The following is a 72,089-nucleotide window of genomic DNA, read 5'->3' as shown; positions in this document are numbered from 1 at the left end:
ATTGAAGTCCCTCCCCTCCCCAGATCCCGCCCTCCTCAGGCTCTGCCGTGGCTCAGTGGTAAGGCATCTGCTTGGCATGCAGACGGTCCCAGGTTCAATACCCGGCATCTCCAGTTAAAGGGATTAGGCTAGTAGGTGATGTAAGACCTCTAGCTGAGACCCCGGAGAACCGCTGCCGGTCTGAGTAGACAATACTGACTTTGATGGACCGAGGGTCTGATTCAGTTTAAGGCAGCTTCATGTGTTCATGTACTCAAAACCTCCCACCAGTGGTGAAGAGGGACCTGGTAACCCTAGTTAGTGAACCTAGCAACAAGGTTGCCAACCTCCAAGTACTAGCTGGAGATCTCCCGCTATTATAACTGATCTCCAGCTGACAGAGTTCAGCTCCCCTAGAGAAAATGGCCGCTTTGGCAATTGGACTCTATGGCATTGAAGTCCCTCCCCTCCCCAAACCCCGCCCTCCTCAGGCTCCGCCCCGAAAACCTCCCGCCAATGGCAAAGGGATGACCTGGCAACCCTACCTAACAAGTATCTAAGAACAGCACAAACCTACAGCAAAAGAGGGAATGTGACTTAAGTAGGGTTGCCTGCTGGAACAGGTAGATATGGGGGGGGGAATGGGAGCATTTGGGGGCAGAGAGTGTAGCAAACAGTGCTGTTCTCTCTTTTTGCTCTCATTGCCCCACTGACTGAGGGCAGGGGCTGAGGCAGTGAGAGCAGGAGATTGCCTGCCACGGTGAGTGAGCTGGTAAGACTAAACTTAAGAGGTATGTTTTGAGTGCTCCTGGCAAACAGAAACTACCTCTTTATGGCATGTTTGGATGTCTGTAGCCAAACATGCTTTAGTCAGCTGACTTCTGCATTATGATGGACTCCCTGAGCTGCTAATAGAGTTGCCAGGTCCCCCCTGGCCACAGGTGGGAGGTGGGGGTAGAGTTGCCAGATCCAGGTTGGGAAACTCCTGAAGATTTGGGGATGGAGCCTAGGGAGTTCAGAGACCACCGTGGGGTACAGTGCCATAGAGTCCAGCCTCCAAAGCATCCATTTTCTCCAGGAGACCTGGAGATGAGCTGTAATGCCAGGGGATCCCCAGGTTCCACCTGGAGGCTGGCAACCTCAGCTGCTAGTGTTGATCAAATAAAGAAATATCACATTGGGCATTGCCATCATACGGATTAAACTGTAACATGATTCCCGAGAAGGTATTCTGTATGGCTTGAGCAGGGACTGTGAAGGAAATCTAGAGGGAGGGTAGACTTCCTAGGGTTCTGTCATTAATATGATGTCAGATATGGAAAACACAAAATTAGGCAGTTCGGCCAATGAAAGGGAAAATGACATTTAAGATGGATGTGTCATCTACTAAATTACTTGATACTTGGTGATTTTTGACAAGCGTAGTGACATAGCAGTCAGGCCGCACCTTCCCCGAGGCTGCTAAGGCTCTTGCCTTGTCTTGCTCTTCGGCTGATGACCTAGTTCCAGCAGACAGCCTTGGCACCAATCCAGTTGCCTTTAAAGCAGCATAAGTTCGCTTTCAAATTGGTTCTGTGCGTTACACTTGCAGTACTTTCTTTTATTCATATATAACAATTCTTACAGCACCGTTCCTGAGCTTTTCGGCGGTCGGGGACGCATAGCCAAGGTGCCTCCAAAGCCGTTCCTCGGCTGCTTAAAGGCTTTAAAAAAACCTTTTACATTTTTACTCTCGGAAAACGGGGAATTTGGCCCCACTGAAAACAGTGAGGCTGTGCCAGCAAAAAGCTGGTGCAGCAATGATATTTCGGAGGGGGGGGGGCGTTCCCGGCCAAGAAGCTGCCTACTGGCAGCTCCACCCCTGGAATACCCCAGGAACGCCCCCTGGGACGACAGTGCAGGGCTCTGCACCATTGGGACGCTGTCAGGAGGCTGAGCTGGTGTCCCAAGGCCGGCGTGAGCAGCCTTACGCCAGTGTCTGCTCCTCTTGGCGGTGTAAGTGGCCTGGGCGCCAGCGCAAGCAGCCCGGATGCTGGCACAGCTGTTTGTGCACCTCCTGAGCTCTTTCAGCCCTACAGCTCAGGAACGGGCTGTATGCTTGCTGTTGGGGATGAAACAGGTCCACGATGTCTATCAATCAACACAATTCTTTCCTCACATTGAGAAGAAACATTTCTTGGTAGCTGTGTCTCTTCATTAAAACTCAAGAATACAAATTCCCTGAACTTCTTATGTAGTTAAGAAAGTTACTTTGCATTTGGAGGTGTGGGAGATTATCCTTAAGACCTGCTCTTGAGGTAGTTTAAAATGTTAATGATGCAGGTATATACTTATGAACATGTTAGAGACAGATGTTCTGCCTTTATTTTTTTTGCTGTCAAGTTACTGCTGACTTATGGCGACCCCTGGTGAGGTTTTTAAGGCAAAAGTCGTTCGAAGGTGGTTTGCCATTGCCTACCTCCGCATCATTACCCTCGTAGTCCTTGGAGGTCTCCCATCCAAATACTTGCCAAGGTTGACCCAGCTTAGCTTCTGAGATGTGATGAGATCAGGCTAGCCTGGGGCTTTTTTTTTTTTTTTTTTGGCCATCAAGTCACATCTGACGTATGGCGATCCCTAGTGGGGTGTTCAAGGCAAGAGATGTTCAGAGGTGGTTTTCCATTGCCTGCCTCCATGTCATGACCCCAGTATTCCTTGGAGGTCTCCCATCCAATTACTAGCTGGGGTCAGAGCTGAGAGTGTGTGACTTGCCTATGGTCCATGGCACAAGTGGGGAATCGGACCTGGGTTTCCCAGATCGTAGTCCGACACTTGAACCACTAAGCCACACTGGCTCTCTTCTGCTTACTTAGTCAAATCATATTGTTCATTTCCAGAATGAACTAGTCCCAGATGGATTCCACAAGCTCCCGGAAGGATGGAAGCAAGTCATATTAGGGCGTCACTCGCTACTGAAATAACATGGACTTTCATACTATAATAGTTTTCTAAATGTCGTGGATGCATTGCCACCCATGTGTGGCTGTGGCATTCTGTGGCACTTTAAATACCCCCCCCACCAAATGTCTACATTTTAGGGTTTACCTGACCTCATTGCCTGTATCCACCTGCAATGAGCATGTTTTCTGAAAAGGAAAAATTAAAAACCTGTTACAGCTCCCTTGGGACTGAGTCATTTCTTTACAGCTAGGTGTGGTTTTGGATGGTTTCCATTTTCATTGTCAGACTTGATATTTTTAATGGAAGACAGTGCGAGCTCCTCTGTCTTTTAAGGTCTTTCCCCTTCAAATGATACTATTAAAGGTGGTCCTCCTAATGCTCTCTCATGGAAAGTTGCACACGTGTTTCCTTGGAGAAGAAAGAAGAAGAGTTGGTTTTTATACGCTGACTTTCTCTATCTTTTAAGGAGAATCGTACTGGCTTACAATCGCCTTCCCTTCCTCTCCCCACAACGGACACCTCGTGAGGTAGTTGAGGCTGAGAGAGCTTGAAGAGAACTGTGACCAGCCCAAGGTCACCCAACTGACTTCATGTGGAGGAGTGGGGAAACCAACCCGGTTCACCAGATTAGAGTCAGCCGCTCTTGTGGAGGAGCTGGGAATCAAACCCGGTTCTCCAGATTAGAGTCTACCTCTCGTAACCACTACACAGTAGTGTCTCCCGGAAGAATCACAGTGCAATGCTAAGGAGAGGTGCCCCCTTCCAAGCTGATTGACTTCAGTGGATTTAGAAAGGTGTAACTCTGTTTAGGATTGTACTGCTCATAAACTGGGAGGCTATGGCTTCGAAAATGCTTGCACTTGAACACGAAGCGTGCTTGTTTCCTTAAAACGTGTCATAGAATTCTGTTCTAAACATAGTACACATTCTTGTGACTTTCCTCCTGAAGGCAGTTATAAATAAACAGGTGGAAAAACCAGCAGAAGGCCTTTTGAGGGGTTGACACAACAGAATGTAAACAAGTTGGAAGCAGACACCTAACCATTCCTCTTATTCACTGGATGGCGTCTATTTTGGTTGCAGTTAATAAGAGCTTGTAATTTCTCCTTTGCCGTTTATCGAAGCAGATATTTTCTCCATTCCTGGTGGGGAAGAAAAACAACAACGCAGTTTTGGAACACTTTCTAAAACAATCATGAAATAAAGTCAGCAGTCTTTGTTAATGCCTGGATTGTATTTCAGTGTTCCATCCCTTCACACACAGTGTGTGTACTTTCTTATGCATGTCAGACCAAATGACACTTCTCTTGATCAATCCCAGGAATTTCCCAAAGTGGGCTAAATAACTTGCATGATCTTGAACAGTAGTTGAAAGTACTTCTTTTCACCTGCTGTTTCTCAGTTGTTGTTAGGGTTGCCAACTGCCAGGCACTAGCTGGAGATCTCCTGCTATTACAACTGATCTCCTGCCGATAGAGATCCATTCATCTGGAGAAAATGGCCACTTTGGCAATTAGACTCTATGGCATTGAAGCCCCTCCCCTCCCCAAACCCTGCCCTCTTGAGGCTCCGCCCCAAAAGCCTCCCGCCGGTGGCAAAGAGGGCCCCTAGTTGTTGTTCTGATTAGGTGTAAGGATCTCGATACTCTTTGTGGCTCATGCAAAATAATGACATGCAGAGCTACTCCCCCCATACAATTCCAGTTTCAGCACCCCCGTTATTTTAAATGTAGAGGATGGGATCATTTTAGAAAGTCCTGCCTCAGCAGCAGCTCCCTTTCTTCAACAGAGAGACCACTTAAGAAGGAAAGTCACAAGAATGTGTTGTGATTTTGAAGAATGGGAATTGCCACTGAAGTGGGACTTTAAAGAAGCAAGAGGAAGCTGCCAGAATGGACTGTCACTAGGGTTGCCAAATCTGGGGTGGGAAATACCTGGAGATTTTGGGAGTGGAGCCTGAGGAAGGTGGGATTTGGAGAGGGGAGGGACTTCAATGCCATAGAATCCAATTGCCAAGGTGGCTATTTTCTCCAGGGGAACCGATCTCTGTTGCCTGGGGATCAGTAGTAATAGTGGGAGATCGCCAGCCACCACCTAGAGGTTGGCAACCCTATGTCACAGCCACAGTGGAAGAGCACATTCAGAAAGATAGCCTATCGTGAAAGTTCAGCAGTAGAGATGGGAAATAGAAAGCTTGGCTGCTCACTTGATTTAGAAGCAGAGAAATGGAGAGAAAATGTATTTAAGATGATACATATGTGGCATCTATTCCCAAGCAGAGTTCAAAAAATGTGTAACTTGGACAAAAATTCTAGTAAATGTTGGTATTGTGATTCAGCTGGCACAGATTTTCTACACATGTGGTGGAGCTGCAGTAGAACCCAAACATACTGGATAAAAGTAATTGAAATCATATCCAGCGGCCTGGAAATGTTTATTCCAGTAAGACTGGAAACAATTTTATTAAATTATTTTCCAGATAAACCAAAGGATATTCGAGTTATGTTTTTCCATATACTAACAGTTGTGCAGAGTGGTAAGCTGCAATAGTGCAGTCAAAGCTCTGCTCACGACCTGAATTCGATCCCAAGTGAAGTTGGTTTCAGGTAGCTGGCTCAAGGTAGACTCAGCCTTCCATCCTTCCAAGGTCGGTAAAATGAGTACCCAGCTTGCCTGGGGGTAAAGGGAAGATGACTGGGGAAGGCACTGGCAAACCACCCCGTAAACAAAAGTCTGCCTAGTAAACGTCGGGATGTGACATCACCCCATGGGTCAAGAACGACCCAGTGCTTGCACAGCGGACCTTTACCTTTAACAGTTGCTAGAACAAATCTGGCGAGATAGTGGAAAAGCAAGAAATTCCCTGATTTAAATAATTGGCTTGATAAGGTTAAAGAAACCTATGCTTTAATTAAGTTGACGTATCATAATAATGACAAAAATATGGAAGAACTGGACGCTCACTGGAATGTAACAATCTCAAGGATGGAAAAAACACTCCAATGTGTAAATCGCAGAGAGGGAGTGATGCAATAACCATCGGATTTTAGATAAATGGATAGCGTATTGCTTGGTTCACTGGTATGGATATTTAGTTATATTAGCAGCACGGTTTTAGTTTATTTTCAAGAATTTGTAGTATGTGTATTTTAGTAATGTTATATTTCCGTTTTCTTTTATTGTTATATTCTCATTTTCTTTTAATAAATATTAAAAAGAAAAAGGAAAAAAAAGAAAGGAAGCTGACGGAGCAGAGTGGAATTAAAGCAAAACTCTTTAAAAGGTGAGAACAGTCCAACATTTTACCGTGTCGCTGGGTAGAAACTGTGGGCATGGTGCGGGGTATAGTGAGCCCCTGCTTCTGAGGAAACGTCCATTCCTGCAAGGCCATGACGGCTGGTTAGGAGAAGCTCAGGGAATATAATAGAAAACTATTATAGTATGAAGATCTCCGTTAAGACTTGGGAGAACTGACAGGAAATGAAATTTCTGTTATGAGTATTCTGAGTTTGACAGATTCGGCAATTGGGACCATTTCCAGAATTTCCAGAATTCTTTTGTGTCTTCTAATATGTACTCATAGAATTTTAACATGGCTGTGTTTCAATAATGAAATTCAAGTTGTGCTGTGTTGTGTAGTGCTGTGTATGTTATTGTGTTATGTATTGTATGTTTGTTTGTATTTTATAGACTTGAAATGACATTTTGATTCAAGAATAAATAAATAATGAAGCTCAAGTTTTAAACAATGTGCCATGTGGCCCAAGTTAAAGACATTGGGCTAGCAGGTTTACATTGTGAGAGCTAAATTTAATATTTAATTTAAGTTAAAGACATTGGGCTAGCAGGTTTACATTGTGAGAGCTAAATTTAATATGATATTATATATAAACGTAGCATAACTGCATTCAATTATTTGTCTCTGTTCCTTTGCAAGTACGATTTTATTTTATATTGGGATTTTTATGCATCCAAGCCTTCTTAAGCCACAGTGAATTCTTAAAGCTTATTTTCATTCATTCTCTTTTCAGAATTTGGGGAAGCAAGTCCACAAATGTTGAAATCATAATACATTGAGGGAGTTAATTTAGGTATTTGAAGGGTACAATGGAGCCACCTGCTGGCTGGCACATGCAAGAATTCTTAAATGTATCACAAATATCCTAAATCTAATGGGTTTCGAACTTTTTTGAAGAGGGAACCACTTCTAGTTGAAGGCAGAGATCCTGGGCAAATCTACTCAGAAATAAATTCCATGTTATTCAATGGGCTTTACACCCAGATATTATTATTATATATAATATCTAATATAATATATATATATATAATATCTCTCTCCCCTGTATTCCCTCAAGTCAAATTAAAGATGTGAGCCTGCAGTTGGAAGTTTATGGACAGACTGAGAATGTGGTTGCCAACAGGCCTGGGGAATTAACTCACCATTAGTTATTAGCCTACAACAGCGTCTCCAGTTTCATCCAGGGATAAAGAGAGAGAGACCCAATTGTCTTCCAAGTAATAAAAGCTTCCTTGTATGTTCACCTGGAGGAGATTTGTATTGACACAGGTGACCAGCTGAGTAGCTGTTCACATATTTGGATTACAATAAATGTTTAAACAATATTCAGCAAACTATGATGATTGTATAAAGATGTTGTTGTACCAGTTGGGAATAGTGGTCACAATGCTATTAGGTTTAACATTCATGCCAATGGAATGTTTTCATCCATGGAATGTTTTCATCCAAAGTTCGAAACAGTTGCACTTGATTTCAAAAGAGGGGTCTTTATAAGAAGGATGGTACTAGTTAGAAAGAAGTTGAAATGGAAACTCAAGAGAGTCAAATCCCTAGAGGATGCTTGGAAGCTACTGAAAACCAAACTAATTGAATCCCTGATAGAATACATTCCCCATGTTAGGAAAAGTACCATCAAGTCTGAAAGGATGCTTTGATCCAACTCAAGGAAGCTATAAAAGGTATAAAGGCTTCTTCTTAAAAATGGAAGGTTGACCCCTATGAGATGGACAGAAGGGTCTGGCAAAAGAAATGTATGTTAACCATTGGTGACCAGAACAAAATTTAACAAGCAGATTGCTAAGAACATCAAGACAAACAGTAAGCATTTATTTAAACAGCAGCAGGAAATTGGCCAGGGAGGGAGTTGCACTTCTAAAAGACAAAGGAATACAAAGATTGGTAAAGGGAGGTGGGGAGATGGCAAAGCAGCTAAATGAATTCTTGGCATCTGTGTTCACTGTGGAAAGTGTGGGGCAGGTTCCCAGGCCAGAGCCAGTGTTTTCAGGAACAGACTCTGAAGAACTGAGTCAAATTGCGGTGATGAAAGATGAACTTCTAGGACTCTTGGGCAATTTATTTATTTATTTGATATTTATACCCCATTTTTCTCCCCAATACAGACCCAAAGCAGCTGACATAACCATTCTCCCATCTTCCACTTTATCCTTGCAACAATCCTGTGAGGTGGGTTAGGTTGAAAGAGAGTAACAGGCCCAAAGTCATCCTGCAAGATTCCATGGAAAAGCAAGGATTTGAACCTGGGCCTCTGACATTCCAACCACTATACTGTGCTGAATGCAAAAATACAATATCACCTATAAACTGTTTAAATTAAAAACCCATAAGCCTCCAGGTTCAGAAGGCATACCCCCAAGAGTTCTTAAGGAAATCAAATGTGAAAATGTATGTATTATAACCAATATATGCAACTTGTTGCTAAAATCAGCCTCTGTACCAGAAGATGGGAGGAACATAGCAAATGTCACAATGATTTTTTAAAAAAGTGGTCCAGAGAGCCCCATGGCTCAGAGTGGTAGTACTGCAGTACTGCAGTCAAAAGCTCTGCTCACAACTTGAGTTCTATCCCGACGGAAGTCAGTTTCAGGTAGCCGGCTCAAGGAAGACTCAGCCTTCCATCCTTCTGAAGTTGGAAAAATGAGTACCCAGCTTGCTGGGGGTAAAGTGTAGATGACTGGGGAAGGCACTTGCAAACCACCCCATCAACATAGTCTGCCTAGTAAATGTCAGGATGTGACGTCACCCTATGGGTCAGTAAAGACCTGGTGCTTGCACAGGGGACTACCTTTACCTTTTGCCACAGAGAAACCAGGACATTACAAGGCATTTAGCCTACTGTCTGTCCCAGCCAAATTACTAGAAACCATAAACAAAGATAAAATTGTTAATCACACAGAAGAACAAAAGCCTGCTGAGGAAAAAGCAGCATCTTCTGCAAAGGGACGTTCTTTGAGAAAGCGAACAAGCACATGGTGATCCAGTGCACATTATATACTTGGACTTTCAAAAGACTTTTGACAAGGAGCATCACCAAAGACTCCGGAGAAAGCTTAGGGGATAAAAGGTTGGGTCCTCTTAAGGATTAAAAATTGGTTAAATGCAGGATTGCCAGGTTTCTCACCACTACCGGCGGGAGGATTTTGGGACGGAGCCTGAGGAGGGAGGGGTTTGGGGAGGGAGGGGACTTAAATGCCATAGAGTCCAACTGCCAAAGCTGCCATTTTCTCCAGGTGAACTGATCTCGATTGGCTGGAGATCAGTTGTAATAGCAGGAGATCTCCAGCTAGTACCTGGAGGCTGGCAACCCTAGTTAAATGACAAGAAGCAGAGTGCAGGAATAAACGGACGATTCTCTGAATGGAGGGAAGCGAGCAATGAGGTCTCACAGAGATCGGTCTTGGAGCCCTCTTGTTTATTAAATACAGTCATTGACAAGCATAACAATAAAAAAGAAACAATCACAATACTACACAATAAGTGGGCTGTTTCATAAGACTTCAGCGATCTCCATATTCTGATAGCAATATAACAGAACTTCACCACTGTGTGTGAGATGGTGGTATTTTTATCTTAGGATTGCCAGCTCTGGGTTGGATAATACCTGGAGATTTTGGGGGCAGAGCTTGAGGAGGGTGGGGTTTGGAGAGGGGAGGGGTTTCAATGCCATAGAGTGCAATTGCCCAAGCGGCCATTTTCTCCAGGTGAACTGATCTCTATCTGCTGGAGATCAATTGTGACAGCAGGAGATTTCCAGTTAGTACCTGAGGTTGGCAACTCTGTCTTATCTTCCAGTAAAAAGTTTACCATTAAGCCACTAGCATAAATAGACTGGCTAGTATATCCAGGGAACCTGGACAACAGGCAAAATTAGACAAATTTCTGACATCCCTATAGAATTCACAGTTGGATAAAATGTGAGCAATTGACTCAGTTGCATTGGCACTGCAAGGGCATAACCATGCCTCCATGGGCCAGTGTTGGAATCTTCCACTAAGCAGGGCCAATGGAAAAGCATTAAACCGAGCTCTAGAAAAAGCCCACTGGCATTTAGAGAAAGCGATAGCTGTTAAATATGGTGGGATTGGAGCCAGTGTTGTTTAATTTATTCATAAATGAGCTGGAACTGGGGTGGGGTGGGGGGTGAGCACTGTAGCGGCTAAGACTGCTGATGGCACAAATTATTCAGGATGGTGAAAACGAAGGCCAACCGTTTTCTCTCTAAATGTGGCAGATGAAGTTCAATATAAGTAAGTGTAAAGTGATGCACATGGGAACAAAAAAATCCCCCACCTTTAAGTATATGCTAACAGGGCCTGCAATTGCTGAAACTGAGAGGGAAAGGGACCTTGGGGTCATGGTGGTCATCGTGCAGCAATGGTGAAAAAGGCAAACTCCATGCTGGGCATTATTAGGAAAGGGATCGAGAACAAAAATGCCAATATTATAATGCCCCTCTATACATCTATGGTGCAGCCTCATTAGGAACACTGTGTGCAGTTTGGGTCACCTTATTGCAACAAGAACATGGCAGAGCTGGAAAACTGAGGACAACCAAGATGATTAAGGAGTTGGAGCACTTTTCCTATAAGGAAAGGCTAAAGAGACTGAGATTTTTTTTAGTTCGCAAAAAAAAAAAAGTGGCTGAGGGGAGACATCATAAAGGTTTATAAATTTATGTGTGGGGCCGAGAGAATGGCTAGACAACATAACTATTTCACCCTTTCCCAAAATATCAGCCAATCACGAGCAGCCAATTTAGCTGATGGGCAACAGATTCAGCATGCATAAAAGGAAGTACTTCTTTACTCAATGGGCGCTTTCACACATGCCGAATAATGCACTTTCAATCCACTTTCAATGCAGATCGTTTGCAAGTGGATTTTGCTAATTCACACAGTAAAATCTATCTGTAAAGTGCATCGGAAGTGGATTGAAAGTGCATTATTTGGCATGTGGGAAAGCCCCCAATGAGTGATTAAAATGTGGAATTCCAGAGGATGTAGTGATGATGACCACAGGAGCAGCCTGTTCCTGCGGGGGGCAGGCGGGTGTGTGTGAATACTCCTAGGAGGCTTCCTGGCTGCCACAGAGAATAAAAAAGCCTTTTTTAAAATAAAAAAGGTGAAAATGGGGGAAACGCCCCCATTGAAGACAACGGGGCTGCGGCACCAAAAAAGTTGCCGTAGCCCCACTGCAGCAGCAAAGGGTGTTCCTGGGCTGGAAGGGGTTAGGAAGCGGACTAATGTCAGCTCCACTCCTGGGAATGCCCTGGGACCACCACCCCCACACTTGTCCTGCCGTTCTCTTCTGGAGTTTAGTTCCCAGAGAGGCGGCGCTGGTGGGGCCACACAGCTCCGCAGTGCCCAGGCGCCGACGGGAATACTGTCCGTGCAAGTGTAAGGGCCCCTTATACCATGATAAGTGGGCATTTACGCTGGCGTGGGGTCACGCCGCCTCCAACGACTTTCACCCCCCCCAGGAGTGTGCTTTTAGATTGCTTTAAAAGAGGGCTAGACATATTTGTGAAGGACAGGTCTCTCAGCCACTACTAGCCATGGTGACTGAAAGGAACCTCCGCAATCAGAGATGATAAACCTCTGAACACCAGGAGAAGGTCTTGGCCTCTATGCCTTGTTGTTGGCCCTCCAGAATAATCAGTTGGCCACTGTGGAAGACCAGGATGATGAGCTAGATGGATCACTGGTACTTACTACACAGGATTTTCACTAGTTGCTACATATTTCTAAATAGCCACTGGGTGGTACTATTGTTCCTTATTCATGAACGTTACTATAGTGAAGCCTTATTTGACATAAGGGATACCTAGATAAGAACTATGTGAACTTTGAGGGCCTTTTAGAAACAGACCTTACACATGCATCAAAACAGACACACGGAATAACTTACAATATTGGGGGAGTTTTATCATGCTGTTCAAGATTCCCTTGCTTGGAATTTTTTTCCTGCTTTCTTTTATGTGAGGGAAAAAGTGTAAAACAGAAGAAAATGTCCCCACATACATTTTCTGCTATTCTCATGCTCTAGCCAATGAGCAGAATACTAATACTGCAAACCTGTGCTTCGAATGGAAAGATTCCACTTATGTGTTAAAGGTTAAGGATTCATTTTTACACTCCACGAGAAAGCATGGATAATTGCTGCTTGCTAATTCAGAAAAAAACAACAACTCAATAACGGATTAGTAACTACGAGCCCAAGAGGCCTAGGGGGGGGGGGGTAAAGAAAAGAGATAGGGTTCTTGGCAAAATATTGTTTTGAAGAAGGGCTTTCCATTAGTATTCCTTTGCCACCTGGCTTTATTTCATTTTGTTCAGGGCAGCTCAGGTTACCAGGAGCACTCACCCTTGGATCTGCTGTCAGTTCTCAGGTCTGATGCATGGATAGGGTTGCCAACCTCCAGGTGGGGGCTGGAGACCTCCCGCTGTTACAACTGATCTCTAGGTGACAGAGATCAGTTCCCCTGGAGAAAACGGCCGTTTTGGCAATTGGACTCTATGGTATTGAAGTCCCTCCCCTCTCCAAACCCTGCCCTCCTCAGGCTCCACCCCCCAAAAATCTCCAGGTATTATCCAACCTGGAGCTGGCAACCCTATGCATGGAATGCAGTCCCATACCACTTGTACCTTACGAAACCAAAGGCAGCCCACCAACCAGGTAGGGGTGGTCCACCAGGGTGCTTGACCAGCTCCTGTGTCCATTGTCCTTCTGCCTTGGATTTCACAAATGGGAGAGACAACAAGCATCTGTCAGATCACAATATGTTATCAGGTGGTCTACATTCAGCTTGGCGGATTGCAAACTGTGCACCAGTCCAGATACAATGAAGAAGAAGACTTGTTTTTTATATGCCGACTTTCTCTACAACTTAAGGGAGAATCAAACTGACTTACAATCACCTTCCCTTCCCCTCCCCACAACAGACACCTGTGAGGTAGGTGGGCTGAGAGAGTGTGACTAGCCCAAGGTCACCCCAGCTGGCTTCATGAGTAGCAGTGGGGAAACAAAACTAGTTCACCAGATTCGTTTCCACCGCTCATGTGGAGAAGTGGGGAAACAAACCCGGTTCTCCAGATCAGAGTCCGCCACTCCAAACCATCAGTCTTAACCACTACACCACACTGGCTCTCATGTAATTCTAGAAAGGAAAAAAAATGTAATTCTAGAAAGGAAAATTCTAGAAAGGAAAAAATGGGAGACCAAACCACCATAACTGGGGGGGGGGGGAGGAGTACAAAAGTACTAGAGGATTCTGGAGAAAAATGTCCGGTTCCATTAATAGAGGTTTACTGTATGGAAGTGGTCAGTTGAAGCTTTTCATGGAACAGAGGTTCCGCAAAGCCTGTAAAACAGAATTATTCCGCCAGGCCTATATCTGAGGACAGCCGCGAGTGGATCCATCATTACTGGTCTCCCCATCCCTGTCACACGGGGGCACCTGCATATGATTGTATTATGATCTTTTATTGATGTTGCTGATGTTCTATTGCTGTTTAATGGTTTTATATAAAAGGGTATTCGGCTTTATTTCCAAGTTTACCGAAAAAAATGGGCCCATTTTAGTCTATGGGGATTTTTTTCGAAGCTCCTGTGAAGGCGTTTTTTGAGATAGAGTCCCCAAATATTCAGGGTCGCTGCAGGGGACTCTCTTTGCATGAACTCTAAAATTTGGTGAAGATTGGGTCAGGGGGTCCAATTTTATGGGGTCCCAAAGGGGTCGCCCCTCCTCCATAGAAAAGCATGTTAAAGTTTACAATGCTTTTCTATGGAGGAGAGGGTTGACCCCTTTGGGACCCCTTAAAATTGGACCCCCTGTTCCAAACTTTACCAAACTTTGGAACAGTTTGGTAAAGGAGAGTTGCTTGCAGCTATGCTGCGAATTTGGTGACTCTACCTCAAAAAATGCCTCCCCCAGAGCTCATTAAAAAAAATTCCCATAGGGAGAAGCCTGGGGATAGCTGAATCCGAAAAAAAGCCATATACCTATTCGGCTGATTTGGCGATCAGCTATCCGGCTTAGGCTTGATTCCCAGTTTTAATATTCGGGTTAAATTAAACCAGAAAGAAGCTGAAAAGGCCTTTTTCAGGTTTATTTTTGGTTCGTGTTTATCAATATGCACAGCCCTAGTCCTGAGTCTTTGTCTAATTTATATTTCAGGTGGCTGTGTAGCTCATGAAGAGAACTCGTGTCTGTTGCAAGTTCAGACAGCTGTATTAACAGGTCAGACATGAAATGTACTTGATGAAGAACAACGGAGGGATTTCTCTTCTGGGACATGAGAGTTCCTGGTAGCTCTCATGACTAGGACTAATATTTTCTCACAATTTCACACCACAGTATTTAGCAATCTCTTTTCAGGGCACATTGTCGGCGAAGTATGTGCAGAGAATTAAACGCAGGCTGTTTGCGGAGCAAGATTCCCTCTGCATTCTAACAGTTGTGCCCCCCCTTCTGACACTGAATAAAATCGACTTGCTTCCAGCTGCCTGTGCAGCGCTGGGTGATTCTCTATTCTGTGCCTACGAGTAAAGAGCTTTGTAGCGCTCAGCCCTCAGCGTTGTCTTGTGCAGCTTCTCAGTGTGAGAATGCGCAACAAAGGAAACTGGCTCTAAACAATTACAAACAGTGGTTTTATTAAAATTATTATTATGAAATGCCGGTGCCCCATGTTACTAAGCTACAAGGGATCAAATTCTCACCATAACAATGCCTTTGCTGTGTTGAGCTGAGTTTAAATCCAATTACAGCAAGAGACACTGTGCAAATAATAATCATAGCAGGCCTGGGTAAGAGCCTTTCAACATGATCAGTTTTGGCATAAACTGTTTCTAATTGTGTCAGTGCTTGTTTCTCATTTAGGCTGCATTTTGTACCATGGTGCTTCTTTTTGTCTAGAGCTGTTAAGCCCCCTGCTCCTGTTGCCCATTGCCTCGCTGAGCAGTGGCGGGAGAAAAATTACATCAGCTGCAGTGTCCCAGCTGCGCTGTCCTGTCACTTCAGGTAAAAAAACAACCTGTAAGTGACATAGGATAGCTCTAGGAATCACTGGAAAAAATTCGCTGGTTTTCCCATAGTTTCCTGTGATTCCTAGAGCTACCCTATGTCACTTTCCCTTTTTTAACCAGAAAGTGATGGGATGCCGCAGCCAGCATCATGCCCCTCATATCCCCATGCACAGGAACTGATCTCTTTAGTCTGAAGCTCAGTTATAATTCTGGGAGAACCTAAGGCCCCATCTGGAGGTTGAAAGCCTATATCCAATACAGCAGCACCTACTACATAATAAGACAGGCTATAGCCCTTTATGGAAGATGGGGAGGTGAAAACAGTCCTGGAGCAAGCCAAGCCGAGTGGCCTCTTAGATGCTACAAGCCTGCATTCGTCTCCCATCTTTGGGAGGTCTTATGATTCCTTTGTGGTACTAAATAATTTGGAGACATCTAAACCATGTAAAGTACATAAGAGTAAGCAATTCCTTCTCACTCAGGAAAGAGCATCATAAATGCACCAGCTTAAACTAGCTACCTGCAGACCTGGATACACAAAGAGAATGGAGCGCTGGCTACTTGCTAACTTAAACCTTGGGACCGTGTCAAATTTGCCTATGCATTAGTGTCCATGCAATAGTAGTTGGAATAATAACATTATGACAACCTTGCTATGACATTGATATTATGACTATATATTTCTGAAACCATGTTCTTTCCTTTGCTACATTTTGGTCAGACTGTGAATATATATGTGTTTTCTTCTGCGTGGTTTAGTTTGTTTTTCTCGCATTTCTGTTCTGCTTTCTCAAAAAAATTATAGTAGAGAATGACTCTCTTCAGCACATTCTGGAACATGTTTTAGAAATCTATGGAAGAAGAGTTTTCAAAGTCAAGCTGTCATAATATTACCATACAGTCAAAAGAATGTCTGAATACTACTACAATTAAACACCATTGAGTAACTCACTCTACTAACCTGATGTATTTATGTATACACTGGTGAAAATTGCCATCAAGTCACAGCCAACATATGGCAACCCCATAGGATTTTCAAGGCAAGAGACGAACAGAGGTGGCTTGCCATTTCACGCCTCTGTGGAGCAGCCCTGGATTTCCTAGGCGGTCCTTGGCGGTCTCCCATCCAAGTACTAACCAGGGCTAACCCTGCTTAGCTTTCAAGATCTGACAAAATTGGACTAGTCTCGGCCGTCCAGGTCAGGGATGTATACAGTAAAAGTGCAGAAATGCTACATCTCCTTTCTCATCCTGTCTGAGAGTCTCATCACAATTAACAGGTATTAAGTTATTTATTAGACCCAAGAAGAGATGGATTGACTCAATAAAGGAAGCCACAGCCCTCAATTTGCAAGACCTGAGCAAGGCTGTCAAAGATAGGACATTTTGGAGCACATTGATTCATAGGGTCGCCATGAGTCAGAAGCGACTTGACGGCACTTAACACACACACACACACACACACACAAACTATTTATTTATTTAAACTTCTATCCCGCCCTCAATCCCTGACCAAGGCTGGGCTCAGTGTGGCTAACACGAAATATAAAGTACAATAAAATATCATCAGTACAATAAAATAGTACTACAGAAATAAAAGCAATTAAGCATCTCCATAAAACATCAATTTTGAATAATCGACCAACAACAAATAGATGGTGCTCCTTGTTAAGTATAGACACCATCACAGGGACCCCACCTATTTAGCTGGTAAGAATATACAAAGGGGGGGGGGATAGGGAGGTCAGCACTGATGGATAACCATAGCTGCCCTCAACTATAGGTCTGGCGGAATAACTCCATTTTACAGGCCCTGCAGAACTCCTTAAGGTCCCGCAGGGCCCTGATCTTATTAGGAAGGGAGTTTCACAAGGCTTGGTCCAGGGCCAAAAAGGTCCTGGCCCTAGTGGAGGACAGCCAGACACTCTTTGGACCGGGGACCACCAGGAGATTTTTACTAGCAGAATAGAATGCTTTCTGGGGGATATACCAGGAGAGGCGGTTGCGCAGATACCAAGGTCCCAGACCATGTAAGGCTTTAAAGGTTAAAACCAGTATGTTAATTGAGCTTGAGTATCCAATGTAACTTGTTAATGACCACTAACAGTCCATTCCTAAGTTAAGTTACAACTTTACGTAGAAGGATTTGACTCAGTTGCAAGTATGTTTCTCTGAATTTCCTGTGGCCAAATCAAACATTGCATTTAGTGTACTGATGGCATTTTTATTCTGAGAGGCCTCCAGGTACTAGCTGGAGACCTCCCGCTATTACAATTGATCTCCAGCTGTTAGAGATCAGTTCCTCTGGAGAAAATGGCCGCTTTGGCAATTGGACTCTATGGCATTGAAGTCCCTCCCCTCCTCAAACCCCACCCTCCTCAGGCTCCGCCCCAAAAACGTCCTGCCGGTGGTGAAGAGGGACCTGGCAACCCTATCTATGAAGAAACAATGTACAAATCTGCCAACTGAACAGCAGTGTTTCAATCAGTATCAGTGGGAATATGAATACAGAAAACATCAACTGCTTCAGAAATAAAGGAGTATTGACATAGATACGGCTTGGGCAGATGCTCAGTGGCCTCTTTTCTAGTTAAAAGATCAAAATGAAGGGAAATGAATGAGCTGGGAACAAAAGCAAAAACCTGATTTCAGGAATGGGCTGAGTTCTGTAAAACTCTTGCAAAATGCACTGCTGTTACTATTAGCTAGCTATGATATGTTTACATATTGACCACCGCTGCCGTTAACAAGCTTAGCTTTGTGAAGCAGTTAATTAAAACTAACAATAACATTAAACGAGAGACATCCGTTTCCTTTTTCAGCAGGGTAGATTAAATCCCAGCCTAATTATGTATAAGTAGTGAGGATTCCAGTGAATTGTGAACTTTTAATAAGTCAGCACATAGTAAAGTCAATGCACTTTGCAAATAAAGTGATTTATTATAGGCAATTTAGCAAAAAATGCTATGGGGATGGAAGTATACTGTCTAGATTCTGGACCATGAAAACAGGCCAGCCAGAAAAATTAAGGCTACCCTTAATTCAGTGTTAAAGAACGATCTCAGTTTGCTTTGTGAAGTTTAGAATCAAGGAGGGGCTGTGGCTCAGTTTGTAGAGCAGTGGTTCCCAACCTTTTTCGAGTTGCGACCCCCTTTTACAATTACCAAGTAACCTGTGACCCCCGCCACATTTGCATAAAGCCATAAAATGACATTTTCGATAGGATAAGGAAAACACATTAAAATAGATTTTTCAGAATATAATTCCAATTACCGTAATATTTAATTAACTAATCAAGGGGCCATTTCTTATACACATTAAATGATAGCCTTATAGTTGTGGGAGGGGCCCCTTTGTCTCCTGGCAACCAATAGTTTTAGACCCACTCCGCCACTGGCTACTATGACACCAGGAGCCTGTTCTGGACTAGCACGAGATGGCGGGGGGGATGACTCCACGGCAAGGGAAGAGTGCTCTGTACATGCTCAGAAACCCGCGGTGGTCAGCGCTTCCCCTAGCAGACCACGCCTTCACCACCTCGAGTGGCCCACCCCACCAACCTGGTGCTGACTTGATGGGCATGATACACAGCAGGTCCTCCCGCAGCCCCTGCCACGCCCCCAGCAGGAACTCTTTGCACCACAGATATGCCTTGTGGCAGGTGCGGGGGTCGGGCTGGTCCTCGAGCGGCAGGGAGAGAGGGAGGGGTGGGCGGCGGTGGCAGAGCGAGGGCCTGCTGGCCCTGGAGTCCCAGCTCCTTGGCTTCCACCTCAGCAAGGGAGGGAGGCAGCGACCGCGCGGAGGAGGGCGACTGGGCGAGGGCGGGCAGGACGGGGCCCGGGCTGCAGCCCAGCAGGATCCCCAGCGGGGAAGGGTCGGCCTTGCCGCCGTTACAGAACTTGGTCTTCATGGCGGAGGAGCAGGCGAGAAGCAGGAGGAGATGACGGCGGTTGAGGGGAGAGCTGCGCGCACCACCAGAGCTCTGCAGAGGGTCTGAGGTGCGCGCAGCGCCTTCAGGGCTCTTATACTATAACATGGCAACAACCCCCCCAGAAAACACTTTGTGACCCCTTGGGGTCGCGACCCACAGGTTGGGAACCACTGTTGTAGAGCATCTGCTTGGCATGCAGAAGGCCCCAGGTTCAATCCCCGGCATCTTCAGTTAATGGGACTAGGCAAATAGGTGATGTGAAAGACCTCTGCCTGAGACCCTGGAGAGCCGCTACTGGTGTGAGTAGACAGTACTGACTTTGATGGACCAAGGCGCTGATTCAGTAGAAGGCAGCTTCATGTGTTTATGTGAATCCAATCAAAGTTACAACAAAGCATCACCTACTTAAGGAGAAAAAGAAGTATACGAATGGAAAAAGCCAAAACAAATATTGTGTGGTTATGAGGAATGGAATCTTTAATTATCTCTGCTGTTCTGATCTATAGAAAAACGGCTGAACAATTCCTCCATTAAATGGGAAAAGTAGTGATCAGCCTGCAGTATTAGACAAGTTTGATTTCATTTAGCGCTGGGCCAAAGTCCAACAACTTTTAAACAGTCTCCATCCTCTGGTGTTCAACTGACGTTGCAACCCTTCTAAGTCCACTGAAGTCAGTGGGCTTTGACAGATGTAACTTTTCTGAGGATTAACCAGAGCAAGTGTGTTGTGATGATAAGAGTGTTGGAACGCGACTGGGGAGACCCAGCTTCTAATTCCTACACAGTCATGGAGCTCATTGGGTGACCCTGAGCCAATTACTCTCTGTGTAACCTCTTCCCCAGGCTTGCTGTGAGGATAACATGAAAGAAGAGAGAGCTTTGTAGGCTCCCCCAAGCTCCCCGAAGGAAGAGCTGGACAAAAATGGATGCTATTGTTCCGAGGAACATGATGCTGATTCCAAGCAATGACCCAAAGCAGTGGCAGAATCTGAAAGACCTCATTGAATGATTTTGAGACAACAATAGCATATTTTTTTGCAATCACATTTTCCCATTGTGAGGCTTTTCTCCTCAGCCTTTAATGAGAGATGGAGTTAAATACTTAATAAGCACTCTTGTCAGAAAGATACAAGGTACTCGTAATCATTCTCCATCTGCAGTGCTGTTTAATGTACAGATCCTGATCCTGCTACATTTATTTGCAATTAAGGCTTCCATCCTATGCATACTTATTTGGTGGTAAACGCTATTGAACAAAATTTGCTTTCCTTCTAAACTGGCATGGATAGGGTCAAGATACATGCTCTATTGAAGGCCTGTGAGAAGGAACCATCAACTAGGGCTGTTGAAAAAAAATCGGTATTATTCGGATTTGGGTTTAAATGGCCTCCCCCCCCCCGCAGGAAATCCTGAATCCCCCTGTATTGGTATAGGTAGGAATTCGGGTTTAAATTTGGGATTCCCAAATAATTCGGCCATTTAAAGCCATTTAAACACATTCGCGGCTTTCTGCAGCTCTGGGGAGGCGATCCCTTCCAGACCCCATAACTCCGGACCCCCTGACCCAATCTTTACCAAACTTGGTGGTTCTTGCAAGGAGAGTCCCTTCTAGCTGCCCTGAAAATGTAGGACCTCTACCTGTAAAAATGCCCCCCAGGAGCTGTGCAAAAAAAAAATTCTTTATGCATCTCAATGGTGGCAACAGCTCCTGGGGGGCATTTTAACAGGTAGAGGCCCCAAACCCCACCCTCCTCAGGCTCCACCCCAAAAACCTCCCACCTGTAGAAGAGAAACCTGGACTCCTGTGTTTCCTTGCCGAGCATTTTGTGACACAGAAAATGTGCATATAGTTTCAGCCTTGCTAGTGCCATTTACAGTGGAGCCCTAAAACAGAGTCACACCTTTCTACATCCATTGAAGTCAATGAACTTAGAAGGATAAAATTCTGCTTAGGACTGCATTTTAGTTTTGGAGGGGGGGAAAGTAAGACACCAAATATGAACTCTATCTGAGGTTCCTATCAAGCATTACATCTTCATAGAAAGGTTGTTGGTGATGCAAACATCAATGTGAAACATCATATCAAACAGCTGTTGTTGATGAAGACTGCAGATACAAACTTTGCAAAACATGGCCCCTAAACCCAAGGTTACCTCCTGGTATTTACAGAGGAAAAAATATTGGCAGCATACCATGAGGAGCCTGAGCTTCAAAAAATGAGGTGGATGTGCAACTTAATGCTGCCAAAATTGAACAGAAAAACAAAAACTCAAAATGATGCCAGAATGGAAATTCAAAGGGAATGTTTATTTTTTTATTTATTTCAAGTTTTATCCTGAGATGGGGCCTTGAGACATAAGAACACAAGAAAGGCCAAGCTAGATCAGACCAAGGTCCATCAAGTCCAGCAGTCTGTTCACACAGTGGGCAACCAGGTGCCTCTAGGAAGCCCATAGAAGGTGGTTAACAACATAGATATATATATTTTTTTGCCATCAAGGCACAGCTGACTTTTGGTGACCCCATAGGGTTTTCAAGGCAACAGATGTGTGGCTTGCCCTTGCCTGCCTCCACGTCACAACCGTGATATTCCTTGGAAGTCTCCCATCCAAATACTAACCAGGGCTGACCCTGCTTAGCTTCTGAGATCTGATGAGATCAGGCTAGCCTGGGGCTATCCAGGTCAGGGCAACATCATAGATACCAAACATAAATAAAATGGCAATATTCTTTAAAACAATTTAATACAATGGCACCCTGGCGTGACGATTAGAGAAGCTGGTAGCGGGCCCAGTAACATTGCCTCAGTGGAATGCCTGGGGAATTATTCCATCTTACAGACCGTGGCCTGTGGAACCTAGACAGGTCCCACAGGGCATGAATCTCTTCAGACAGAGCATTCCACCAGGTTGAGGCCACAATAAAAAAAGTCCTTGTTCTGGTTGAAGTTAAACAAACTACCCAAGGGGCAGGCACCACCAGAAGTCCATGTGAAGTGGAACACAAGCACTGTGTGTGTGTGTGTGTGTGTTCATAATGGGAGATGCAGTCCTTAAGGTATGATGGTCCCAGACTGTTTATGTCTTTACAGGTTAAAACCAGCCCCCTGAATTTGACCTGGAAACCAATTGGAAGCCAGTTCAATGAAAACCTGAAATTATCATGTAGACTTTACCACATTACAGATGTTCTTCATGCGCTGTCCTAACCAGCAAGTAGGAAAGTCATGGTTCATGTTGTGTTAAGCTGCATTGTAGAGCACTGACAAACCCAAGGATATTCACTTGGTACTGGGAATGTTTCATTCACCTCCTGAAGATGGTGATGAACCTGTATAGCAGTTATGCACTGAAGAAGATAATTATGGAATCTCACATGGTAGATAATCATGGTGGACTGTGACAGGAGTGGTGCAGAGTGGTAAGCTGCAGTACTGCAGTCCAAGCTCTGCTTAAGACCTGAGTTCGATCCCAACGGAAGTTGGTTTCTGGTAGCCGGCTCAAGGTTGACTCAGCCTTCCATCCTTCTGAGGTCGGTAAAATGAGTACTCAGCTTGCTGGGGGTGAAGTCTAGATGACTGGGGAAGGCAATGGCAAACCACCCGGTAAACATAGACTGCCTAGTAAATATCAGGATGTGACATCACCCCAAGGGTCAGTAATGACCCGGTGCTTGCACCTTTACCTACACCTATTCTCAGTGAGAGCAGCCAAAGATTTAGAAAATGGGCAGGGAACTATTGCAACTACTTGTATCAACTGGTCCACCACTAGCTAACTGGTAAGAAAGGGAACAAATTCACTGAAAATCCTGCAATTGTTGATGTTTGCATTTGCTCATGAAAGAGCGATCCATGATAATGAAAACAAAAATGTCTTTGAAAAACTGAATATGGAGAAGTTCATTTTGAAAGGGTGGGGTAGTGCCAGCATGGTGTAGTGGTTAAGAGCGGCAGAGTCTAATCTGGAGACCTGGGTTTACAAGTTCACAAGTTCACAAGATTGGAAGAAACCACAAGGGCCATCCAGTCCAACCCCCTTCCATGCAGGATCCCACAATCAAAGCGCTCCCGACAGATGGCCATCCAGCCTCTGCTTAAAGACCTCCAAAGACGGGGACTCCACCACGGTCCGAGGCACCATCGAACAGCCCTCACCATCAGAAAGTTCTTCCTAATATTTAGGTGGAATCGCTTTTCTGTTAGTTTAAATCCATTACTCCATGTCCTAGTCTCTGGAGCAACAGAGAACAAGCTAGTTCCCTCATCAACATGACATCCCTTCAAATATTTAAACATGGCTATCATGTCACCCCTTCTCTTCTCCAGACTAAACAAACCCAGCTCCTTAAGTCTCTCCTCATAGGGCATGGATTCCAGACCTTTGACCATTCTGGTCACCCTCCTCTGGACACGCTCCAACTTGTCAACATCCTTCTTAAATTGTGGAGCCCAAAACTGGACACAGTATTCCAAGTGAGGTCTGAGCAATGCAGAATACAGTGGTAGTATTACTTCCTTTGATCAAGACACAATACTCCTATTGATGCAGCCCAGAATTGCATTGGCCTTCTTGATTCTCTGCTCCTTCACATGAAACCTCCTGGGTGACCAGGGGCTAGTCACAGTTCTCTCAGAACTCTCTCAGCCTCATCTACCTCACAAGATGTCTGTTATCGAGAGGGGAAGAAAAGGCGATTGTAAGCAGCTTTGAGACTCCTTACGTGTAGAGAAAAATGGAATATAAAAACCAACTCGTCTTCTCTGGAAAAGTTTTTGGGGACTGCACAGGAAAAAGAAAACACACATTTCCTAGGCCTTGGAGCACAGGAACAGTTGAAAGTATGCTCTCTACTGGTTCTTGTAGGTAATCCGGGCTGTGTAACCGTGGTCTTGGATAACCTACAGCCCGGATAACCTACAAGAACCAATGAACTCTGACCGTGAAAGCCTTCGACAATATTATGCTCTCTACTGTTTGACAAGGATGACATCTATTTTCAGAATTGCTTGTAATAGAAATTGTGCACAGCTTTATCTCCAAGATGCCAATGAGACATACACATTCAATGTAACTTCACCATCCAATTTCGATCCTGAAGGATCTCTGATAATGATATATGGAAAATGCAGGGTAGTTTCACATTCAAAATAGCTCTCATAAAGAGACTGTACAGTCCATTATACCTCAAAAAGTGACAGTTGCAGCAACGGGGAAGTTCAGAGAAAAGTTTTAATATGTTCAGATTGTGAAAATTCCTAATCTCGGTAATGCAAGGCATTTTGCCTTAATATTTACGAGACTTTCACCAAGAGAAATGGAAACCTTTTTATAAGTTTGTTAACAGAAGTTGAATTACAAGACAGGCCGAGCTACATATATATATAATTACAAATACAAAGCAAATAGAATAACTTGGAATATTGTATTAATGTATTAAATACATATAGATTTAGACACTAACAAATAATTATTCTATTTTAGGAATAACGTAAGTTTAATTAAGATTAAAAAGTAATATTTCATAACCGATAGAGGGGGTAGAAAGGTATCAGAATGATATTGTTATACATAGTTTTCTTTTTATTATTTCCCTTTCCTTTCCTTTCTGTATCCTTATATATGAAACATAATAAATATATATATATTTATTGGACTGACAACATGAGCAGTGGTTACAGCCAGGTTAGAGGGCGTTTAAAATAATAATAATAATAATAATAATAATAATAATCTGTATATTGACGGATCTTTGAAGAAAACCACTCATGAAAAAAGAATAGCATACATAATGTTTGTTTACTGCAATGTGAATTATACCACTGAGACTATGGGGGTTATCGCATTATGTATTCCCAGCGATGTATTAAGAGTTTGAAAATGTTATAAAAAACATCGCTTTAAAAGGGTTTTTGGATGCCATGGCTAAAAAATGGTTGGAAGACGTCTTCACAGCTAAAGGGGCCAAACAAAGTGTGAACAGTATTTTTTAAAACAGTTTCAGACTCTTAATACATTGGTGGGAATACATAGAAAGTGCGAACAGTATTTTTTTATAACATTTTCAAACTCTTAATACATCGCTGGGAATACATAATATGGTAATCCCCAAAGTTAGTAAAGCAATTCCTAGCACAAGAAAAAAAAGCCCTTATGAAATACCCAGGTGATTCGGTTTTTGAGTATCTGTGTGACAGTGAAAAACAGATTGCAGTGGCATATCACATGTTCATAAACGCCAACAGACCATTTATCAATATATCTATTTCCAAAACCACACCATAGAGGATATGATTTAAAGAGCTGCAAAATGGAGCTAGGGACAGACTGGATGGAATCACCTTGCACTGTCATGCTCACGATGTAGGAGGATTTGCTGGGGGCAGGCTGAGAAGCGACTACTGTAAACTCATTACCCACACAACTCAGCCTGGCCATGCCCAGTAGCCACCATGGAACTCAGCCCAACCTGCCCTGACAGTGACCCAGTGGCCAGCCACCACACCACACCACAGCCAGGTGAGGCTGAGAGAGTTCAAAGAGAACTGTGACTAGCCCAGGGTCACCCAGCAGGCTTCATCTGTAGGAGCGGGGAAACCAACCCGGTTCACCAGGTTAGAGTCCACCGCTCATGTGGAGGAGTGGGGAATCAAACCTGGTTTTCCAGATTAGAGTCCACTGCTCCTAACCACTACACCATGCTGGAAGAAGGGAAAGCTGCAAATGAAGTTTCGTTCTCTGGTGGGTGGGAAGGAGAGAAGGAAGTACAGGGAAGCACAAGGTGGCCACGCAATACTGGAACCAGCCTGACAACACCTGTGACTGAGTCTCTGGGCCCAGCCCAGTGGCACTACTGACCATACAACTGGGCCCAGTCTGTTGGTAGTGGTAGGGTTGCCCCATTCCTGTTGGTGGCGGGAGATCTTCTACCTCCTGTCATCACTTTTCCTACAGAGAGGATACCAGGGGGAGGGAGGGAAAGCTAGAGTCAGGGGAGCAGATAAAGGTGGGTTGGCTGGTTTGAAAGGAGAAAAGGAAGCAGTAAAGGGGGAGAGGCTATGGGGTTGCCACGGAAGGGAAAGAGGAAATAGTGGGATATAGGGGATCCTTATGGGTCCCCCACTTGTGGAGGTCATTGATTCAGAAAAGAAGCAAAGTACTAGGATGATCAGCTCATTCTTCTGAACACAGCTGATATCAATATAAAGAATCCCGATGCCAATTAAACACCTTTCCTGTGGACACTAATATTTCATCTTCTTGCTTATATGCTAAATCATCATGCCACCATTTCTCATCCTGCTCCAAAACAAGGATGAGAGAACTGCCATTTCTGATGGCGATGAGTGATTAGGGAAGAAGCAGGCAGAAACTGGCTGGTATGTATTCAAAGGAACTGACAGCCCCGGATCATTTGCAACTAAAGATACTCTGAGTCCATTTGCGTTTGTGGAGTCAAGTAATCCACATTACAATCATTTTGTCTGTTTGGGTCGTCCATAAAAATGCATGATCTCATAGAGCCAATGGGTGGGGAAAAATCTGTGCCTTCTGTACAAAACACGGGAATTTGGTAGCATCATCATCTATGAAACAGCTCTGTTGGATAATGTTTGCCACACCGGGAGAGGAAAGCCAACAGCTGCTATCGAGACAGGTGCATGACAGCCACATCTTGATTCATCTTTTTTTACATGGCATTTCTCTGGGAGAGTTCAGCGAAGCCAGGTCTGTTACTCCCACCTGCAAACTGAATTTGGTTGGCAGGAGAATGAAGGTCACCAGATGCGGCTCTACAGCGATTACCTCCAGCTCCAGATGTCGTCTTGGAACTTGAGAAGGGAGGGTGGAAATGGGATGCAAAAGGAAGGCTTTTACATGTCGACATAATGGTCTGCACTGAACAGACTCATGCCAATGGGGAGCCTACTGCAAAAATGCCAGCAGGGAAGGTCCAGTCGAACAAGAGTCATATGACGAGTTAAAGTGTGCAGCCGAAATGAATTCTGTGCACCTCTAGAGGAGATGCCCCAGTTCAGTGTTAAGATGAATGCTTTAAATGAAATTTCTTTCTTTTCAAAAATGTATTTCCCCACCTATGCAATAAACAGAATACTTATGGACAACACAGGCAATTTGTTTACTGGTAGATCATACTCAAACTGCATTAAAGAATGGCTTGCCTTTTTTTTTTTACAACAACAACAACAAAAATTCTCCATGTGATTTCATCACATCAGAACAATGGCAAAATCGGAGCTGGATCCCCCCAAGTATGGTACAACTACTTCCAGCGTGATGTAGTGGTTAAGAGTGGTGTTTAGGAGTGGTGGTCTCTAATCTGGAGGCCGGGGTTTGATTCCCCACTTCTCCACATGAGCAACAGTCTCTAATCTGGTTTCCCCACTCCTCCACATGAAGCCAGCTGGGTGACCTTGGACTAGTCACAATTCTCTTAGAGCCCTCTCAGCCCCACCTACCTCACAGGGTGTCTGTTGTGGGAAGGGGAAGGGAAGGTAATTGTATGCCAGTCTGATTCTTCCTTAAGTGGTAGAGAAAGTTGGCATATAAAAACCAACTCTTCTTCTTCTTCTTCTTCTTCTGACTAAAATTGTTACACGAAAGCAAAGAGGGGGCAGGTGATCCCTTCTCCACCTACAGAACTGAAACTGACTTCCTTTGTGGTTTCATTTGCTAGACTTTCTAAGTTCCATACTGAATGTAAGTCAACACACACAACACAGTCGAAATTGCCAGAAGTGTTCCCACTTTGAAAGAATGCAATTTTGAACACAAATGATAGCGGCAATCAATGGTGGAACACTGCCTCATGAAAGAAATGTATTAGTGGGCCAGCTAGTATAAAAGACAAAAATGACAAAGTCTTCTGATCTGCGTTGTGATTGCAGCAGCTCACATCTGGTTCTCTGTGTGAGAACAAATTTGACTGTGCATTAGGTTTTTTTTAATTTTAGGAAGCTAAAAAGTTTTGTTTTCTTTCAAGCCTTTAACAACTCCCCCATCAACTCCAAGGCAGAGGCCTTTCACAGCATCTACTACCTGATCCTATTAACTGGAGATGTTGGGGATTGAACCTGCAGCCTTCTGCGTACAAAGCAGATGTTCTACCATGAGCCATTAAAACTGTGCTGCAACCCATGGTATTCTACCTACATGTACTTAGTTAACATGCCAGCACAAAATTCACAAGTGCAACAATATTCATTCATTCATTCATTCATTCATTCATTCATTCATTCATTCATTCATTCATTCATTCATTCATTGCTCCTATATCCTTCTCTATTTCCAAGTCAAGGCCAGGTTGAGAGTGGCTAACAGTCATAAATTATAATACAGTAGTATAATAATAGGATAAATATAATAATGTAGACTTTTAATGCCTTGGCATTATCCATGGCGGCAGGGAACTACAGAGCTGTGCTGCCTCCCCTGAGGCTCCCCAGCTGCCATGGAAGGGGGAAAAAGGGTATTTAAAAATAAAAATAATGAAAAAGTGGGGAAATTCCCCAATGTAAAAAGTGAGGCTGCACCACCCAAAAAAGGCAGTGCAGCCTCGCTGCCACTCGGGGGGGGGGGCATTTCTGGGCCGAAAGGGCTGTGGAAGCTGCCTAAAGGCAGCTCCACTCCCGGGAACACCCTGGGAACACCTCTCCTCCACCAGCGTGACCATTTTCTTCAGGGATTTAGATCCATACTGGCTGCGCTGGTGGGAGGGCCGGTGGACCTCCGCCACTCCTGGACACCGGCATTTTTGCCTATGTGCTGGTGTGAGATATCATGAGATAAAGTGGCAAGCACGCTGGCGCGGGGTCATGCCGGCTCCTTTGGAGGTTGCCCCCGCCCCCAGGACTGCAGCCTTAGAGTGCTAATGAAAATCCAAACTACCCTCTAAAGCTATATCTGATCTAATTCTAAGTACCTCAGCCAGGCTTCTGGAGACCTATACTGCTGTTCTATTCTTTGAACTATCTGGTAAATAAATAAATCTTCTTTGTTGTTTCTGTTCAAAACCTGCCTCAGTGATCTCCTTAAGCACTTGTGCTCTACATATATATTTACCTCACAGTAGCAAACCCCAAAGCCTATACTTGCGCCTACCTTTAGAACACTGTGGTAACTGAGGGGAAGGTTTCTAGGTTAAGACAATCCTAGATCCCAGAGTCTTAGGAGGCTGTATGCGTACCCTCAGCAGGGAAAATTAGGCTTGTCACACCAGTATATTCATTTAACTGTTGGATTATTGGCATCCAAGTAACCCCATCTGTTTTACGTCTCTTTGGTTTTTAAATGCAATTAATTTTACCAATTTGTAAGTCTCTTTGACTTTCCGAGTACATTCTTGCAATTGACGAGCCTTTGTATGCTTCCAGTATCTGGCAAAAATGATCTTGGCAGTTGTAATTGCATGAAGAATAGTACTTTGAAATTTTGTAGGGAACTTACAGCCCATTTCTGAAGGGGTGGTGGTGGAGCCACATAGGAACCGGCATGACCCCTACACCAGCTTCCATGCCACTTGCACTGTGCAAACTGGAACGGAAACTGGCATAGGGCAATTTACACTGGTCCCAGGGCGCTGCCCAGCAGCACAAGCCTCCTGTGCCTGTGATGCCTCCCCAGTGGCATATGTCTGGCACTAGTGCACATACCAGTGCCCTGGGAGGTATTCTGGGGGGCGTTCCTAGGAGAGGAGCTCCTTTCAACCCCCAATAGCACCCTTTCAGCCCCCCCAAAACTCATAACTTGAAAATATTCAAAAGGTTTAATCAGCCTGTTACTTAATTGTGCGACGACATCATAAGATATAACTGAACCACTATTAATGAGATCAGCATAAGCATCTAATTCAAACAGTTCCCACTTTTAAAGTGGGTAAAACTGAAATTCTGTATAGGATCCAGATCCCTCACAGCAGAAGAAAGCAGGGAAATACTTGCAGATAATTTCCTTTTTTATGAGTCCCAAACAGACAGCAGACTGTTAATTATTACACTATATAATAATGAAATAATTATTATATCATTATTGTATACATGCTTCCTAAAAAGGGTTTATTCACCCAAGGAAAGGTTTTTAAGGGTATCTGTATGTATGCTTGCTTGCTGGCTATTTTTGAACTCTCATAATAATTTAAGCATATACTAAGTTAACCACTAAAGTGAAGATAGCCATCAAAACCCTTGGCCCATTTCAACTTCAATATACTGGTTGAGCAATCTTAGGGCGAAAACGCATGGTCGCTTTAGCCTGCTTTATTCCCTGTTTCAGCCAGGATTTAGCCAGGATCGAACGAACATTCGGCGAAACGCATGCGTTCGATCCTGGCTGAATCCTGGCTGAAACAGGAAATAAAGGAGGCTAAAGAGACCGTGCGTTTTCGCCCTTAGTTTGTTAACTTGGAGGATCACAGTTCCTGGCCTAGGAACTTGAAATGAAATTGACCAAGGCTTTGTAGCTATAGAAATATGAACCTTCGGGAAAAAGAAATACTTCCTTATTCAATGAATAACTGAGGTCATTTATGCATGGGAGTTTTACCTGAGGTTTGTTGCTCGCTGGACCCACACTTTCCTGCTGGGAATCTAGACACCAGCAGTCTCCAATCTCAAATCAAGTTACCCATCTAGGCTTCGATCCACCTTTTGCTAAGAGGCTTTATTCCCCTAGAGGGATTCAAACATATACCCTCCCACACACACACTCACCATCAGCAGTTCCTTGAAAGGTTTACTATGATTTTGCTGATTATATAAACTAGTATTTAACTGATTATATAAATTGGTATTTAGAGTTGCAAACAGGAAAAAATCCCCTATTGAAAGCAACCAATTCATACATATATACTTCAATTTGTGTTTTTCTGTTCCTGGGCAATAGAGGGCAATGTTCAGACATTAATAGAAGTGAGTATAAACGATTCCCTCTTTGAGAATTGATTATCAATTATATATTGGTAAGATTTTAAATAAACAAACGTTTTCAATTTGCTAACTGCTTAACGATCAGAGATAGACTGCCTTTAAAAAAAATTATAACACCGGTTACTATACTTCTAAGAATCTAGTAAGTTTTAATAGCTGTTCCTCTTACTGGAAAAGGTGATTCAAAAAGCAATTTGGTTGAGAAAAATAATTTCAAGAAATGACTTTTCTAATTACTAATTTACAGAAACTTTCCATATTAAACAATACTTTTAAAAGTTCCAGCTTTTTAAAGCCTGAACAATCCAAATTAATTGAGTTATCATGATTATGTGATAGTAAATGTTTAATTAACTTTTAATGCCATTTTTTTTTAAAAAATGGAGGTGCTTTTCCAGGAGGCTAGTGGGAGATGGTAGAATCATAGAAGCATAGGGTTAGAATGGACCCCAGGGTCATCTAGTCTAACCCCCAGCACAATGCAGGAAATTTACTACTACCTCCTCCCCATACTCTCAGTAACCCATGCCCAGATGACAAAAAAACTTCCAGGATCCCTGGCCAAACTGGCCTGGAGGAAAATTTGTTCCTGACCCCAAAGTGGCGACTGGCATTTCCCTGGGCATGTAAGAATGGGCCACGAGAGCCAAGCACTGACGCAACCCTTCCTGCCCCCCCACATGATGTGCCTAAGCAGTAAGGCCTTTATTTTACTTAATTATTGTTTTGTTCAATGTGCATTTCAATAATGAGCAGAACAAGAAATGAATGAAGTGACAGAGTGTCTGGTTCTGTAAGTTGCATGTTATGCTACTTCCGCATGGGTGTGCAAAAATGCATCAGTAGCAAACTGCTGCTGCCCCCACTTCAAACCCATGCTCCACCCCCCTTCCCCGTAGTGGCAATGGAGGGAACGTCCACATGGAAAGTCCCACTCAGCCACTCTGATTATTCTTCTTTCAACTGGAGAAATCAGGTTCCCCCCCCCCCCGATTAAAGGGGAAAGGCCTTGAAACACCATGAGTCATGTTCAGAATAAGTACATCATCATGGGGGTGTCCCCCTTGAAGCAACTGTAGTGGAGCAGGCACATGCATATAACATAGCAATGTGACAGGATCCCACAAAATAATCACATATACACAATGGCCTGATTTATATGACCCCCCCTTTTTTAAGACTAGAAGCACCACACAATTCAAGCTATTGCATGTACAGGTTTTTGCATGTGTTGCTAATTGTGCATGATGCAAGTATGTGGTAAATGCACCAGTATCTAGGTGCAAGAAGGTCTTTTGTCAGTACCCCCTCTGTCAAGATGGATGCCCTCTGTCAAGAGGCACCAAGGTTTATTTCAGCAGGCCTTCTTCTCTAAAGGCCCTCTCACACATGCCGAATAATGCACTTTCACTCCACTTTCAATGCACTTTGCAGCTGGATTTTACTATGGTCATTTATTCATGGGTACTTTCATGCACGTTCACCCCCAATCTGTCTCAGTTGTTCCTTGGAGTTATGCATGAGTTTCCCCTCCGTTAGAGATGATTAGAGGGAGGGTCCAACCATGGGCCACACGACACAGCTCCCCTGGGCCACATGTGCATCCCAGCATTATAGTTAAAAAAAAAAACACTCCAAAAAATAAGATTGTCAAAATAGAGCTCTTCCAAAATTCAGGTACATCAAAACTGATAACTTTTCCCACACTCCTGCTAAAAATGCATACACACAGCCCTTTTTAACGGAATGGCAGTTGCAGCTTGTATATTTGGGCAATCTTATGCCTGAATCTGTGGCATCTTTTTCATCTGTTTACTGTCACAAATTATTCCATATCTAAAAGAAGGTCTGCAGGATGTCTTGTTTTGAGCCCAGCCTCTGTATTTGCAAGGAAATGTCTGCCTCATTGGAACGTGCAGCACATAGTCTTTGCCAAACAACACATTTTCTCTGATTGTATTGTAGATCTAGCAAAAAATGCACAGGTGCAGACAAGGAGGAACCGAGTGTGTCCGTATAACATCCATCAGGTAATCACATTTTTTTTCCTGCTCATGTGGAGTACAGCTGGGTTTTGTCACCAACACAACTGGATATAGTGTACCTATTATAAAGCTGATTGTGAACTCAGGAATTTCCTGCATAGCAATCAAGCAGGCTGCCAAGAAGTCCCAGGGGGAAGGTGTGTGGGCAAGTCTGAATGTTATGGAGGGTGCTGCCCATAAAATCCTGTATGCCCACATCTGTTAAATGTAACCATCCTTTTAACTGCAATGCAGCTGTGGAACTGTTAATTATCTGCAGCTGAATTCCTACATCACAATCCAGCCAAAGTTAAACACATTTAAGTCCCATTTATTTAAATTGGAGACTTCACCACTTGCTTAACTCTTTCAGATAATGCTATTTTATTATATTTTATTATTACCTATTATATTAGGTGTCGTGGAACACAGGCAGGATGTTGCTGCAGTTGTGTTGTTTGTGGGCTTCCTAGAGGCTTCTGGTTGGCCATTGTGTGAACAGACTGCTGGACTTGATGGGCCTTGGTCTGATCCAGCATGGCTTTTCTTATGTTCTCATGCTTGGACCCAAGACACCCCTTCCCCTGAGGAATCTTAATCTCTGATAGCTTCAGTTGGATCATGCCATTATTTACAATTGCATTATTATTGTTTTTCCTTCAGAAACCCAGAAGTGTATTCCACTGGATATATGAAAAACTCATATCCACAAAAAATTAGCTGAATGAAATAGTCCACATTCAAATATTCAACATCTCACTATTGAAGCTGTGTGGTCATCCCATCAAGGTCAGCACTGTCTACTCTGTCAGTGGTTCTCCCAGGTAGAGAGGTCTTTCACATTGCCTGTTACCTGATCCTTTTAACTGGAGATGCCGGGGATTGAGACTGGGGTGCTCAACCACTGTGCCCGTCCATGGTCCCTCTTTTGCTGAATTCTAAGCAAAGTTCATGCTCCTCTGATGCTAGGGAGAATAGGTTAAAAGGAACACATAGTTAAATTGTGGAACTCCCTGCCCAGGATGTGGTGATGGCAGCCAACTTGGGAGGCTTTAAGAGGGGAGTGGACATGTTCATGGAAGAGAGGGCTATCCACGGCTACTCATCAAAATTGGTACTAGTCTTGATGCATACCTATTCCCTCTAGCATCAGAGAAGCATGCTTATTATGGGTGAAAACGCATGGTCGCTTTAAGGTAAAGGTCCCCTGTGCAAGCACCGGGTCATTCCTGACCCATGGGGTGACATCACATCCCAACGTTTTCTAGGCAGACTTTGTTTACGGGATGGTTTGCCAGTGCCTTCCCCAGCCATCTTCCCTTTACCCCCAGCAAGCTGGGTCCTCATTTCACCGACCTTGGAAGGATGGAAGGCTGAGTCAACCTTGAGCCGGCTACCTGAAACCAACTTCCGTCGGGATCGAACTCAGGTCGTGAGCAGAGTTTGGACTGCAGTACTGCAGCTTTACCACTCTGCACCTCCTTTATTCCCTGTTTCAGCCAGGATTCAGCCAGGATCGAAGGCATGCGTTTCACTGAACATGGGTTCGATCCTGGCTGAATCCTGGCTGAAACAGGGAATAAAGGAGGCTAAAGGGACCATGCGTTTTCACCCCAAATTAGGTGCGGTGGAACACAGGCAGGATAACGCTGCTGCAGTTGTTTTGTTTGTGGGCTTCCTTGAGGCACCTGGTTAGCCACTTTGTGAACAGACTGCTGGACTTGATGGACCTTGGTCTGATCCAGCATGGCTTTTCTTATGTTCTCACGAACACATAAAATACAAAAAAAACATGAAGTCTGAGGGATTTTTCAGATAGTTCGGTTGCGTCATACCATAATTTCCCAGGGAAATTACTGAGGCATGAGAAACGAAGCAGATCAGTAATCAAGACTTTGTGCATGCGCGTGTGTATTTCGTTTCAAAAGCTGTTGAGTTTTCAGGTAATGCTGCAATTGCCCTAAATAAACAAACAAATGGGAGCGATCCCACATGGCAGTCACCAAGCTAGTGGGCAGAGTCGAATTCTTCCTATGCCGGGGGGAAGTTTTAATAGCTGGCTGAGGTCTACTCAGCATGATTTCTGGTCTCCAATATATCCTAATTATGGCTGAGCAATTGAAGTGCTCCCCTGAAGATTACAGTTTTAAATGGTGCCTAGCACAAGATGATAAAGCGTGGCTGGATAAATGATTGATCTGAAGCAGAGTGGATGGTGTGATACCGAGGATAAAGGCAGGAAGACTAATGAGATGGGAGTGAAAGTCCCTTTGCAAAAACTCTCGGTGAGCCGCAACCGGTGTCACTCTTTCCCCCTCTGCTCAGCCGCTCATTTCTTCCTAAGCTGACATCCTTTGAATGTAAAATAAGGATCATTATTCATTCAAGCAACACCGCGGAAACATGCCTAACATGACAGCAGGTAAACTTGCCCAGAGCAACCTCGTCTCAGGCAAGGCTGCGTTCGACCTCTTTCTCCCCAACATTTGTATTCCATCTCTAAATCGGAATCTGATTTTCTGTTTGGGTGGAAGGAGAGAGAAATCCCTCGATGCCCCGAGCAACTAATGAGCTTTACTGGAATAAGCGAAGGAGGGATTAGGGAATCTACAGGATCAATGTTTGGTTTGTGGCAGGGTCTTGCCCGTCTTTGCACGTTTAGGGACGTGATAGTAAATCCCAAGCAAATAACCTGCTAAATCCCAGCCAACAGTTATTTTAATTTCATTTGCAACCCTGGCAGGCAAAAGAAACATACTTCTTTACTTATTTATTAGCCACCCTTCTGCCAAGTGTTAAAGGCAACTAAGGTCGTTTATGGATGGGAGTTTTACCTGAGGTTTGTTGCTCGCTGCCTGGACCCACACTTTCCTGTTGGAACTCTATGCACCAGCGGTCTCCAAGCTCAAATCAGGAAGTATTTGAATCCCTGCCCTTTGAAATGCTGCTTCGTAATTGGCTGTAGTGAGAGAAAAGTCCCCCCCCGAAACCCAACTGCCCCATAAAAAAGCATGTTAAGAGCATTTTAAGAATGCTCTTAAGAACAAAAACAAAAATGGAGCTATTTGAAGGGGGGGGGGGAGAAATCCAACCCTCGTTTTTAAAAGCCTTCTGCTCAGAACTCTGAGGAAGCAGGAAGTATTTGAATCCTCACCCCTTGACATGCTGCTTTGTAATTGGCTGTCTGCATGCTGTGAGAGAAACCAAGCTTCTGTGTCCTGCGCTTTGCCTTATGAATGGGGATTTCCCATGGGCTGAGCTCAGTGGAGAGGGAAGAATTGGGTTAATAGAGGATGGGAAGGTCAGGGATTTGTGGGGGCTGGCAGTGAGGTCATCTCTAATGGAGGGAAAACTCATGCATAACTCCAAGGAACAACCGAGACAGGTGGGGGGTGAATGTGAGTGAAGGTACCCATGCATAAATGACCAAAGATGCTGTCATGCATTGCTCTGCTTCAGCATGGGAAGATGAGACCTCATTGGGGAAGGAGGAGGACAACCCGTCCTCAAGCCCTGCCTTGCAGACCCTCCCTGTGAGTCCGGCATTTCAGGGCCTCCCCAAAGGAACTCTGAGTTAACACTGGTGCTGCCCTAGGGTTGCCAACCTCCAGGTGGTGGCTGGAGATCTCCCGCTAGTATAACTGATCTCCAGGCAAGAGAAATCAGTTCCCCTGGAGAAAATGGCCACTTTGGCAATTGGACTGTTTGGTATTGAAGTCCCTCCCCACTCCAAACCCTGCTGTCCTCAGACTCCACCCCCAAATCTCCTGGTATTTCACAACCCAGAGCTGGCAACCCTGTGCTGCCCTCTGAGCAAGCAGGGCCCTTAAGAAGAAAGTTGACAGGAAGAAAGCAGATTCCTTTGAAATGTGGTGTTGGAGGAGAGTTTTACAGCTATCTTGGACTGCCAAAAAGACAAATCAGTGGCCATTTATGCAGGGTCAATTTTAATTCTCATTCAAAGCTCTTTTTAAAAATGCGACCTTTAAAATGCTTATTCACGGTCCCAACACAAAAGGAGAAATTACACCCCCCCACTTGCCTGTTCCTTTGTTCCTTCCATTAGCCAACTGCTGTTTGCATAGCTAACGTGTGGCTGTCATTTTGCATGGTTCCTTCAGGGGATTCTTCAGTGTGGAGGCGGAGCAAACACAAAAGGTCGTGTTAAAGGGGCTCTTAAGAAATGAGAAGTAGGTATGCACCGGCTTTGCAGTCACTTCCTGAATGATGGTTCAGCATGCAAAACTCAACAAAATATGTGGGGCACTTCATCCTGGAATGCGCTGCTAATTACCAAGCATAAATGGCCAGTGGCTTTTAGATCAAATGTAGCCTGGACTCTCCCTAGAAGCTAAAATGACTAAACTGAGGCTATCGTACTTTGGTCACACAATGAGAAGAGTCACTGGACAAGACAATAATACTAGGAAAAGTTGGAGGCAGCAGGAAAGGAGGAAGACTTAAAATGAGATGGATTGATTCGATAAAGGAAGCCCTCAGTTTGGAAGACCAGAGCAAGGCTGTTAATGATAGGCCGTTTTGGAGGATGTTGATTCATAAGGTCTCCATGAGTTACTTGATGACACTTAACCCACACGCACACCCACACACAAATGACCCCCACACTCGCACCTGTACCATGATTTGCATACCTTAGCAAAAGGCGTGAAACTGTTATGGGCCGATACTTGCTTGTATTTGGATGCCTTCAAATATACATCCCGTTGAAAGTATAGCAGTACAGAGGAAGAGCATCCACAGAGAATACACAAGTTGTTCCCCAGAACAGGCCAATTTCAGTGGGATGCACACTTTGGTGTTAATCTGAATGTGAGGAAGCATCAGATCAGCTGCAGCAATGTGACCGAGTTTCCCTCATGTCACTGAGCAGCAAATCAGAGGAAGAATATTGTGAACAGGCACAAAGGATGCGTTAAAGAGGAGAAAGTGGCAAGGTTGTATATTGTGCTGATGATTTAACCTCATGAAATGTTGGCCCAACACCACTCCAGTACTAAGGAGCCACTAAGGCGGCCGTTTTGTTTCTTTTTTATTCGGTATGTTGGTATTGTTGTTGGGTTCACTCTGCCATGTTTTTGCTGTTGTTTATGATGCTTCTTTAGTTTCTCTGACATCATTTTTGCTTCATGTATACACCATTTATATGCAATCGATGCACACATAATGTTGAAAATGTGTAATTTTTACAGGAGAAATTCAGGATGAGGAAACAAACTGGCGTAAAGAAGACTTATACATTTATTTCTCTCATGAGGTAACTAGAATTGGAATAGTGGCATCAGACTCGTAAGTTTGTGATATTTGGTCTCATCCCTAGACAGTATGCTGAGAATGTCACTTTCACAGTAACATTTCCCTTGTCTGATCTAACTTAAGGCAGGACTCCCCAGCTGTGTTAAATCTGTAGGCACTTACAGAATTTTGAAAAAAGGTAGTTAGGGTTGCCAACCCCCAGGTACTACCTGGAGATCTGCTATTTCAACTGATCTCCAGCCGACAGAGATCACCTGGAGAAAATAGCCGCCTTGGCAAATACCCCAAAGCAAAGAGCCTATCATGGCTTTCCTCCTTTCATTGGAGCAAGAGATACTTCAGAAAAGTCTAGGAGGCTTTGTATTTTTGTTTACAGGGAGCACCCATTTGGAAACAGCTGCCTCTAACATTGGAGGATGCTTGCCTTGAAACTTCCCAATATTTTGTGATTCTCCCAACCTACCCCTAGGAGCCATTTTGTGGTTAGCCACACACACGCACGCGCACACCCTCATGTCAGCCATTTTGTGATGGTGTCCACTACGTGTAGGGTTGCCAGGTCCCTCTTCACCACCGGCAGGAGGTTTTGGGGGCAGAGCCTGAGGAGGGTGGGGTTTGGAGAGGGGAGGGACTTCAATGCCATTGAGTCCAATTGCTAAAGCGTCCATTTTCTCCAGGGGAACTGATCTCTATAGACTGGAGATCAGTTGTAATAGCAGCAGATACCCAGCTAATACCTGGAAGTTGGCAACCCGTGTGTGTGTGAGAGAGAGTGTGTGTGAGAGAAACTGAAACTGCTGGTGTGGAACATAGACATATATTTCATTTCCATGTTGTCTAGACTTAAAACGATCTACCTATATAAATATTGTAATATTACAAGAGAGGTTTTTTAAAGGGAAAAGAAACCTCTCACCTTTGGGTGGGGTGAGAAGAGGGAGGGATTTGACCAACACAGCCCAATAATGGAAAAGTGGGCAGGAGTTGGATGAGAGAGGGCAGGACAAAGAAAACCAATAAAAACATTACACCCAAGGAAAAAGCCAACTCAAAATATGCTTCCAGAAAAAGATTGGGGAAAAACTGGTCTCAAAACTGGAAAAAAGCATGGGGGGCGGGGGAGAAGTAAAAACTAAAGGCATAAAAATGTGCGCAAAAGGCAGGGAATAAACCAAAGCAGTATGGGGCCAGAACCGATGGGGGGAAAAAACCACATAGAAGAGCCCTTATTAAAAGTTGTAACATCTAGATGGAGCCTCACTTATGAAAAATAAACCCGTGATTTCATATTTTTGTGCCACGTTCTGTTTCCTAACAATTTGCCCCTGATTTTCAACCTCATCTGTACATATAACCTGCAGAAAATCCATAAATGAAACACACCAGTACAAGAAATGAAAATGGGCAGACTGAAACCATTCACAATGGCAATACATGGAAACTAAAAGAAATGAAAAGAGGCATATTCATCTGTCCTTGGTAGCTTAAAGACATCCATCAGCACCTTACAGTATAATCCTGTGCAGATTTACATCAATAAACAGCACTATACAATGGGCTCAAACTGGAGTAACTCTGTGTAGGATGGCACTGTTCCAGTGCAACCCTAAGCATTCAGAAATGCCTCACTTAGGTCACTGGAACTCCCTATTATGTGCATTTAAGATTGCAGCCAACAGAGTTACCCTCTTCTAAGTCCATTGAAGCGTAGACGGGTATAACTGCTTAGGATTGCACTGTTAGCTTGGCTCTTGCCTGCAAACGCTTTGACCTAGATCCATTTCTTAAACCTGAAGATAGTAGACGGTTCTTCGTCACAAGAAACTAAAGCTTAGAAATTCAATAAATAATAATGTATGTTCTAGACGAAACAAAATCTTTTAACAATGCATCTCATTAAGCAAGATCACCTTGCCTCCAGGGGTGGGGAATTATATTTGTACGTATCCTTTGATGAATAAAATATACTGTTGAGCCAAGTTGTTTTACTTCTCCGCTATTTTGTATCATCCTACTCTGATAATAGGAGGGACCAGATTTGTGGTATCAGTGCAAAACAGCTGTAGGCGGCTATATCAGTAAGGGAACAGAAAACATCATTCAAATAATGCCTGTGGGAAAGTCTTTATCACTTAAAGTAGCCCTTACCCTAATCAAAATTCATAACAGTCCTTTATTGGCCATTGTAAACCAAATCCATTCAGTGTGAGTTATTGTCAGTGATGGAAAGCAGACAGTAAAAATAGTACTCGATGAATGTTATTAACAGCACTCCAGGAAGAAGTCAAACTACATGAAACTTCTAACATCCTGAAACTACACAGACTTTAAAGCCATGTAGATTAGCCAAGGTGGGGCAAAACAAATATCTATAAGCTCACAAGAGTGCTACAGAGCCTCCCAAACACGTGTAATTGTGGCAAAATAGATGCTTGCACAATTTGCACAAAACATAGTGTTCATGTGTCCACCACAAACCCGTGCGCAGTGACTCCCATGAAAGAAACTTCCATTTGTGAAAGACCTTTTAACATATATCAATGTTAGGGTTGCCAACCTCCAGGTTTCGTTTGTGCTCCGAAACGATTGTTTTCTCCTTCAATAGCCTGCTGTGCTGCAAAGAAAGAAATACACCTTAAAAGGACATTTTTAAGTGAACTTTGCTTCAATACTTACTTGTTAAAGGAATTAATTGTGAACTTACCTGTTGAAATATCCTGTAAATAAGAAAAAATACACTTGTTTGTTGGCAATATATGGTGTTGGTGGTCACATTACCACATACTGTAAAGGTTTAGCCAGAATATATTTGGCATCATTTATGGCTGGATTCCTGTACTGAATTTCTCATCTTTTGGTAATTGTACAGAGGTGTCTGATTTTTCCTTCAACCTCCAGGTACTAGCTGGAGATCTCCTGCTATTACAACTGATCTCCAGACAACCAAGATCTGTTCCCCTGGAGGCCGCTTTGGCAATTGGACTATGGCATTGAAGTCCCTCCCCTCCCCAAATCCCACCCTCCTTACACTCCACCCCCAAAATATCCAGGTATTTCCCAACCTGGAGCTGGCAACCCTAGTTGGCGGTGAGGCGTGTGCATGCAAATATATGTGTGTGGGGAGACGTTACCAAATGTGCTTTGCTTTCCCCCATTCCTTGTGGGAAGACTGGAGGAGAAATCTAACATACCCCAAAGCACCTATTCCTACAGGGACAGAACCAGGACTTTGGTATTTTTCAACAGTTATTTTTTCATAACACTTCTACCCTCGTGCACAGGGTTTACATACCTGACTCTATGGCATTATACCCTATTGAAGTCGTTCCCCTCACCAAACCCTGCCCCCCCTCAGGCTCCACCCCCAAATTTCCAGGTATTTCCCAACCTGAAGCTGGCAACCCTAGCTGTGATTCTGGCTGTGCTGCCATCTTTAGGGGCTGCAGCTTTGGCCACAACACTATCTTCAGGAGCTGGTGGCTAGGGGAGTCCAGGATCTGTCAGGATACAGGAATAGAGTCTTAACCTCCAGGTACTAGCTGGAGATCTCCTGCTATTACAACTGATCTCCAGCCGATAGGGATCAGTCCACCTGGAGAAAATGGCTGCTTTGGCAATTGGACTCTAAGTCCCTCCCTCTCCAAACCCCGCCCTCCTCAGGGTCCACCCCAAAATCTCCAGGTATTTCCCAACCCAGAGCTGGCTACCCTATACAGGAATCTGATTCTATCCCCCATGTTTTCCCCAAAAAACACTTTCCCCACAGCTGCTTTCTAGGTAGGTTAGGGTTGCCAGGTTCCTCTTCGCCACCGGCAGGAGGTTTTTGGGGTGGAGCCTGAGGAAGGCAGGGTTTGGGGAGGGGAGGGACTTCAATGCCATAGAGTCCAATAGCAGATCTCCAGCTCATACCTGGAGGTTGGCAAACCTAAAGTGGGCTGATTTCTAGTTTTACAGCCTGGTCAGGAGAAATGCAGAGGTTTCAGAAGGCAAAAGTATTGGGCAGAGAAAGAGTTGACAAAATCTATGGTATCCAGTGTCTCTGTGTTTAACAAATCCCCCTTGTTTGACAGGTATGCAGCAGACCTAATAGGTAGGCATGACATTATTCACAACAACTTAAGGCCTGAGTCTAGTTTTATAATGCCGAAGAACCTTTCAAGTCGCGCTCTGCAGAAGGTTCACTGGGAGAAGCTGAAGTTCACTCTATCAACACATCACTTGGTATTCTGGTTTCTTAGCTGGCCATTTTCACTTTCTATACTGTGCCTGATTGGGGTAGTTTGCTCACAAAAGTAGAGTTCCTGTCGCTCTTGCACTACAGCAATTATATTTCCAGCTCGGCTTTCTGCTACTGCAGACTCTAGACAATGAGCGGAAAGTGCAGTGTTTCAACTTTCAATTGCAAAGCCAGCCCATTAATCCAGTGTCAGGCCGCGCAGTTTTGGCCTAAGTTTCAGCTGTCGTAATGCGACGGTTTAAGTGTGCCAGCTTCCCTTTCGTTAGCGACAATCGCGCTTCCACTTGATATAAATCTCCCCTTCCATATTATCTCTGGCAAAGTTGGCTATGTGTATAGATCAAAGTGTAGTGATTGACTGTTGCGATTCATGGCTTCCTCGCCATAAAGAAGAGTACTGAAAAGAGAAGAAAAAGAGGGTGAGCAATGGGGATTCAAGCAAGGAGGCAGGAAGAGCATAAATTAAGGCATGCTGCATTCTAGAGAAGGCAGTGAGACAAAAAACTACCCTTAATGATTACAGGGAAGAATAGGGAGGGGAAAAACAAATTGTAGTTTCAGAAACACAGGATCTAAGCAATAGGGTTGCCAACCTCCAGGTACTAGCTGGAGATCTCCTGCTATTACAACTGATCTCCAGCCGATAGAGATCAGTTCACCTGGAGAAAAATGGCTGCTTTGGTAATTGGACTCTATGGCATTGAAGTCCCTCCCCTAACCCCATCCTCCTCAGCCTCCACCCCAAAAACCTCAGTGGTGAAGAGGGACCGGGCAACCCTACTAATCAAATACAGGATCGACAGCTGAGCAGCAGCATTTGTATCCAATTAATGGACCATTGATTGTCGCTCATTCCTTTCTGCCTTTGCAGTCCCTTCAAAACCCCAGAAAGGTTATGTCAATACAGTTTGGGGGGAAGTCATGATGAAAGGGGAAAAGGGGTGAAATTGCCCCCGTACTCCTAGGAGAGGCAAGACAGTTCACTTACACAGTTGGAAAATTTGTCTGTCCAACTCATTTTCTCCTAGACCTCATGATCTAAAGTCCAGTAGAAAGCAGAGCTTGGATTGCAGTCAAGGAGGTATCTGGCATTCAAATAAACACGTCATCTCTTGGTCAGTCTGTTATGTTTTCCCTTGAATAGCAGCGTCACCCCACAAAGAATGTATCTGAAATGACAGAGTGAAAGGGATTTCCAGTACTCTCTGATATACTAGCAGGAATGGATGTGAGATTATTTATACATCCTTATGAATGTGCATGGCACTTTCTGGAGAATCAGAAGACAGATCTTTGCCCCAAGGAGTTTATATTCTAAAACTAGTATATGAGAGACCATGGTGAAGAGGAGCTGTGGTTGCAGTTTCAACCTCTGGCATCTCCAGTTTAAAAGACTATGAAGTGGGAGATGTAAAAAACCTCTGCCTGAGACCCTGGAGAGCCACTGCCAGTGAGAGTAGACATTACTGATCTTGATAGATCATTTGTCTGATTCTGACAAATATGGGGGTTTCTGACCCACCAAGTCTTTGCAAGGATGATTGGGTTCCTATGTCCCCAGGCCTGGGACCCTAGAATAAATCTCCATCTGATAGTTTGACTTATTCTGGGTTTGGACTCCCACACACGCAGTAGAACACACTGGTAAAAGCAGAAGGCTTTATTGAAAAGACTGAAAAATAGGTTCAGGCTCAAGCACAGGCAAAAAACAAGCAAGGTGCAATGAAACAATAAATCTAGCTTCTTAGTATACACTTACATATGTGAAGGCAAGCAGGTTACAATGTCTTCAAATCGGCATAGGTAACATAGCAGCAGGCGAGAGAGGCTGCAAGATGATCCCATGGAAAACTTCTGCCAGATGGTTACAGGCTACCGTTATAGGAAACTGGACCATTGACCCCCTGGCCAGTATAAGCCAATCAAGAATATGATCCAAAAGACGATTCTCGAAGAGGTGCAAGAGAGCCAGCGTGGTGTAGTGGTCAAGAGCGGTGGTTTGGAGTGGTGGACTCTGATCTGGAGAACCGGGTTTGATTCCCCACTCCTCCACATGAGTGGTGGAGGCTCATCTGGTGAACTGGGTTGGTTTCCCCAGTCCTACACGTGAAGCTAGCTGGGTGACCTTGGGCTAGTCACAGCTCTCTTAAAGCTCTCTCAGCCCCACCTACCTCACAGGGTATCTGTTGTGGGGAGGGGAAGGGAAGCTGACTGTAAGCCGGATAGATTCTTCCTTCAGTGGTAGAGAAAGTCGGCATATAAAAACCAACTCTTCTTCCTCCTCCTCCCCCTCCCATCTGATATCATTGAGAGAAGTTAAGCCAGATTGCTTTGAAATTCAAAGGTGCAATTTCAGGCTTTTCATTTTTGCTTGGGAACAGCGGAAGAGTAGTAAGCGTTGGGTATGGAACTCTCCCTGTGCTACTTTTTAACACTTGGATGGTATATCAGGAGACAGGCTATTGCTTTAAATTTGTGACATAGCCAAATGCTGGTGTTTAAACTGTCTGATAGCTACAGAGATGACCATTTCTCTTGACAGATTCAGTATGAGGCAGTTTCATGTGTTTGTGTGTGTATGTGGAGGGGAAGGAGGTAGAAGAGTGCATATTTGTTACTGTAATAGGTAAGGGACTCTGTGCCCAAAAACTTCATTGAATAGGTAGATGTTGAGGAGGGATTTTAATGAAGTGAAAGAGGTGTTATCACAGCCATGTTCTAGCAGGCAGTTCCAGGAATAAAAAGCAACAAGGGCCATTCGAGGGAGCAGGAGTCCTTCAGATGGTGAAAATGGTGGACCTGAAGGAGCCAAGATGCACTAGATATGAGATGGAAGGAAGGGTGAGGCCTTGGAAGACTCTGAAGATTCATGCTCTTTCTGGGAATGGCCAGGAAGCCAGTGTATTTACTGACTTATTTACTAAAATATTTATAGTCTACCTTTCCTCATGGCTCAAGGCAGCTGTAGGGACTAAGGAATGTGTATGCAGGTGTCACATTTTCAGTAGTGGTGAATTATTTAGGCAGCAGATTGCTAGGTAAAGGTGAGGAAGTCAAGGTCAACAACAGAAAGAAGAAGAGTTGGTTTTTATATGCCGACTTTACCACTTAAGGGAGAATCAAACCAGCTTACAATCACCTTCCCCTCCCCTCAACAGACAACCTGTGAGATAGGTGGGGCTGAGAGAGCTGTGACTAGCCTAAGGTCACTCAGCTGGCCTTATGTGTAGGAGTGGGGAAACCAACCCGGTTCATCAGATTAGCATCTGCCGCTCATGTGGAGGAGTGGAGAATCAAACCCGGTTCTCCAGATTAGAGTCCACTGCTGCAAACCACCGCTCTTAACCACTACACCATGCTCGCTCAAACAGGAAAAGGAGTCAAGGCATTAGGATGAGCAGAATCCTAGATCAGAAGTCTCTTTCTAATTGCAGCAGTATCTCTGCATTTATCCCACCAGCATTTGCACTTTCAGTCCCACATTTCTAAGTTCCTGTGCCTACATAAAAAAAGTATTCACTCTGGCACATTTATAGGGCAATCATTAAAACCTGAATGCCAGCATTTGTCACTTTGGGTAAGTATAAACAAGTTAAGAGGACTGGCACTCTTATAGCTCCAATATTCTCTAAATTGGCTCTCACTCAGAATATAAACGTTCTTCTTAATTTCCCGTGCCACAAAAGTGTCATTCATTCAGTACCTAAAATAGCTGTACTTTTTAGCACTGACTCATTCATCCAGATGTTCAAGTTCCAGAATATCCATGCAAATGCACTTATGGCAGATTTGTATCCTTCCCCAAAAAAATGTTTTAAAAAGGGAAGATTGAAAATAACAAAGGAAAGGAAGCTAAACTTGTGATTTCAGTGGAAAGTCTAACTTCATGCCTTTCATTATCCATTATGAGATGTATTTGAAGGGCCACATCACATGACCACTGGTTAAATATTGTGCATGCCAGGAGGGACAGATGCAGCAAGCCTACTTATTTCTGTTGAACATACAACATTATAGGTGGGATGCACATACTTTACTCATCTCCTTGAACAGGGGTGGAAAGACTGAAAGCCCATACAGTTCTATGAGTATATCCAATCTCACATTTTAGGTTAGGTATGTGTATGGTGAAAGAAACAGGCTGTGGAGACTTGATTTTCCACCACTGTACAGGAGCTCCAGTGCTCTCTTAAGCAAAGCTACACACTTGTAGCTGCAATATTCTCCACATTGGCTCTCTCTCAGAATAGAAACAATCTTCTTAATTTCCCTTGCCACAGAAGTCCATTGAATTCAGCAGTGAATCCCGATCTAATACTACTTTAAATTAACATTGGTGGTGGAAAGTGCAGTCAAGTGACAGCTGATTTATGGCAACCCGGTAGGGTTTTCATTGCAAGAGATGTTCAGAGGTGGTTTGCCATTGCCTACCTCTCCATAGCAAACCTGAAAGTCCTTGGTGGTCCCCCTCCAAGTACTAACCAGGGTTCATCTTGCTTAGCTTCTGAGATTTGATGAGATTGGGCTAGCCTGGGCCATCCAGATCAGGGCTAAATTAACATTGCATGCTGGTTTATTACAGTTATGCAGTTCTTTTCACAGGTTTATATGCCTCATCCTATTAGCCTCATCCTGATAGCCAGTGTGATGTAGTGGTTAAGAGTGGTGGACTCTAATCTGGAGAACCGGGTTTGATTCCCCACTCCTCCACATGAGCGGCAGACTCTAATCTGGTGAACCAGTTTGGTTTCCCCACTCCTCCACATGAAGCCTGCTGGATGACCTTGGGCTAGAACTCTCTTTGCCCCACCTACCTCACAAGATATCTATTGTGGGGAGAGGAAGGCAAGGCAATTGTGAGCCAGTTTGAGACTTCTTAAAAGGTAGAGAAAATTGGCATATAAAAACCAATTCTTCTTCTTCTTCTTCTTCCTTGCTTGCTTTGAATCCATGGTATTCAGGTATTCAAGACATAATCAACGGTTGCATTCCAGCGGTGTCCACAACATTATTCTATGCAGGTACCTGGCTGGTCCACTACTTTCCACAGTATAAATGGAAATTTCAGGACCTTGTAAACCATGCCTACTGCAGCAGAGTGCTTTGAACTTGCAAACAAACAAAAAGCTTGGTGTTTTTGCTAGAGCAGTGCACAATAATTTTTTGGCTTATTTCAGTATTTATTTCTAAAATTCTATTTTTCTTTATATAGTTACTACACACATTCATTTTCTTATTCTTCATCAATTTTCATTGGTTTCAATGGGAATTGTATTTCCAGCTATACCTTTTCCCTATACAATTTAGGATGGTATTCTTAGGGATTGTAACCTGAAATTTTTCAATTCTTCGAAAAGGCCAAATTTTTTATATTCGGCTTTTTTGGATTTTTAAAAATTTCCAGGGTTACTGTGTGCAAATGAGTTTGCTCATTGTTGTCATGGGGGAAAGCCTGAAACCTTTGCCTTTGCCCTTCCAGGATTAAGAGTGCTGAATACCCCGTGGGGAAGGCAAAGCCTGGGCCTCCATCCCTATTGTCAGGCCTTTAACGTTTCTTTATACTCCAAAGTAATTCAGACTAATCAGCCATTAGTAGTCTCAATGAAGACTCATTCACTAATGCATACATGCAAAATACTTATGAGTGTGACAGAGAGACATGGTTGGAAGCTGCACAAAGGGGATAGCTTTAAAGAAAAACATCTAATAGAAACTCTGAATTCTTCTCCACTTCTTTCCATTTCCCATTAAACTAACTGGAAGCTGGAGCCTCATTATTTATTCATTTATTTTGCTGTCAAGTCACAGACGACTTATGGCAACCCCATAGAGTTTTCAAGGCCCGAGACTAACAGAGGTAGTTTGCCATTGCAGCCTCTGCATAGCGACCCTGGACTTCCTTGGTGGTCCCCCATCCTAATACTAACTAGGGCCGATCCTGCTTAGCTTCTGAGATCTGGTGAGATCAGGCTAGCCTGGGCTATCCTTACACCATTTTACATAGAAATGTGGCCCACAGTGCCCCCTGCTCATGCTGCAGGGAGCAACATTAAAACGATGACTTGTGAGCTAGGCTGTGTGAAGTATTTGGCAGCTGGCCTTTTAAAAAAGGACTTGGCCGCTGTTGCCAAGGGGCCATGGCTCAGTTTGTAGAGCATCTGCTTGGCATGCATATGGTCCCAGGTTCAATCCCCAGCATCTCCAGTTAAAGGGACTAGGCACGTAGGGGATGTGAAAGACCTCTACTTGAGACCCTGGAGAGCCGCTGCTGGTCTGAGTAGACAATTCTGACTTTGATGGACCAAGGGTCTGATTCAGTATAAGGCAGCTTCATGTGTTCATTGGTGGTCTGTTCTTTCAATATAGGTCAGAATTTCTTGCCCAGGAAATACAGAGCGAGATGTGTGTCCCTATTCATCCACTGCCATTTTGCAAAAAAGGTAGTACACTCTTCTTCTTTACACGTCCTCTGAAACAGCATCGACTCATTTGTAGCATCTCTGAGAACAGCATGTAGCTGTTACTGGATACAGGCATGAAAGTCCTTTGTTTCAGTAATTGCCATTTTTCACCGTTTGCTAGGGAAAGAGTGGCATCCTCTCAGATCCTGGATACTATTCTTTAAAAGTGAAAAGCTTAGTGGAAATCCATCCCCTCACATTCACTTGGAGGTGCTGAGTATTTGCAGTGATTATGGTGATTTTCATATCAGACTTAATGAACTGTGCACCGCAAGCACCACAATTTTCTACTTGCAAACATTATCAAACCAGTGCAGGGTTTCAAGCGTTCACATAAAAAATATGTTTGGCTCCTAAAGAAAGGCTTCTGTTGTCAGAGCATGTGTGGGTGAGCTTCTTCTTTCGTAAAGGCAGAGATTCTGAATTCAAGACCTTGCATACATTAAAAAGCAACCTGGTTTTGTTTATATAAAGAAAGCAATTCATTCTTAAGAAATGAATGTTAGAAACCTTGATTATCCAGGTTCCTCATTATTTCTATTCACTTTTGCGCATGATCCACCACAACTATGTAACTGTATGTAATCAGCACTCTGTTTTCTCTGAACGTCCCATTATTCAGGGTCCTGGACGTTTCGCCAGGCCATTGGGATGATGCGGTTGTGTTTTATTATCGGTCATGTGCCTGTAAAGAAAAGAGATGAGATGCACTTGAGTTCATTCAGCTTCATTTCCCAGAAGAAAGGATCCCAAGTGGGAAAAAATGGATATTTATTGCAAAACTCTCTCATGGTTATTGCTGGTGCATACAAATTGACTAGGAAGCTGACCAAAAAGAATGGAGATAGGATATTTATTTCCCTGTAAACTCCTATCATTAATTTTCGCTCTGGTCTCCAATTCTAAGTATTATTTACACAGAACAGAGAGGTTAAAATAGGACCCAAGCTTAGTTTCGCTCACAGCCACTTACAAAGCAGCACATCCAGAGGCAGGCATTCAAATACTTTCTGCTTTCTCAGAGCTCCTTCTGAACAGAAGAAAGTCTTCTTAAAACTGAGCCTTGGATTTCTCCCCCACCCCTTCTTTTCAGATTGCTCCATTTTTTGTTTTATGTTCCTAAAATGCTATTTTATGCGGCAGTTGGGTTCGGGGGAACTTTTCTCTCACTACAGCCAATTACATAGCAGCATTTAAAGGGGCGGGGACTTGATTTGAGTTTGGAGACTGCTGGTGCATAGACTCCCAACAGGAAAGTGTGGGTCCAACGAGCAACAAACCTCAGATAAAACTCCCATGCATAAATGACCATTGTGACAGATTTGCTGGGGGCTAGAACCAACTTACAAGATTTTTCCTACCATGACAATACAATTTCCCACCACAGTTCCAGTGGGAAATCAAAGTGAAGATTCTTGGAACAGATTCTGGGTGTGTCAGGAATTTGATAGTTTGCTTTTTACAAGCAAAGAAGGGCAAAGTTGATTCAGAAAAAACACACAGCTGAGGTAAACCTTAACATGTAATCAGGAGTTGTGGGAAAGAGGTTTTATAGTACATGCTCAAGGAAAACCACTCTCTCAGGCAGGTTTAATACATATAAGTACAGCAGTGCTCTGCTGCAACTAAGGACTTTTATGCATGCCTGTTTCCCTTACGGTCACCCCTCCAATGGCTTTGGGTGTTTTGATTATGCAGGCTGTTTTCAACCATCAAAGGTCGCCTCGCTCTCCCCCTGCGATTCCCCGCATTTTACCTGCTTTTTCAGAGACCTGTTTTATCTCAAATTTGAAAACGTGGGGAAAGTCAGGGGGAGAGTGAGGCGACCTCTGACGTTTGAAAACGGCATGCATAATAAAAACAAAGCCGTGAAGTCGTGGGAGGGGTGACCGCAAGAGAAACGGCCATGCATAAAAGGCCTAAGTTACATACCAGAGACCACATCCATAAACTCAATTCCCCAGACAAGGAGATGTAACCAAAGATATAATATCTCCACATATCAAGTCATTCTAAGAATAACCCTTCTCTCTTCACCTTCAAAACCTAATGTCTGACTATATCCCCCCCCCCATCAGATCTCAACTTTTCCAGTACACAGCTCCTGTTGGCTGATTCATAGCACTGTTCTGATTGGATTCTTTGTCTCTTGGTAGGTTTCTGTGCTCTGGCTATCACAGCAAATAATGCTTTGTAGGAAGAAACCCTTCCACGCATAGAAAAGCTCTGGCGGATTTAAGCCCATGACATTTTGTGCACCACATTTGCAAAGCTAAAGAGGCAAACTTTAAAGGAATGATGTACGGTGAGCCAAGCGAACTGAGTACATGCATACTTGCATTTGCATCCACAGCCATTTTGGAGCTGCCCTGTTTTGGGTTTATCTTGGTATTCATCAACCGATATTTTAATCCACAACTTTCATTATAGCAAACCTATTGGTTCAGAGTGTAATTGAATCCTTTCTTCTTGGAGCGCGTACTTCCCTTCAGATGGGAGAGAATGCCTCACGTTGCAAAAGAATAAATGGAAGCTGACAACTTTGATTGTAATAATCACCTTTGTTAATGCGCTCACAAGAGGGTTGACAGTTTTCCGTAAAAAACAACCCTGCCTGATGTCGTTACCATCAATGAAAGCTGAGAAATTAAAATCTATAATCTAGGCTGATTGGATAAAGCCTCCCGTGACTTCTATGAAGTTTAACTTGGCCCATGCTGCACTGTTAAATTAATGTCTCTGATGTGTCAACTAATAAATTATACCTCATTGTCCTGAGATTATTTGGGGAGTTATTTAGAGCTGTTTCTCATGTTAACACTTCTCTGCTTGAGTTTTGAAAAGACATGTAGACAGGCTGCCACAAAATGGCTGAAGATACAAAACCAGTGCTCGAAAGGTCAGACATGCTTATGAGATGCATGGATTCCAGAGAAGAAGCTGGCAACTCAACAAGGTAATGGCTTGATAGTCAATTCTGACCTTTACAGTGTTACAAAGATCTGTATGTTTGACCATTTTAGGACTCTGGTTCTGCAGACATTTTTTTTTTTAAGAATTTGGGAACTGAACAGCTGAAAACCACTACTCATTCTTTCTAAATTCAGTTTATTAAAATGGATGGTAATGACCTGAGGTTGAATTTGGCTATTTATGCCTACGTTGTTGGCATTCTGCAAACACAGATATCTTTCTGCCTGTACTCTGAATGATCCTTCTCCAAATCCAAATCCAAATCCAGTTCAGGGTGGGAACAGAAACTTTCACCCCACTCCACATTATTGCATTTGTGGCTTGTCTTCCTTGTTGCTGTAGTGCTGGCTATTTTTTCGAAGGCAGACATCCTATCAAAATTTTGAGGGTCATACCTACGAATATCACAGCCAGGTCATTTATGCATGGATACTTTCACTCAAGTTCGCCTCCGGTCTGACTCGGTTGTTCTTTGGAGTTATGCATGAGTTTTTCACCCATTAGGGATGACCTGCACCCAGCCCTTGCAACTCCTGGGTCTTCCTGTTCCTGTAATAACTCAATTCTTCAACCTCCCCTGAGATCAGCCCGGGTGAAATCTCCATGCATAAGCCAAAGCGTGCAACAGGGGAGTTGGGGTGGTGGTGACTGTTTTTCTCACAGTAAGCACCACAGCCAATTACAAAGCAGTGTTTAAAGGGGCAGGGACACAAATGCTTCCTGATTTTTGTCTCCACCTGGAGTTCTTTCTGAGCAGACATTCACATGAGAAAGGGTTTTAAAATGACACTTAGGTTTCTGCCCTCCCCCAGTTCCTTTTAAAGAGCACCGGTTTTTAAAATTATTTTGTCAAATGGCATTTAGATTTCTGTCGGGGGGAGAGGGGAGCTGGACATTTTTCTCACAGCAAGCACTACAGCCAATTCAAAGCAGTGTTTTCAAGGGACAGGGAGACACTTCTGGATTTGAGCTTGGTGAAGTTGCTGGTACATAGCAAATTTTGGATTCACAATGGAAAAGTGTGGGTCAAGTGAGCATCGAACCCCAGGTAAAACTCCTATGCATAAACTACCTCAGAGTCTTCTACTAGTCAGGGTATCCTGGATTGTGTGTACTGAATTCTAGTTATCTAAGTGTTGTGGACATACTTGGCCCTGATACACCCATGTGAATAATATATAGTAAATTTAATACAGACACAAAAATAAATATAAATATAAACAACTTGTATGTAGCCCTACAAACAAATTTTTAGACTTTACACTTTACAGTAAAACACTTACATGTTTTAAAAAAATTAAAAAAAATTCTGGACATTAGTATTAGATTTTTTATTTACAGGGTGTGTAATCTCACATTTTCATGTATATTTCAGAATGTCATTTTACTCAGTCCAAGGATTGCAATTTTTTCATACAATTATGTACTTTCACAATGGCATAGATGTATTCAGAACTATATTATTCGGACTTCTGAAATAGGCTTCACAGCCAAAACGCGTTTGGTCTGAGCTGTGATATTGTTTGGATACATGGTTGCACTGTTGTAATGTTGTGTTTTTATGTTTATTTGGCATGCTTAGCATAGATATATAGAGGCTTGAACAGGGCTACATACAAGTTGTATATATTCATATTTATTTTTGTGCCTGTATTAAATTTACTATATATTATTCACAAAATAACTTGTATCACTATTAGCCCATGGTTTCATGTTGATTCCTTACCTTTTGGGTACCTTGACCTTGGGCTAGTCACAGTTCTCTCAGAACTCAGCCCCACTTACCTCATAAGATGTCTGTTGTGGGGAGATGAAGGGAAGGCAATTGTAAGCCAGTTTGATTCTCCTTAAAAGAGAGTGAAAATTGGCATATAAAAACCAACTCTTTATCTTCTCACTTCATCAGATGTTGTTTCAGAAGTTTGAGTTATCCACAGTGTCTTAATCAAAGTTCCACCCATTTGTGTCCATTGTAACCAAATCATTTAGATTAGGGTTTCCAGGTCCCTCTTCACCACTGGCGGGAGATTTTGGGGGCTGAGCCTGAGGAGGGTGGGGTTTGGGGAGGGACTTGAATGCCATACAGTCCAATTGCCAAAGCGGCCATTTTCTCCAGGTGAACTGATCTCTATCAGCTGGAGATCAGTTGTAATAGCAGGAGATCTCCAACTAGTACCTGGAAGTTGGCAACCCTAATTTAGATGGGTTATAACTCTGTTTAAGATTGCACTGCCAGCCTCTTCATTGATAAAGCCTGTCTTAATGCTGTTGATGATGTTAAAGATTAGACATGAAGAAGATCGTGATACCTGAAAATGTTTTTTTCTAAGTAATACAGCATTCATCAGCTTGGAATGTCATATAAACTGGGCTGATTAAAATTAAAGCCATGCCTTTTAAGCTGCCACCATCTTCCCTATTAAATCTGCATGTATCAGTAATTAAACCGGATGCACCTCAAGCTAGCCAAGTCCAGATGAAGTTGTATGCAAGGTTCCTGCCCATGCCAGCATACCAAATGGATGGCAGTTTCACTTATTAAAGGAATTCAAATTTGTGTCTCAGACAAAGAAACAGCAAATTTATTGGCAGATGAGATGCAAAGCTTATCAGGGTCTATTTGTATCTTGATATGCACGCACAACTGCTACTGACTGTAATAAAAGCAACATGCTGGTAGATTCATCTGTCTCATGGCTCATAATGAGAGAGTGAGAAAAAGAATTAGCAGCGAGAAAGATCTGCCAATGTCATGTGGCTTTTGAGGAACCAGTATAATCCTGGGAAACATCTATTCCTACAATGCACAAAAGACATCTATGGACATATGGCATGCTATGGCAAGACAGCAAATGTGACTGATGTTATGACCAGAAAGACATTGTTTGCTTGCAGTGCAACCAGGCAGGAAAACATGCCTTCCTGTAGATCTGTACAGCATTTTTAACACTGCAATCCTATGCAGAGTTACTCCAATCTAAGCCCATTGAATCAATGCATTTAGATTGGAGTTAGTCTGCAAAGGACTGCACTGTAATTCCTTCACCAGTAACAGTAAACAATGAGTTTCTGCAAATATTTCCCCCCACTTTGTTGTTATCACTAGTCCCACATAAATGGTAATGTTCAGTTTTAGAACATATCTAGCGATTGTACATTGCTAAATGGAAACAGACCGTCTCAACATGTCTAACTATTTTGGATCTCTTTTCAGAAAGTTATTAAAGAGTTATTAAAGCACCAAGATGGTTTCCACTATGGCCTATTTTGGGAAAACAATCCCTGAATGTATTTATTTATTTGTTTGTTTATTTACTTCATTTTATACCTCGCCTTTCTTCCCCATGGGGACCCAAATTGTCTTACCTCTGCCTCTTCTCCTCCATTTTATTCTCACAACAACTCTGAGGTAGGTTAGGCTGAGAGACTATGATTGGTTCAAGGTCACCCACCAAGCTTCCATGGCATAAGTGGGGATTCTAATCAGGGTCTCCCAGATAGTAGTCTGATACTCTTAACCACTACACCACACTGCCTATTTGTGTAGGCAGAGAAACACTTTCTGGCAAGGACCTGCAATATTACCAAAGTATAGAAAAAATGTTTGAGCAGTTGTCACAAATGAAAGTGCAATGTCATACCCTATTGAGTGCATTGAGTACAAACAAACACACAAAATGTCCTTGCACCATGGAAGGGTCCTTTGCTAGGTGGGTAAACATGGAAGGGTCCTTTGCACCATGGAAAGGTCTTTTGCTAGCTGGGTCCCTGGACCATGGAACAGTCCTTTGCTTGGTGGGTAAACAAAGTGTTATTCTCCAATTTATCCTAACCACTCAATGGGGCAATATTACAATTTATCTAGTATATATCAAAGCTCAAATGGATCTTGTGGAATCCCTTTGTCAAGATCAATGGTACTCAATAAAAGCCTGGAGGTAGGAGAGGGGGTATAGGTCTTGAGGGATAGATCCAGCTCATTGAATGGAAACTCTCAATCTAGGATTTTAGCTGTAAGAGACTCAGCTCTAGGTTCAGCAGCCTGGAAATAAAGGCAGAATTACAGTGCAATCCTAAAAACAATTTCCTGGGAGTAAGCCTCATGGAGAAGACTTGAGAAGGTTTCTGAGTAGAGTTGCTTAGGACTGCACTGGTAAAGCATAATGCATAGGTTCTCGTAGGTTATCCGGGCTGTGTAACCGTGGTCTTGGTATTTTCTTTCCTGACGTTTCGCCAGCAGCTGTGGCCGGCATCTTCAGAGGAGTAACACTGAAGGACAGTGTCTCTTCAGTGTTACTCCTCTGAAGATGCAGGCCACAGCTGCTCGCGAAACGTCAGGAAAGAAAATACCAAGACCACGGTTACACAGCCCGGATAACCTACGAGAACCAATGAACTCTGACCGTGAAAGCCTTCGACAATATAATGCATAGGCTTTAAGAGGAGCTAAGGGTTTTATTCCCATAGAAGGCATATGTCTGACCACTGATCACTACAACATGATGGTCAGAGCCCAAGGTTTTTATATGAAAAGTCAATGTGTTAGAAATCTCAGAGGCTAGACCCATGATTCAACTGGCTGTAATCAAATGCTACCTGAATCCATTACCACTAGCAAGGAAGCAGAAAACAATTGAATTTACAAGAATCCAATAAAATTGGATGTCAAATATGAATATCAAATGTCAACAGAAATGTGAATGTTCTTGGATATTTTTGGTATGAACCATTGCCTTCCACAAATCATTATTTGATGGAAAGTAGAGCAGGCATTTAAAAAAAAACACAAATGGAAAATTTAAACCAATTTCATTTAATAAGCATTAAAACTGATAACTTATGGAAAGACGTTGTAGCAAACAGTCTACTAGAACATCAGTTGTTGATTTATTGTGCCAGGCTCAGATCATATCAGCATTAAATAATTCCAGTAACATGCATATATCTATATAACATGCTGAAGGTTTTGTTCCCAAACTACACTGTAACTATGTGGCAATTCAGTCCTAAATCAGGAGGAAAATGTTGCCGGGGAAGGGGATTGTATTATAATGTCTATGTGAACAAGCTGTGATACAGGCACCTGCTGGTTCATCATAACCCCCCCCCCCTCAATTTAAGTGTGGACATTCATGGGAAGAAGTACGGGAGGAGCTGTGGCTCAGCGGTAGAGCATCTGTTTGATATGCAGAAGGTCCCAAGTTCAATCCCCAGAATCTCCCGTTAAAGGAGCCAGGTGATATGAAAGACTTCTATCTGAGACCCTGGAGAGCTGCTGCCAGTCTGAGTAGATAATACTGACTTTGACGGACCAAGGGTCTAATTCAGTATAAGGCAGCTTCGTTTGGTCATGTGTACTCAGTTGGGTAATTTTGCATACTCAGTGTCTGGTTTAAACTGTGGCCTCAATCACTATCCATACCATATTAGCACATCAGAGAGGCTGCCTGGTTGAGTGTTGCACTGGCGTAATAATGTTGAGGGCAGACTGGACCAGGGGCGTCAAACATATGGCTCACAGGTTGGATCTGGCCCCTTGAGAGCTCTTATCCAGCCCATGAGCCAGCCACCCCTCCCCTGCTCCCAATCTGGGCTGGTGAGCCTGGTGCGAGCTGGCCAGAAGAGGCAGCCACCCCCCCCCCCAGTCCCGAAGTGTCGATGATCAAAGACAGTTAAATAAAAGAAAATACTGTAAGAGTGTTATTGTTTTAAGCCTGTTTGTATTTTAAGTAAAAAATAATATCATTATTTGGCTTTGCCTGTGTCTTCTATAAAGTTTGCATCTCCGGTACCTGGCATTAAATTTTACGATACACGAGGCCCAGCTTGACGAAGTAACAATTATGTCATATCTGGGCCTCGTAATAAATGAATTCGACACCCCTGGTTTAGATGCTGGGCACACACAAAATTCCTCTTACTTCCCAGTATCACATTTAGATCAGACCTCACTAGATGATCCCAGGCAGGTGAACCCTACAGGTGGAAGCAGCTGCGCTGCGAGTGAGTGAGTGAGTGAGTGAGTGAGTGAGCAGCCCTATAGGAATGGCAGCAAATGGAGAAGCAACAGGGAAGGAAGGAGGTGGTAGGGAGGTGGTAGGGAGGGCAAGAGAAGTGCCTCCTGGGTCAGCCCAGGAGGAGGAGGTGGAGGCTGCATAGGGTTGCCAGCTCCAAGTTGGGAAATACCTGGAGATTTTTGGTGTGGAGCCTGAGGAGGGTGGGGTTTGGAGAAGGGAGAGACTTCAATGCCATAGAGTCCAATTGCCAAAGTGGCCATTTTGTCCAGGTGAACTGATCTCTATCAAGCAGAGCTCAGTTGTAATACTGGAGATCTCCAGCTAGTACCTGGAGGTTAGGAAAACAGCACAGGATTAGGGTACAAATAAGCACAAAAGACGGGGTACAAAGTAGACAAAAACTAATGTGGTTATAATATGAGAGACAAAGTACAAAAGTGCACAATCAACAAACAGGTTCTAAGTGTACTATCCTATAAGTATTTACATATGTACAAAGCATCCATGCAAGCTCTATGCAAGGCAAAAAATTGTCTGTCCTTCTAGGTAACAGATAAGAGCAATTCCTGTGGAATATCCAGTATTGGTATAGTCCAAAAGTATGAGATGGGGGACGGCCGTTTCACATTCTTTTCTTCAGCCCCATATTCAAATCCTATATTTGAACATATAATGTCAATTGATGTACTCATCCTAATGTTATACAGGAGGTTTATGGGGCGGGAGCCTGAGAAGGGCGGGTTTTGAGGAGGGGAGGGACTTCAGGCATCACTGTTTGTGAGGCAATACAATCTTCTTCATGTCTAATCTTTAACATCTCCAGCTAGTACCAGGAGGTTGGCAACCCTATTGGCAACCCTAAGGCTGCAGGGGACAGGAAGAGTAGGAGAGAGCAAAGGGGGTGGAAAAGGGAGGGAAATAAGGTTGCCAGCATCTGGGCAGTGGAGCTGGAAATTACAACTCATCTCTAGACTACAGAAATCAGTTTCGCTGGAGGAAATGGCTGCATCAGAGGGTGGACTCTATGGCCATTAAATGCCGTTGAGGTCCCTCTCCTCTCCTAACTCTATTCTACCCAGGCTCTGCTCCCAAACCTCCAGGAACTTCCCAACCTGGAGCTGGCAGCCATAGATAGAAAGGCCTGGTGGGGTGCAAAGGAAGTGAGATAAAAGAATAGGATTTCCCCCGGCGACTGTTCCAGGTTCCAGCTTGTAGTTATATAATAAGCTAAAAGTTAAGTATCTCTTCAAAGCAGCTAACCAAATAAGAATTGCAAGTAATAATTTTCCAATACAGAACAGTGTTGGAGAATGCAGAAAAGCAATGGAGGAGAGGGGTATTCATGGCTGTTAGTTAGAATGGATATTAGTCATGCTGCATGCCTATTCTCTCTAGTATCAGAGGAGCATGCCTATTATTTTGGGTGTGGTGGAAAACAGGCAGGATGGTGCTGCTGCACTCGTCTTGTTAGTGGCTTCCTAGAGGTACCTGGTTGGCCACTGTGTGAACAGACTGCTGGACTTGATGGGCCTTGGTCGGATCCAGCAGGGCCTTTCTTATGTTCTTATGTTCTAATGTTCAGGGGAAGAGAAAATCTCTTAAATATGCATTTCTTTGCTAGATCTCCTGCAGAGTTATCAGTGAAGTAGGTGGGGTTGGAACTGCTATAAGATCAAAAGACACATGGGGTAAAGGGCTTGACTTTTTTCCACAGATAACACGCCCTCACCCTCCTTTGCACTTGAAAATATTGGTTAATGGTTTATTCGTATTCTAAGTCTTCTGCTCGCCTGAATTAGAACTTTTTTCAGAAGTCATTCCAGCAACAGAAACAAAATTGGCTTCTGAAAAAGAATTAATGCTTTTTTAATTTATTTTTTTCCTGTAGGCAGCTATTGAACCTCTCCAGGGATGGATTGGCCATTTAACGGACCAGGAACGTTCCTGTTGGGCCATGGACAGCCAGAATCCGGTCTTGCCGCGTTCCAGCACTACTGACAGCCTGTCACAGGTTGCTCACCCTGGATCCAGCAGTAGTGGTGACAACAGGGTTGCCAACTGGGGTTGCCAGGTCCCTATTCACCACCCTTTTGCCAACCTCCAGGTACTACCTGGAGATCTCCTGCTATTACAACTGATCTCCAGCCGATAGAGATCAGTTCACCTGGAGAAAATGGCCAATTGGACTCTATGGCATTGAAGTCCTACCCCTCTCCAAACCCTGCCCTCCTCAGGCTCTGACCACAAAATCTCCAGGTATTTTCCAACCCAGTGCTGGCAGTCCTAGGTAACTATGGGTGATCATTGCCTCTGTCTGGCCTGAACTGAGCAGCCCCATGAAGAGATGCCAGCGGTTCAAGGACTGCTTGGTTCAGCTTGGCCCTGGGCTGTTTTAACGTCCCAGCGTCCCCCAAACCTTTCCAGTGATGAAATGGATCGACCTTTGTTGTGCTTCCATGAAAGTTTCATATTGTTCAAGGTTACACTCATCTCTCTGCGTCTCTAGCTGCTAAATCACGAAGGGTGCAGATAGGCAGAGAATAAGGGAAGATATATTTTACAGAAGGTTTTCATTTACAGTATCTAAAGAGAGATCAATATTTTCTATTTGCTTTACTGCTAAACTTGTTTTTCTTCATCATCGGCAGGGTATTCGCTCATGCTTACTACTGTAACATCAAATGGTCTTGACTTAATAAATTGCATGAGAGCAGGTCAGAAGATGACACCATTTTGGAGCCTTGGTGTCATTCAGAAGTGAATTGCTTTTTAATTGGAAAAAAAGGCTGTGAAAAGTAGCATCTTGAAACAATTTGCTGGAATTCAACGACTTTTCTTCCAAGGGATAGAAATAGACATGCTTCAAGTTACCCTTCGTGACAAAAAGGACTTTTTATCAGATAGGAATGCTACCACAGGTCAGTTTTATCTTGTTATATGACTAACAGAGTTGAAATTCGTTGCAGTAACTGCAGCAAAGGCAGATTAGTTGCCATGATCATTTACTTCTTTGAGAGATTGATCTGCTGCCCTTCAATCAGGATCCCAGGATGGTGAAAAACAAGTATAAAAAAACAACAATTAAATGCAATCGATGACAAAACACAGAGGCCTGCAAAACCAACAACTATAAACTCAGTAAAGACCAGATTAAAATTTACAAAACCATTATTCAAGGGGGAACAAAATGGGGAGGAATCCAGCAAATAAAGTAAGTGGACACAATCAATCAAATGCCTGTGTAAATAAGAACAGATCAATGCAGCATTTCAGGGAGATTTGGGGCTATAGAAGGAGGGGAAGTGAGAAAAATCATGCTCTGTGGGTGGAAATCCTTCCACCCACAGAAACGCTGCACTCGATCCAAGGCAGTGACTGAATCCAAATCACTCAGGTCATATATGCATGGGTACTTTCACCCCCGGTCTATCTTGGTTGCTCCTTGGAGTTATGCAAGAGTTTTCCATCCATTAGAGATGACCTCACTGCCAGCCCTCACAAATCCTGGAACTTCCCATTCCTCTGTTAACCCGATTCTTCCCTCTCCCCTGAGCTCAGTCTGGGTGAAATCTCCATGCATAAGGCAAAGCGCGGGACGCCCAAGCATGGTTTCTCTCACAGCCAATTACAAAGCAGCATGTAAAGAGGTGGGGATTCAAATGCTTCCTACTTCCTCTGAGCTCTTTCTGGGCTGAAGAAAGGCATTTTTAAAACCGAGGCTTGGATTTCTCCCCCTCCCCTCCTTTCAGATTGCTCCTTTTTGTTTTTTTGTTCTTAAAATGCTTTTTTATGCAGCAGTCGGGTTTACATTAGGGTTCAGAGACAGCAACTTGACAAAGCCTATCCCTGAGATCCTAGATGAGCTGGAATTCTCCCATCCTTTAAGTCCAATACTCTATTTACTGCCATACATTGTTTCTGGATCTATTAACACCACATCCATAAACACAGTGATTGAGAGTAAGTGTCATGATTCCATGATTCTATGAATTCCCACCCATATGCTAAAAATGCTCATGCATGCTAAGGACCTGCACCCAAGGGGGGAGCTAAGGTAATTGGAAGCTCTACCCTTTGTACTTGCTGAGAGGTAGCCTTACCAGTGTACCCCAAACTGCTGGTTAATGAGAGGCTGGGTTTTATATCTTGGCATGGTTGCACAAAGAGGCAAAAAACACTTTTACATGCAAGCAAACACACTACATCCATGTGAGAACACACAGACCCCGTTTGGGAATGTGACACCATTTAGCCGCCATGGCTAAAAGGCTTTGATAGCTCTTTCCAGGAATTTGTTTATTTCCCTTTAAAACCATCTAAACTAGTGGCCATCAATACATCCAGGGATGGGGATGGGTAGTCCTTCTTGGATTAAGGGTGTGCATGAAGGAGGTGGATTGGATAGATGTCTCACAACAGGAACCCATAATAAGCAACAGAGAACGTATATCTGACTTGTTGCTATCCTTTGAACACTTGAATTTGCTTGGTGGACATTACTTTCTCTCTTTAAAGGTAAAGGTAGTCCACTGTGCAAGCACCGGGGCATTACTCACCCATGGGGTGACATCACATCCCGATGTTTACTAGGCAGACTTTGTGTATGGGGTGGTTTGCTACTGCCTTCCCCAGTCATCTACACTTTACCCCCAGCAAGCTTAGTACTCATTTTACCAACCTCGGAAGGATGGAAGGCTGAGTCAACCTTGAGCTGGCTGCCTGAAACTGACTTCCGTCGGGATCGAACTCAGCTTGTGAGTAGTTTTTGGCTGCAGTACTCCAGCTTACCAGTCTGCGCCACGGGGCTCTCTTTACCACTTGCAAAAGGTTACCATAAGCCTTCATATAGCACATACAGGGCCAGATGAAGGAACATGGTCCCCTTGTGCTAAACTATATTCTGGAGCCCCAAAATTTTTAAATGATATTACTTCTCCCATGCAAGCCCTTTAATATAAACGCAGACAGAAAAAGACATAAATCCCAGTTCCCATTGCCTTCTATTATTTTGAGGGAAAAACATTACAGATGTTGGATACAGTTTCCTAGATCAGCAAAAGCAGCCACCTCTTCTTGAATAAGCCCATCTAAGCTCCTGAAATGTGTATCAATATGAGAGGCATAACCATTCTGCTCTCCAACAGGAGATGGCTACACACATTTCAAATTAATCAGTGTTCCCATAGCATACGGCCTTAGTAACAAAAGTCCCCAATGGCCTTCATTATTGAAAATTATCTACTTACTAATATGGACTTGGGCAAAGATTACATTGGTTTATGGTATGAGCAACTGAGAAATCAGTTCTTTATCCTAAATATAGGATGGCATTTATACACTGGGCTTGTGTTTTTTTAAGTGCCACTGGTGTGTTTCTTCATTTGTACATAATGAATAATTAACAATTCAAACATTTTATGGGTGGTTGTAAAACTGGTTTGGCTGATGGCAACAAGAGACATCTCAATGAAATCAAACAGCCAGATTTTGCTATAATGGTGCAGAATTATCCCCCATTAGGGTTGCCAGGTCCCTCTTTGCCACTGGTGGGAAGTTTTTTGGGGGCGGAGCCTGAGGAGAGCAGGGTTTGGGGAGGGGAGGGACTTCAATGCCATAGAGTCCAATTGACAAAGCGGCCATTTTTCTCCAGGTGATCTGATCTCTATCAGCTGGAGATTAGTTGTAATAGCAGGAGATCGCCAGCCACCCCCTGGAGGTTGGCAACCCTACCCCCACCCCTGAGCTCACCTCTGGAGAATGAAACTGCACTAAATGTTCTAAAGAAACCGGCTTCTCTACAAACATTATACTGGTTTTTAGCTAACAATAGGAGAGGGTTGTCAGTACTTCATTAGCTGGTGTCTAGTACTCTGAAGACAGACAGAAAATACTTATTTGCTGCAACATAAAACAAAACAAAAATAACGGGGAACAAAGGTGCTCTAAAAACTTTGGTCGTTAAATTGTTCACTGTAACTGAGGCAAATCTAAGTGAGGCCAATAAAAGCAGAGTAAAGGCGGCCATAGATTGTCCTTTTACTAGCATTCATTTAACTGCCCTCTTCAAATGCTTTTATTTGCCAATATAAATATGCTGGTTGGTTTGGAGCATATTATTTTAAAAGGACAGAAAATGGAATTATTGTACTTTCAATCTATGTACAATTATTTATATAGTGACTGGTAATATACATTTACTTTTAGAAACTTTTTTAAAGGAAATTAATGTTAATAGAGAGGTCCTAGCAAAATGAATACCAGCTGTCAGGGTTTACATTAAAATTTTGCAATGCAAACTAGAGATAAATCCAGTTTGCAGATAACATGCTTAAGATGTAGATGGCCATCTGCCTACAGAGAAATGGTGTGTGTGTGTGTATACAAATCCAAAAGTGATAGGTGATATTTTAGAAAAAACCCCCCCCCCCAAATCACTATATTCTTTATCATAGGGATTCCTAGAAGGATTCCTAGAGCATTGAATAGATTGTAGGAATCCAGGGATTCCTAAAGCATTGCCTGGAAGCAAAGTTACTTCCTGGTTTGGATGCAATCCCTCCACCCACTTTTTTCCACTGCAGTGATCAGCAGTCAAACCTTTATAGGCCTGGCAACCTTATAAAGATGTTCAGGTTTTGGTATACTACTACATCATCCTTTTTAAAACATGAATGCATATGAAAATTGCAGCCACAATCCCTGCATTTCCTGAAATGTTGCTTGTGAGATTCAGAGCCCCTCAGGAACCGTATAGATTTCAACTTGGAGGGAGTCTACAGTGGGAAGGGTGCAGTGACAAAAACTGCTTCTGCTAGGGTTGCCAACCTCCAGGTACAAGCTGGAGATCTCCTGCTATTACAACCAATCTCCAGCTGATAGAGACCAGTTCATCTGGAGAAAATGGCCACTTGGACAATTGGACTCAAGGGCATTGAAGTCCCTCCCCTTCCCAAACTCTGCCCTCCTCAGGCTCTGCCCAAAAAACCTCCCGCTGGTGGCGAAGGGGGACTTGGCAACCCTAGCTTCTGCTCTTGCAGGATTGGAAGTGCCCTTTGGAGGCAACTCAAGGCATAAATCCAGGAGCTTCTGTATTCTACCATTTCTCTCCCTTTCCCTTACCCTCCCCCTCTTTTTCCCCCCTTCCTCTCCTTTCCTCCCTTCTCCCCTTTTGCCTTCTTGTTTTTTCCTTGTCCCTTGTTTCCTTCCCTTTCGACCCCTGGTTTCCTGGACCTGTGACCTCTCAGCTGCTGTTGGGTCTCCCTATTGTCATTCTGGACCTGCTTTATCTATTAAGGATGGCTCAACCTACAGGAAGAGTTACGTAGTCTTGGATGCCATCTGGTAATCGCCAGAAATGAGATTCAAGATTTATGGTTTTAAATTACATGTTTTAATATTATAAGGTTAATTATGTTGTATACTTGTTACTGTATTTCACCGCATAATTGCTGCAGATTTTAAGCCAAATTTATTTTGCAAAAAAGTGGGGTGCAACCATTATGTGTAACTATTCGTTGGCAGACGAACTGTACAGTGTAGCTAGCGCGGGAAGATGCAAGTCTTCTCCCAAACCTTTCCCGGCTCCGCCCCTCCCCCCGCACAGTTAAACAGAGCCCCCTGAGCACGGCTTCCATTTGCTGACTCTCCCTCCTTCCGGCATCTGGCCTGCTGTGCGGGAAACGTGGCTGCAATGGCCAGGTGCCGGGCTGCAGCAGCTGGCTTTAATCCCCACGCTTCCCAGCTCATGTTGCTCCCTTCCCGCCCCCCAGGGTGCGCCTCTCACACAAGCCACGTCCTCCTCCAGCACTTCGCTGCCCAGCTGCCCTGCGCCGGGCGATGAAGGTAAGTCTCCATGTTTCGGCATTTGCAGCATGGGCAGGGCTGGAGTGGCCGTGGACAACAGAGGCTCCAGGGAGAGTCCTGGATTGCTGTGGAGCTCTCGAGACCCGGTACAACATGACCTAGTGATGATTACACAATGAAAGGTTATAAAGCAATTTTTGGACTGAAGCATGGTATGTTGGGAAGCTGCCTTGAGCCCAGCCTTGCTGGAGGAGGATGGGGTATAAGTCTAACTAACTAACTAACTAACTAACTAACTAACTAACTAGCACAGGCACCAGCAAATTTGTGCCCTTATTTGTCTACCACAATTACATCCCATCTTTCCTTCAAAAAACAATAGGAATATAGCAGTTACAAAGAAAATATTTACAGATTTTGTTACCTCTCATGTTCTGGGCTGAGGAACACAATAATATATATTTTCATTTCTAATTGCTTATATTAAATGACTATACATTGTACACATTTTGGAATAGCTATGGCTGAAACAAACTGAAGATTATTGATACTGTGGGATCTCCTCTCTTGGATGTAGTAATTTAAAAAATGAAGTACTTAAAAAAGGTCAATTGCCTTCATATTAAAATTGTTGAAAAATAACAAACCCTGATTATTATCAGTCTCAGCCAGTGTGGTGTAGTGGTTTGGAGTGGGGGACTCTAATCTGGAGAACCGGGTCCGAGTCCCCACTCCTCCACACCAAGCCTTCTGGGTGACCTTGGGCCAGTCACCGTTCTCTCAGAACTCTCTCAGCCCCACCTACCTCACAAGGTGTCTGTAAAGGGGAGGGGAAGGGAAGGTGATTATAAGCTGCTTTGAGACTCCTTAAAGATAGAGAAACGTGGGGTATAAAACCCAAATCTTGGAGAGGTGTACTCTGATCTGGAGAACCGGTTTGATTCCCCACTCCTCCACATGAAGCCAGCTGGGTGACCTTGGGCTACACATGAACACATGAAGCTGCCTTATACTGAATCAGACCCTTGACCCTTCAAAGTCAGTATTGTCTACTCAGACTGGCAGTGGCTCTCCAGGGTCTTAAGCAGGGGTCTTTCACATCACCTTCTTGCCCTTTAACTGGAGATGTCAGGGACTGAACCTGGGACCTGCATGCCAAGAAGATGCTCTATCACTGAGCCACAGTCACACTCTTTCAGCCCCACCTACCTCATAGGGTGTCTGTTGTGTGGAGGGGAAGGGAAGGTGACTGTAAGCTGGTCTGATTCTTCCTTAAGTGGTAGAGAAAGTCAGCATATAAAAACCAAATCTTCCTCTTCCTCTTCTTCTTCTTCTCATGGTAACATGGTGTTCAAAGATGGTCAACTCCATGTGTTTGCTCAGTTTCATTATTTCATTATTTTCAGAATTTGAACTTATGAAACTGCCTTAGATCATCAAGTGTGACCATTGGTCCATCTAGCTTAGTTGTACAGAAACAGTTCTTCAGGGTCTTGGGCAAAGAATGATCTTTCCTAATACCGTAGTTTCAGGTGGGTAGCTCTGTTGGTCTGCAGATACCTGATGAAGGGAGCTTTGCCTCTCGAAAACATACCCTGGAAATCTTGTTGGTGTTAAGGTGCTACTGGACTCAAATCTTGCTTTCCAAATAGTTGCTACCCAAGATCCTTTTACCTGGTCATATAAAGGATTGAAACTGTGACCTTCTGGTTGCAAACCACCTGCTCCTTGGTTTACATCCGTGGTTTAGAAAATACTATTTTAATATGCTCAATAAAAGTATATGTTCCTATGAAAAATATCTGGCCTAAAATAATCTGAATGCTCAAAGACAGTGTTAGTCTCTTGAAATATACTTCTAGTTTGATACATTTCTTTTTAAAAAAATCCAATGAGCTGCCTTTGGTAAGATTTCCCCCCCAAAAAAGTCCAACACTAATGTTTAATGACTCATTTGTATAGTTGTAAATGGTTATGAGGTAATATGTTAAGCTGTGAATAAAAAATGACAGGGTTCTTGCTTGCCTTATAAGCATTCACGAACTTCTAATTACCAATCAATTCATCATATTTATCATCATCATAAGTCTCTTTCTGTCTACTGTTCAAGCAATGCTTATATGATCTTTCAGATGATGGAGGCAATCCAGAAAATCAGCAAAAGAATAACATTTACATTGTATCTAAAACTATGGACCAATTGGGCATAGTCGAGAGACTTTATTGAAGCAATAAACTACACACTTAAGCCCCATAGATTTCAATGAGAGAGAAAAACTGAGGTAATATTTGCTGTTGCAGCTCTTGGACGCAATGCCAGCAGGAGAATGAAGTGTGTAGCCAAGGAACTTGACTGAAACTGTGCGGCTGACAACAGTGTAAGATAGATACAGCTTTAGGTTTCAGTTGCTTATTTGATTTCTCAGAAGTGCTTTTCTAAGCACAGCCATTTTTGGAACACTTTCTTTGGTTCTACCATCAATCACTATCATGTTACAGTTGCCACATGAATCTTCACCTCAGCCTAGAGTGACTAACCTCAAGTTGGGACTTGACTAGACAAAATGATACACTATTTAAAGACAACTATATAGTGCGGGAGAAGATACAGAAGGATTTGAAGAGATGGCCTAAATTAAAATTTTATTGGCTAGCAAGAATCACTACAATAAACATGAATATATTGCCAAAATTAAAGTTTCTGTTCCAGATGTTACCAAGGTGTATACAGGGGGAAAACCTTGAAAGAATGGCAGAAACAGATAAACAAGGTCATATGAAATGGCAAAAATCCAAGAATTAGATTTAAAGTCCTACAAGATGGGGAAAAAAAGAGGAGGATTAGCAGTACCGAATATTAAATTATATTATCAAGCAAATAGTCTGATTTGGATTATAGACTGGATTAAAAATCTGGAGCAAAAAGTAATAAAACTAAAATAGCAGATTTGAAAGAAGGTTTACATAATTACCTATAGATTAAAACATCAGTAAAGAAAAATATAATGCAAAACAGAAGCAGTGTAATCAGAGATAGATTATTCAGAAATTGGGGATCTACCCTAAGGTAGAAACGCAATGGGGATCTACCCTAAGGTAGAAATGCGACGGCCAGGAGCGGCACAGCCCCGCTTTTTCCTGTGAGGCTTCCCTCCCAGAAAATAGAACAAATAAACCATTGGCAAAAGAAAAATTGGGAAACTCATCCTTTGACTTCAGCGAGGCTATGTCAGCAATTTTTCCGGAGTAACTCTGCTGTAGCATGAAGGGGCATTCTTGGGCCAAAAGGGGTTAGGAAGCTGCCTAAAGGCATCTCTGCCCCCAGGAACGCCCTGGTAATGCCTCCCAGGACACTGGCGTGGAGAGATACACTGGGACAATGCCGGTGGGAGGTGTAAGTCACCCTACGCCAGCATCTGTGCCAGTTTGCACAGCACAGCGTAGGCATGGTCATGCCTGTTCCTGTGCAGCTCCACCACCCCCTTCAGGTTTGCACAGTAAGTCCTCCAATATCTCCATTAATGTCTCCCATAGAAGCATATTCTGATAAGAATGTAAGGACAAATAACGACTATATAACATATGGAAATATGATAAATTCTCAAGGAGAAATCAAGTCTTGGCAAAAAATGAAGGATGAAAGCAAAAAAGTACAATGGCTAGTACCCTGTTATACTTTCAACTAGCCTCAAGGTTAAAAAAAGACACCCACATGACAAAAGGAGTACTAAGGGATTACTCCCACTATTACAGTTGATCTCCAGATGAACAAGATCAGTCCCCCTAGAGCAGTGATGGAAAACCTTTTAGAGACCGTGCCCAAACTGCAACCCAAAACCCACTTATTTATCGCCAAGTGCCAATACGGCAATTTAACCTGAATACTGAGGTTTTAGTTTAGAAAAAACAACTCATACATTCACATATTTTGTGTTAAAAGAAAAACACAATAACAGAGCTTTAAATGATACAAACAACTTTTTATTGAAAGGTAAAAGTTTGCATTTGGCATGCATCTCTCCAGGACTCGTCCTCTGCTCAGCCACCGGACATTATTGTACATAAGTAAACAATTATACTGTGCCTGAACCTCCTCAAGAAGTGCTTGAAACTGTCGACAATTCAGAGCACAAGCCATGATGTAATTCACCATTTTTGTGACATCTTTGAGGACATCGTCAATTTTTTTGAACAATCAATGTTATTTTTCCTGTTGTGTGCTTGCTGATAATTTGTCTACCCTTGGCTCATACTGTGTAAGTTCAGCTGAGAGAGAGGGAGGGGCTTGCCCCGGGTGCAAGGAGAGGGAGGGCGCCAGTGCAGGCTTGGAGAGCATGGGCTTGGGGAGAAGGAGCACCACCCTCAGCGCCCTCACCACGGCAACACGGCACAGCCCTAGGCAGACGCGATGGGTTCGCGCGTGCCCACAGAGAGGGCTCTGCGTGCTGGCTGTGCCATGCGTACCATAGGTTTGCCAACACGGCCCTAGAGAAAATGGCTGCTATACTCTATGATATCATACTCTGCTGAAGTCCCTCCCTTCCCCAAACCCTGTCCTCCCCAGTGTCCACCTCCAAAAGGTCCAGGTATTTACCAACCCAGAGCTGGCAACCCTACCTGTCTCAGTCACAGTATTTAGCATTCCTTACTGTTTCCAAAATATTGTGCTGCTCCATGACCCCCAAGAAAATAGGTAGGGGTGTGAAAACTCACATGCTGATTCAAATCAGCAGCTCCTATGTCATAGAATCACAGAGTTGCAAGGGACCACCAGGGTTATCTAGTACAACCCCCTGCACAATGCAGGAAATTCACAACTGTGGCCCCTACACCATGACCAGAAGATGGCCAAGATGCCCTCCCTCTCATGTCTGAAGTCTTATATGCACAGCGAGGCCTAGAAAGGTTTAGCACAGCTTGTAGACATCCTTAGATTGTGCTAGGCCTTGCTGCACAATGACAAAAGCTCTTGCATGTAGAGGGGAGAAAGCTATGGGTAGCAACATGCTATGCAGGATGTTCCTTGCTTGTCTGAGACCAAGCCTGACTTATTAGACTATGGGAAAACCCTTCAGACTCCAGTAAGTTGTTTTGGACTCCACACAAGATGAAGGCTTTGAATCCATAGTAATAGTCAGATATCACATAAGTAGTGATCTACTGCTATTTTCTGTATCTCTTCTCTCCCCGTCCCCCTCACATATTCACAAGGCATGTACTTGTTCTGAAACAAGCCTGTTTCCACCAATTATGTTAGACTGGGATACTGTTTTACTGGAATCAGATTAGAGCTAACATTGATATGGTGTAGGGTTGCCTGCTCCAGGTTGGGAAATACCTGGAGATTTTGGGGGCGGAGCCTGAGGAGGGAGGGGTTTGGATAAAGGAGGGACTTCAATGCCATGGAGTCCAATTGCCAAAGTGGCCATTTTCTCCAGGGGAACTGATCTCTGTCACCTGGAGATCAATTGTAATAGTGGGAGATCTCCAGCCACCACCTGGAGGTTGGAAGGAAAAATACACTTATGCTATAACTAAGCAGTTGGCAAGAAAAAACAGCGCAAGGCTCTCTATATATTTCAAGTACAAAAATTATATTAAATAGATAATGCTAAATGACAAACAATGTGACAAATGTGAATTACCACCCAAAGTAAAGTTGAGTATTGCTTCTGAGAAGACTTCTTCAGAAGCAATACTCAACTTTACTTTTAGCCTTATGGGCAAAAAAAAAGAAACCGTAATTGATGCACTACTTGAAAACTGTGAAACTATGACATGTGCAATTAAGAAACAATAACCTTTTTATGTATATTGAGAGAATTTTTCATGTTTGTATTGTCTATACTATTTGTTTTGTTACACTGTGGGTGGTAATTCACATTTGTCACATTGTTTGTCATTTAGCATTATCTATTTAATATAGTTTTTGTACTTGAAAGATATATAGAGACTTGTGCTGTTTTTTTCTTGCCAACCACCTAGAGGTTGGCAACCCTAATATGGTGCCAAGGATAAAATCTATTTTTAAACAGTCTTGTAAGACCATAATTTAACAAAGTGGTTCTATCGAGTACCTGGCTATTTTATCCCTGTCATTATCAGTGGGGTTATTTTATAATCTTTGCAAATCTCTTTAGCCCTCTAAGGTTCTAATATAACAAGCA

The sequence above is a fragment of the Euleptes europaea genome, chromosome 5 (assembly GCF_029931775.1).
Source record: "Euleptes europaea isolate rEulEur1 chromosome 5, rEulEur1.hap1, whole genome shotgun sequence".
Lineage (NCBI taxonomy): Eukaryota > Metazoa > Chordata > Lepidosauria > Squamata > Sphaerodactylidae > Euleptes > Euleptes europaea.
The sequence above is the reverse complement of the archived record's forward strand: the minus strand, read 5'-3'. Positions refer to the sequence as shown.